This window comes from Chiloscyllium punctatum, chromosome 25 (genome assembly GCF_047496795.1).
Source record: "Chiloscyllium punctatum isolate Juve2018m chromosome 25, sChiPun1.3, whole genome shotgun sequence".
NCBI classification, from domain to species: domain Eukaryota; kingdom Metazoa; phylum Chordata; class Chondrichthyes; order Orectolobiformes; family Hemiscylliidae; genus Chiloscyllium; species Chiloscyllium punctatum.
Window position 1 is genome coordinate 49,450,349 of NC_092763.1, and position 61,237 is coordinate 49,511,585.

At 44.8% G+C, this 61,237-nt stretch overlaps 1 protein-coding gene across 2 annotated transcripts; it reads left to right on the top strand.

The window, feature by feature from the left end:
• The first annotated feature begins 13,106 nt into the window (after positions 1-13,106).
• Positions 13,107-31,174, top strand: vbp1 (von Hippel-Lindau binding protein 1). 2 transcript variants are annotated; one of them, XM_072595229.1, is made up of 6 exons: positions 13,107-13,218; positions 22,453-22,577; positions 24,117-24,183; positions 24,860-24,958; positions 26,126-26,264; positions 30,684-31,174. In XM_072595229.1, the coding sequence occupies exons 1-6, from the start codon at positions 13,135-13,137 to the stop codon at positions 30,752-30,754; spliced, it is 585 nt and encodes a 194-aa protein (XP_072451330.1). In that variant the 5' UTR covers positions 13,107-13,134; the 3' UTR covers positions 30,755-31,174. The 2 variants fall into 2 exon arrangements, with proteins under 2 accessions (XP_072451330.1, XP_072451331.1); XM_072595230.1 differs by having other exon boundaries at positions 26,126-26,260; positions 30,824-31,174.
• Positions 31,175-61,237: the final 30,063 nt, after the last annotated feature.

Here is a 61,237-nt window from a genome sequence, read left to right on the forward strand (position 1 = left end):
TCGGACGGAGGTGGCAGCGTTGGATGTGGTTGGGGGGGTGGTTGGGGGGGTGGATGGGGGGGTGGATGGGGTGGCAGTGTTGGGGGGTGGACGGGGGGGGCGATAGTGGATGAGGTGGGGGGGTGGACGGGGGGCGATGTTGGATGGGGTTGGGGGTGGATGGGGGAACGGACGGGGGGGTGTGGATGGGTGGGCGGATGGGGGTGGCCGGGGGGGGCGGACAGGTGGGGGGTGGACGGGGGGTGAATGGGGAGGCGATGTTGGACAGGGTTGGGGAGTGGACGGGGGCTGGATGGGGGATGAACGGGGGTGGCGGACGGGGGGTGGACAGGGGGTGGACGGGGGAATGGATGGTTGGGCGGATGGGGAGTGGACACGGGGCGATGTTGGACAAGGTTGGGGGGACGGATGGGGGGGCGATGTCGGACAGGGGATGGACAGGTTTGGACAGAGGGTGGACAGGGGATGGACGGGGGGGCAGATGGGGGATGGACGGGGGAGCGGATGGGGGTGGATGGGGGATGGATGGTGGGGTGGACGGGGGGGCGATATTGGACAAGGTTGGGGCGCGGACAGGGAGTGGACGGGAGGGTGGATGGGGGCGGATGGGGGTGCGGACAGGAGGTGGATGGGGGCACGAAGTTGGACGGGGTTGGGGGGTGGACGGGGGTTGGAGGGGGGCGGATGGGGGTGTGCACAGAGATCGGGTGGACGAGGGTTTGTGTTGGACGGGATTGATGGCAGACAGGGTGGGCGGTGTTGGACGGGGTTGGGGCGGACAGTGGGCCGGGTTGGACAGGGTTGGGGGTGGACACGGGGCCAAGTTGGACGGGGTGGGGGTGGACGGGGGGCCGGGTTGGACGGGGTTGGGGGGCGCGGACAGGGGGGGCGGACAGGGTACAGTGTTGGATGGGGTTGGGGGTGGATGGGGTGCGTACAGTGGGCCGGGTTGGACAGGGGGCCGGGTTGGACTGGGTTGGAGGGGATCGGGACGCGGACAGGGGGGCAGACAGGGGGTTGGACAGGGGGCCGGGTTGGGTAGGGTTGGGGGGGAACAGGATGCAGACAGTGGGCCGGGTTGGACGGGGTTGGGGGGACAGGAACAGACAGGGGGGCGGACGGGGGGTGGACAGGGGGCCACGTTGGAGGCAGATGAGGGGACGGACAGGGGGGCGGACAGGGGGCCAGGTTGGACGGGGTTGGGGGTGGACAGGGGTGGACGGGGGTGGGGGGTGGACAGGGGGCCGGGTTGGACGAGGTTTGGGGGCTGATGGGGGGACAGACAGGGGAGCGGACAGGGGGCCAGGTTGGAGGCAGACGAAGGGGGGTAGCGGACAGGGGGCCGGGTTGGACGGGGTTGGGGGCGGACAGGGGGCCGGGTTGGATGGGGTTGGGGTGGACAGGGGGGTGGATGGGGGCTGACGGGGGCTGAGTTGGACGGGGTTGGAGGCGGACGTAGGGGGCGGACAGGGAGCGGACGGGGGGGCGGTGTTGGACAGGGTTGGGGCGGACGGGGGGGGGGGGGGGGGGCGGACTGGGGGCCTGGTTGAACGGGATTGGGGTGTGGGCGGGGTCTCGCATGCGGAGTGCTGCTGTCTCATCTCCTGAACTTAACAGAAAACTCTGAGACCCAGAAGAAAGGCATTGAATCAATTAACCAAATAATCAATTATGCAAATGAAATAGTGCCTGCCCATCTCATTCAGATAATCAAGGTTCCTCTGTAATTGGATTTCAGTAAGGCATTTGATAAGGTTTCACACAGTCGGCTATTGCACAAACTAAGAAGTTTCAGGATTAAAGGTGATTTAGTGGTTTGGAATAGAAATTGGCTAGCTGAAATAAGACAGAGGATGCTGCTGTCGGAGGGGAGGGCCGTGGCGGGGAGGGTGACCAGGGTCGGGGACGTGCTGGGTGCCGGGGGCCTGGGCTGGACGCTGCCGCAGGACATAGCCAGCAGGGTAGCGGTAGACGTCCGGTACGTGGCCACCGCCATCCGACGCCTTAAAACGGCGGTGCTCGGACCCGACGTAGTGCACCAGTTGGAGGACGCTCAGGTGTGCGGTGGGATCCCGTCCGCACTCACCCCAGCCCGGACGGAATTTCACATTGGCCCCAAGGTCCTGTACTTCCCGCGGGAGCCTGTGCCCCACAACCTGAGCCGCCTCCGGAATTTTAATTTTGTTTCTTTTAAGGATATTAAAAGGAAGGCCCTGTATCGACTGCTGCTGCACACCGTCCACCTCTTCTCCCTCATCCACCGTCCGGACACGCCTTGGCGTGCCCATTTGCCACCGGGCGGTGGGGATCCCCAGTGGAGGGCTCTCTACGTGGGAGTCCTCCCCCTTTCTCTCGGGGATCTGGGGTGGAGGGTACTGTACGCAGCAGTACCCTGCAACCGCATGTTGCGGTGGTTCACGGACTCCCAGCCCAACTGCTTGTTCTGTGGCGCTTTGGAGTCCGTGGACCATGTATATATTGGGTGCGGTCGTTTGCACTCCCTTTTTGATTTTCTTAGAAACCTCCTCCTCTGCTTTTGGTTGCACTTCAGTCCCACGCTCCTGATCTTCGGGCACCCGTGACAGAGGAGGGAGGGCAGGTCCGAGGACCTCCTCGTGGGTCTGCTTCTGGGCCTGGCCAAACTGGCCATAAACAGGTCCAGGCAGCGGGCCGTGGAGGGGGTCATTAGGGCCGACTGCCTGCCCCTCTTCCGGGGTTACGTTAGAGCCCGGGTGTCCTTGGAGAAGGAGCACGCGGTGTCCACCAACACCCTGGAGTTGTTCAGGGAGAGGTGGGCACCGCAGGGAGTGGAGTGCATTATTTCCCCCTCCAACTCTATTTTGATTTAGTCCCTACCCTCCCCTTCACTGTTTTGATCACACAGCATTGCCCTTTGATGTGAAGGGCAGTGCTTGTCACTGGCCACTCGGGTGTTTTCCTATCTTCCTGGTGGTGGAAATTGAATAAAGATTCGTGCACTTTGTGTCTTTCACTGTGTCTCACACCTGCACACACACACTATGGGTGCTGGGGAAAAAATAAGCACTACCGCAGTTAGGCGGTAGTGTGGGGGTTAAAAGAAAAAAAAAGAAAAAAGAAAAAAAAAGAAAAAAAGAGAAAGAAAGACAGAGGATGCTGCTGTCGGAGGGGAGGGCCGTGGCGGGGAGGGTGACCAGGGTTGGGGACGTGCTGGGTGCCGGCGGCCTGGGCTGGACGCTGCCGCAGGACATAGCTAGCAGGGCAGCGGTAGATGTCCGGTACGTGGCCACCGCTATCCGACGCCTTAAAACGGCGGTGCTCGGACCTGACGTAGTGCACCGGTTGGAGGACGCTCAGGTGTGCGGTGGGATCCTGTCCGCGCTCACCCCGGCCCGGACGGAATTTCACATTGGCCCCAAGGTCCCGTACTTCCCGCGGGAGCCTGTGCCCCACAACCTGAGCCACCACCAGAATTTTAGTTTTGTCCATTTTAAGGATGTAAAAAGGCGGGCCCTGTATAGACTGCTGCTGCACACCGTCCACCTCTTCTCCCTCATCCACTGTCCGGACACGCCTTGGTGTGCCCATTTGCCACCAGGCGGTGGAGATCCCCAGTGGAGGGCTCTCTACGCGGGAGTCCTCCCCCTTTCTCTTAGGGATCTGGGGTGGAGGGTGCTGCACGCAGCAGTCCCCTGCAACCGCAGATTGCGGTGGTTCACGGACTCCCAGCCCAACTGCTTGTTCTGTGGCGCTGTGGAATCTGTGGACCATGTATATATTGGGTGTGGGCATCTGCACTCCCTTTTTGATTTTCTTAGAAACTTCCTCCTCTGCTTTTGGTTGCACTTCAGTCCCACGCTCCTGATCTTCGGGCACCCGGTACAGAGGAGGGAGGGCAGGTCCGAGGACCTCCTCGTGGGTCTGCTCCTGGGCCTGGCCAAACTGGCCATCAACAGGTCCAGGCAGCGGGCCGTGGAGGGGGTCGTTAGGGCCGACTGCCTACCCCTCTTCCGGGTTACGTTAGAGCCCGGGTGTCCTTGGAGAAGGAGCACGCGGTGTCCACCAACACCCTGGAGTCGTTCAGGGAGAGGTGGGCGCCGCAGGGAGTGGAGTGCATTATTTCCTCTCCAACTCTATTTTGATTTGATTCCTGCCCTCCCCTTCACTGTTTGATCACACAGCATTGCCTGTCACTGGCCACTCGGATGTTTCCTCTCTTCCTGGTGGTGGAAATTTGAATAAAGATTTGTGCACCTTGTGTCTTTCACTGTGTCTCACACCTGCACACACACACACCATGGGTGCTGGGGAAAAAATAAGCACTACCGCAGTTAGACGGTAGTGTGGAGGTAAAAACAAGAAAAGAAAAAAAGATAAACAGGACTCTCAGAAATCCTGTTCAACAAGAAGAAAAAAAGAGAGGGTAGTGGTTGATGGAAAATGTTCATCCTGGAGTTCAGTTACACAGTGTGCCACAAGGATCTGCTTTGGGCCACTACTGTTCGTCATTTTTATAACTGGTCTGGAGGTGGACGTAGAAGGATGGGTTAGTAAATTTGCAGATGACACTAAGGTAGGCAGAGTTGTGGATAGTGCTGAAGGATGTTGTGGGTTACAGCGGGACATAGATAAGATGCAGAGCTGGACTGAAAAGTGGCAAATGGAGTTTAATGCGGAAACGTGTGAGGTAGTTCACTTTGGAAGAAGTAACAGGAATGCAGAGTACTGGGCTAATGGTAAAATGTTTGGCAATGTAGATGATTAGAGAGCTCGGTGTCCAGGTACATAGATCCCTGAAAGTTGCCACCCAGGCTGATAAGATTGATTAGAAGGCATATGGTGTGTTGGTGTTTATTGGTAGGGGGATTGAGTTTCAGAGCCCCGAGGTCATGCTTCAGCCATACAAGACACTGGTAAGGCTGCGCTGGAGCATTGCATATAGTTCTGGTCACCGCATTATAGGAAGGATGTGGAAGCTTTGGAAAGGGTGCAGAGGAGATTTACTAGAATGTTGCTTGGAATGGAAGGAAGGTCTTACGAGGAAAGGCTGATGGAACTGAAGCTGTTTTCGTTGGAGAGAAGAAGGTTGAGAGGTGACTTAATCATGCTGTATAAGATAAACAGAGTGTTAGACAGGGTGGACAGTGAAAGCTTTTTTCCTCGGATAGTGAAGGCTAGCATGAGGGGACATAGCTTTAAATTGAGTTCTGATAGATTTAGGACAGATATCAGGGGTAGTTTCTTTACTCAGAGAGTAGTAGGGGCATGGAATGGCCTGCTTGCAATAGTAGTAGACTCGCTGACGTTAAGGGCATTTAAATGGGCATGGACATACATCTGGATAATAATGGAACCGTGTAGGTTAGATGGGCATAAGATTAATTTCGCAGGTCGATGCAACATCGAGGGCTGAAGGGCCTGTACTGTGCTGTAATGTTCTACATACTGTGTAAATGATGATATCACTTCTACCCCCGCTGCCCCACAGACTGTGGCCGCCACCGACTATACTGCCTCCACAATCCCTGCCAGGACCACCACCTCCACGATTGCCGCCAGGACCAATGCCGCCAAAAGCACCGCCAACTCTACCCGACACATCACTTCTGCCTCCGGAGTTGCTGCTGCCTTAGCCACTTCCATCCCGATTGACATCACTCATGCAACCACCGCTGAAGACACCACAAACATCCCATGCAACATCACATCTGACCACACAGATACCACTGAATACACTGCTTCCATTCCCTCTGATCCCCACGGTGTGCATCACTTCCATTGGTGACATCACTCACAATACCATGACCACACCCTGCCCCCCCCCCCCCAACTCCCAATTCCAGTCCCATGCCAGGTCTTAGCCCCAGTCCTGCCGCCTTTTTTGCAAATCCACCCAGACCACCCCCTCACTGAGAATGAATGACCAGTCCTCACCAAAGGCCTCACCTTCATTCGACCAGGATCCCAGATCAAGGAATTCAACAGGGTGGAACTGAGAAATAAGAAAGGGATGATCACCTTATTGGGATTGTATTATAGACCCCCCCCCAATAGTCAGAAGGAAATTGAGAAACAAACTTATAAGGAGATCTCAGCTATCTGTAAGAATAATAGGGTAGTTATGGTCGGGGATTTTAAATTTCCAAATATCGACTGGGACTGCCATCGGTTTAGATGAAGAGGAATTTCTTAAGTGTGTACAAGACAATTTTCTGATTCAGTATGTGAATGTACCTACTAGAGAAGGTGCAAAATTTGACCTACTCTTTGGAAATAAGGCAAGGCAGCTGACTGAGGTGTCAATGGGGGAGCACTTTGGGGCCAGCGACCATAATTCTATCCGTTTTAAAATAGCGATGGAAAAGGATAGACCAGATCTAAAAGTTGAAGTTCTAAATTGGAGAAAGGCCAATTTTGATGGTATTAGGCAAGAACTTTCGAAAGCTGATTGGAGACAGATGTTCACAGTTAAAGGGACAGCTGGAAAATGGGAAGCCTTCAGAAATGAGATAACAAGAATCCAGAGAAAGTATATTCCTGTCAGGATGAAAGGGAAGACTGGTAGGTATAGGGAATGCTGGATGACTAAAGAAATTGAGGGTTTGGTTAAGAAAAAGAAGGAAGCATATGTCAGGTATAGACAGGATAGATCGAGTGAATCTTTAGAAGAGTATAAAGGCAGTAGGGGTATACTTAAGAGGGAAATCAGGAGGGCAAAACGGGGACATAAGATAGCTTTGGCAAATAGAATTAAGGAGAATCCAAAGGGTTTTTACAAATATGTTAAAGACAAAAGGGTAACTAGGGAGAGAATAGGCCCCCTCAAAGATCAGCAATGCGGCCTTTGCGTGGAGCCACAGAAAATGGGGGAAAGGATTTCCTGTGGAAAAGGGTACGGAAGATATAGACTGTAGGGAAATAGATGGTGACATATTGCAAAATGTCCAGATTACAGAGGAGGAAGTGTTGGATGTCTTGAAATGGTTAAAAGTGGATAAATCCCCAGGACCTGATCTGGTGTACCCGAGAACTCTGTGGGAAGCTAGAGAAGTGATTGCTGGGCCTCTTGCTGAGAAATTTATATCATCGATAGTCACAGGTGAGGTGCCCGAAGACTGGAGGTTGGCAAATGTGGTGCCACTGTTTAAGAAGGGCAATAAAGACAAGTTAAGGAACTATAGACCGGTGAGCCTGACCTCAGTGGTGGGCAAGTTGTTGGAGGGAATCCTGAGGGACAGGATGTACACGTATTTGGAAAGGCAAGGACTGATTCGGGATAGTCAACATGGTTTTGTGCATGGGAAATCATGTCTCACAAACTTGATTGAGTTTTTTGAAGAAGTAACAAAGAAGATTGATGAGGGCAAAGTGGTAGATGTGATCTATATGGACTTCAGTAAGGCGTTCGACAAGGTTCTCCGTGGGAGACTGATTAGCAAGGTTAGATCTCATGGAATACAGGGAGAACTAGCCATTTGGATACAGAACTGGCTCAAAGGTACAAGACAGAGGGTGGTGGTGGAGGGTTGTTTTTCAGACTGGAGGCCTGTGACCAATGGAGTGCCACAAGGATTGGTGCTGGGCCCTCTACTTTTTGTCATTTACATAAATGATTTGGATGCAAACATAAGAGGTACAGTTAGTAAGTTTGCAGATGACACCAAACTTGGAGGTGTAGTGGACAGCGAAGAGGGTTACCTCAGATTACAACAGGAACTGGACCAGATGGGCCAATGGGCTGAGAAGAGGCAGATGGAGTTTAATTTAGATAAATGTGAGGTGCTGCATTTTGGGAAAGCAAATCTTAGTAGGACTTATACACTTAATGGTAAGGTCCTAGAAAGTGTTGCTGAACAAAGGGACCTTGGAGTGCAGGTTCATAGCTCCTTGAAAGTGGAGTCGCAGATAGATAGGATAGTGAAGACGGTGTTTGGTATGCTTTCCTTTATTGGTCAGAGTATTGAGTACAGGAGTTGGGAGGTCATGTTGCGGCTGTACAGGACACTGGTCAGGCCACTGTTGGAATATTGCGTGCAATTCTGGTCTCCTTCCTATCGGAAAGATGTTGTGAAACTTGAAAGGGTTCAGAAAAGATGTTGGCCAGGGTTGGAGGATCTGGGCTACAGGCAGAGGCTGAACAGGCTGGGGCTGTTTTCCCTGGAGCGTCAGAGGCTCAGGGGTGACCTTATAGAGGTTTACAAAATTATGAGGGGCATGGATAGGATAAATAGGCAAAGTCTTTTCCCTAGGATCGGGGAGTCCAGAACTAGAGGGTATAAGTTTAAGGTGAGATGGGAAAGATATAAAAGAAACCTAAGGGGCAACGTTTTCACGCACAGGGAGGTACGTGTATGGAATCAGCTGCCAGAGGAAGTGGTGGAAGCTGGTACAATTGCAACATTTAAGAGGAATTTGAATGGGTATATGAATAGGAAGGGTTTGGAGGGATATGGGCTGGGTACTGGCAGGTGGGACTAGATTGGGTTGGGATATCTGGTCGGCATGGACGGGTTGGACCGAAGGGTCTGTTTCCATGCTGTACATCTCTATGACTCTATGCATGCGACATCAAATTTTTCTTCCTCTGTGCTTACTTTTTCCATCAGAATTCTCACCAACCCTCCAAGGACCCCTACGCCTGCCTTCAACACATTCTATCCTCTTGGACACTCCGAGCTGGTCTGTTACCCACTCTCAATTTCTTCATTTCCGACTGCCACCGTGATATTGACCACCTCAACCTGTTCACCCCTCTCAACTACTTCAACCTCTCACCCTTGCAACTTGCAGCCCTCTGCTCCAACCCCAACCTCACCATCAAACCAGCGGACTAGGGCGGAGGGTGCAGTGGTAATTTGGCACACCAACCTATACACTGCTGAAGCCCGGTGCCAACTTACAGACAATGTCCTCCTATTGCCCCTCACCTCCCATTACCAAACCATCATCTCCCAGACTACCCACAACCTCATCACCCCAAGGCATCCTCCAACCTCATACTCCTGGAACCCGCACCGCCCAGTTTGACCTCTTACCCAAAATTCATAAACCTGACTGCCCAAGTTAACCCATTGTCTCTGCCTGCTCCTGCCTCCGAACTTATCTCCTCATAAGTTGACACCATTCTGTCCCCCTTGGTCCAGGAATCCCCAAATATATTCAGGACACCACCCACACCCTCCATGTCCTCCATGACTTTTGGTTCCTCTGCCCCCCCCAATGCCTCATCTTCTCTGTGGACGTCCAGTCCCTGTATATACCTATCTACCATGACGAAGGCCTCCAAGTCCACCGTTTCTTCCTTTCCCGCTGACCCAACCCAGCTCCCCTCCACCGACACACTCATTCGATTGGCTGAACTGGTCCTCACCCTCAGCAACTTCCTCTTCAAATCTTGAACAGCAACAAGGGATAGAATACCCTTGGTCTCCACCTTCCACCCCACCAGTCTCTGGATACAATGCATCATCCTCTGCCAATTCCGCCATCTACAGTCAGACCCGCCACCAGAGATATGTTTCCCTCCCCACCCCTATCAGCATTCAGCAGAGACCATTCCTTCTGTGACTCCCTCGTTAGGTACACTCTGCCGCAACCAAACAACTCTCCACTCCTGGCACCTTCCCTTGCCACTGCAAAAGGTGTAAAACCTGCACCCACACCACCCCTCACACTTCCAGCCAACACTCCAAAGGATCCTTCCACAATTGCAGAGACTTTCCTGCACATCTAAACACCTCATCTACTGTCGAAAAATGTAGTGCTGGAAAAGCACAGCCAGTCAGGCAGCATCCCGAGAAGTAGCAGAATTGACATTTCGGGCACAAGCCCTTGTCCATTGCTCCCAATATGGTCTCCTCTACATTGCAGAATGGTTCAGGGAATATCTCTGGGACACACATGCCCAATGACCCCACCACCCTGTGGCCAACCACTTCAATTCCCCCTCCCACTCTGCCAAGGTCATACAAGTCTGGGCCTCCTCCACCACCAATCCAAACCACCCGACACCTGGAGGAGGAACGTCTCATCTTCCGCCTTGGAACTCTCCAACCACATGGCGTTAATGTTGATTCCACCAGTTTCATCACCTCCCCTCCCTGCGCCTTATCCCATGTCCAGCCCTCCAATTTGGCACTGCCATCTTAAACCATCCTTTCCATCTTCCTTCACATCTGTTCCACCCTCTGCTCCGACCTATCACCATCACCCTCCCACCTTCATCTATCTATCACCTACTAAGCTACCTTCCCCTCAGCCCCACACCCCTCCCATTTATCTCTCAGCCCCCTTGAGCAGCCCTCACATCCTGATGAAGGGCTCATGCCCGAAATGTCGATTCTCCTGCTCCTCAGATACTGCCTGACCTGATGTACTTTTCCAGCACCACACTCTTGACTCTGATCTCCAGCATCTGCAATCCTCACTTTCTCTTAGACGTCTCAAAATGTATGGTGAATCGCAAAAGAAACAATTAACATAATGTGAGGAAAACCTCTTTATTCAGTGATAGGTTATAGCTGGACTGAACTGCTTGAGAATATTGTGGGTGCAGATTTAATCATGGCTTTCAAAAAGGAATTGAATATGGTCGAGAAAACTGTCTTAAGAAAGGTCACTGGACCCGAAACATTAATTTTGCTTTTTCTCCATAGATGCTGACAGTCCAGCTGAGTTTTCCCAGCAATTTCTGTTTTTATTTCTGATTTGCAACATTCTAAGTTCTTTATCTCTTTTTGTTTTGAGAGAACCCTTGTAGCAACCTGGGAGAAGGGTATGGAACCGGGATTCTTGCAGGGAGGAAGCACATTGCAGAATCTTCAGAATAGCCTCCTTTTGCATTGGAACTAATCTACCAAAATGTACACAAAATAATAAATATTCCTTCTAAGCTGCTCCATCTTGAGCTGATTCAATGATCTTTTCTCAATCATCAGGTCAAAAGTGGGGATGTTCACCAATGATTGTGCAATTCTGGTTTCCTTCTTATCAGAAGGATGGTGTGAAACTTGAAAGGGTTCAGAAAAGATTCACAAAGATGTTGCCAGGGTTGGAGGATTTGAGCTCGAGGGAGAGGCTGAACAGGCTGGGGCTGTTTTCCCTGGAGCGTCAGAGGCTGAGAGGTGACCTTACAGAAGTTTATAAAATCATGAGGGGCATGAATAGGGTAAATAGACAAAGTCTTTTCAGTGGGATGAAGGAGTCCAGAACTAGAGGGCATAGGTTTAGGTTGAGAGGGAAAAAATTTAGAAAGGACCTAAGGGGCAACCTTTTCACATAGAGGGTAGTGCTTGTACGGAATGAGCTGCCAGAGGAAGTGGTGGAGATTGATACAATAACAACATTTAAGAGGCATCTGGATGGGCATATGAATAGCAAGGTTTTAAAGGGATATGGGCCAACTACTGGCAAATGGGACTATATTAGTTTAGGACATGTGGTCAGCATGCACGAGTTGGAATGAAGAGTCTGTTTCTGAGCTGTACATCTCTATGACTATGACTCTATGATTGCACAATGTTTATAGCACCATTCCTCAAATATTGAAACAGTCCATGTTCAAAAACAACAAAATCTGTACACATCCAGGCTTAGGCTGACAAGTGGCAAATAACATTCGTGCCATACAAATACCAGGCAATGACCGTCTCCAATAATATAAAATCTAATCACTGCCCCTTGACATTCAATGGTGTTATCATCACTGAATCCCCTATCAACATTCAGTGGGCCACCATTGACCAGCAACTCTTTCACCACATAAACACATGGCTACAAAGATTGGAGGCCCAAGATGGAATACCACAGCAAGGACCTCACCCCCTGACTCCCCAAAGTCTGTCCACCATCAACAGGGCACAAGTCAGGAGTGTGATGGGATACTCACTTGCTTAGATGGCTGCGAGAAACTGAGGACTGCAAATGCTGGAGATTAGAGTCCTCGGTCTGCAGCAACTGCTATCCTCACTTTCTTGCAGTTGATTTCAACCCCACTGTGAAGCATCTTCCAAGGATGCCTACTTTGATGAAGTTCTCCTTCTCTCTCTACAAGGATCTCAATGAGATTCTCTCACTGTACCACCCGGATCATTTTCTCTGCCCTGAAGCTCTTCAGCCACTTCATAAAGCAGACTCGCTACCACAACCACATCTTCTTCGTCAGTGCCTGCCTAAGGAACCGACTGATTCCGCATGGACTTCAGACTACATTCAGACCAAAACAATTTGGACCTGAACATATTCCTGACGAAGGGCTTATGCCCAAAACATCGATTCTCCCGCTCCTCAGATGCTGCCTGACCTGCTGTGCTTTTCCAGCACCAGATTCTAAATGGGTAAAGTTCCAACAATACTGAAGGTTGACATCATCCAGGAAAAAGCAGCCCACTTGATAGGCAACACACCCACAAACACCCACTCCCTCCACCACCAACATTAAATGGCAGCAGTTTGTACTTTCTACAAGATACACTGCAGAAATTCACCACATATCATCTTCCAAACCCATGACTACTTCCATCTAGAAAGATAAGAGGAGTAGATACATGGGAACACCACCATCTGCAAGTTCCCTTCCAAGACACCCATCATCCTGACTTGGAAATATGTCTCTGGGTCAAAATCTTGGAATGCCCTCCCTAAGGACATTGTGGTTCAACATACAGCACATGGATTAGACATGGATTAGACGTTCAAGAAGGCATCTAACTACCACCTTTTCAAAGGCAACTAGGGATGGACAATAAGGTGATAACAGTCAGCAATGTCCATGTCCCACAAGTGAATAAAAAGCTACACGACCGGTGGCTCAGAGGTTACGAACATGCCAATTGGCCTGCTAGAGGTTAATTCAGTTGAAAATATGTTTGAGGCAATGTTTACCATGATCTTATGGGGCCTACTTCTGCTGTTATGTAATGTGTTGGTTATATCTCGGGTGAAATAAATCTATTGAGATATCTGCAGGTCCAATACACTTGGTATAACAGACTTGTCCTGACTGAATGGGTCATCTCCACAAAACCCTCCCTTTGCGCATGACCGCCCCCTCCTTGTGATTGACGGCTGGGCTGGCACCTTCTGACCAATCACCGCGGGGAGAAGGCGGGTCTGTACGTGCAGCTCGCGTCACGTGTGACGTCGGAGTGGCCCAAGATGGCGACCACCAGTGGGAGCGGCGATAGTAATGCGGCTGTGAGCAGCCGCAAGCACCTGGGTATTCCTCAGGCCGTGTTTGTGGTAAGGGCAGCCCGGGTTGGGGGGGGGAAGGTTTGTGGCCACTTATTTATAAGAGCGCGAGTGTGGGCCTCTATCCCTATGGCGACGTGCGGCCGGGAGTGGCGGCCACCGCCTGTGCTGTGCTGTGCTGTGCTGTGGTCTTCGGACCCTCGTGGTGTTTGACTGCATGATGAGAGTGGGACCTGAGTTCAGGCAAATCAAACCGGAGGCTCCCAGGTTCCCACCTCTTGGACTGGCCTCCTCAGAGTATTCCGGTGAACTGGGACAGGGAGGCTCCTTGCTCTTAAGTACCCTGTCACTCCTGCGGGTTTGTGCGCACAGGGTCGCGTCATTTACGATCACACAACCTGCTATCAGTCTAACTCAGACTCTCATGTTAACGCCACTTGGGCGAGTCATGAAACAAAATCTAATGTGCCTACGCTTCTCTGAGAGCGACTGTTTACCAGATAAGGTACTTACCGATGGGACTAGGCAAAAGTGAGGACTCCAGATGCTGGAAACCAGAGTTTAGATCAGAGTGGTGCTGGAAAAACACAGCAGGTCAGGCAGCATCTGAGGAGCAGGAAAATCGACGTTTCGGGCAAAAGCCCTTCATCAGGATGGGATGGGAGATGAGTTGATGTGTATTGAAAATGGATTAGTGATTATAAAGACATAACTGGTGTTTTGACACCCCACCTCCCGAAAGAGAGGACTTTGCAACGAAGCGGTTCTGTTGGCCTTTACTAAACTCTTAGATTATGTTAAGATGGGAATTGGGAAGAGTGGTGGACTCTGGCAGGTAGTGTGTTTATTTAAAGTTTTGTATTTTAATGCTATTTGGATAATCTCTTCGCTTAGGGATGGCTTTAGGTTTTGCCATTTGTAGCTGTGAACATATGTTCTTAATTGTTTACAACCATATTGTGCTTTTAATGTAGCAATGTTTGAAAAAACAGATCTTGTTAATTGAGTTGGGGGTGTGGGGGTAGTGGGGAGAGTTGGGAGTGGAAATTAACATGGAAAAACAGATGTATTTAATACAAGCCGTGACGTTGAACACTTCTTCCTCCGCCTCCGAGCTTACTTTCACAATCAGGACTCCTGCCCACCTTCCGAGGGCCCATTCGCCCACCTCCAACACACTGCATCCACCTGGACACGCTGTGCTGGCCTCGCCCTCGACCTTTTCATTTCCAACTGCCGCTGGGACATTAACCACCTCAACCTGTCTACCCCCCTCCCCCACTCCAACCTCTCACCCTCACAACGTGCAGCCCTCCAATCCTGACCTCATCATCATGCCAGCGGATAAAGGGGACGCAGTGGTAGTCTGGCGCACTTACCTCTTACACCGCTGAAGCCAAACGCCAACTCGAGGACACCTCTTCCTACCGCCCCCTCGCCCATGACCCCACCCTCCATCCGCAAACAATCATCTCCCAGACCATACAGAACCTCATCACCTCAGGAGATCTCCCACCTACAGCTTCCAACCTCATAGTCCTGGAACCCCGCACTGCCCGGTTCTACCTCCTTCCCAAGATCCACAAGCCTGACCACCCTGGCCGACCCATTGTCTCAGCATGTTCCTGCCCCACTAAACTCATTTCTACCTACCTCGACACTGTCCTATTCCCCCCAGTCCAGGAACTCCCCACATATATTCGAGACACCACCCACGCCCTCCACCTCCTCCAAGACTTCTGTTTCCCCAGCCCCCAACGCCTTGTCTTCACCATGGATATCCAATCCCCCTACACCTCCATCCGCCATGACTAGGGCCTCCAAGCCCTCCGTTTCTTCCTCTCCCGATGTCCCCAACAGGACCCTTCCACCGACACTCTCATTCGTTTGGCCGAACTGGTCCTCATCCTTAATAATTTCTCCTTCGAATCCTCCCACTTCCTCCAGACCAAAGGGGTAGCCATGGGCACCCGTATGGGCCCCAGCTATGCCTGTCTCTTTGGCTACATAGAACAGTCCATCTTCCGTAATTACACCGGCACCACTCCCCACCTCTTCCTCTGCTACATTGATGACTGCATTGGCACCACCTCGTGTTCCCGCGAGGAGGTCAAGCAATTCATCAACTTCACCAACACCTTCCACCCTGACCTTATATTTACCTGGACCATCCCTTGACACTTCCCTCCCCTTCCTGGACCCCTCCATCTCCATTAATGACGACCGACATGACACCGACATTTTTTTACAAACCCACCGACTCCCACAGCTACCTGGATTACACCTCTTCCCACCCTACCTCTCGCAAAAATGCCATCCCGTATTCCCAATTCCTCCGTCTCTGCCTCATCTGCTCCCAGGAGGACCAGTTCCACCATAGAACACACCAGATGGTGGCCTCCTTTAGAGACCACAATTTCCCTTCCTACGTGGTTAAAGATGCCCTCCAGTGCATCTTGTCCACATCCCGCACCTCCGTCCTCAGACCCCACCCCTCCAACCATAACAAGGAAAGAACGCCCCTGGTGCTCACCTTCCACTCTACTAACCTTCGCATAAACCAAATCATCCGCCGACATTTCCGCCACCTCCAAACAGACCCCACCACCAGGGATATATTTCCCTCCCCACCCCTTTCTACCTTCCGCAAAGACCGTTCCCTCTGTGACTGTCTGGTCAGGTCCACGCCCCCCCTACAACCCACCCTCCCCTCCTGGCACCTCCCCCCCCCCCCCCCCCGCCACTGCAGGATTTGCAAAACCTGCGCCCACCTCCTCCCTCACTTCCATCCAAGGCCCTAAAGGAGCATTCCACATCCATCAAAGTTTTACCTGCACATCCACCAATATCATTTATTGTAGCCGTTGCTCCTGATGCGGTCTCCTCTACATTGGGGAGACTGGACGCCTCCTAGCAGAACGCTTTAGGGAACATCTCTGGGACACCTGCACCAATCAACCACACCGCCTTGTGGCCCAACATTTCAACTCTCCCTCCCACTCTGCTGAGGACATGGAGGTCCTGGGCCTCCTTCACCGACGCTCCCTCACCACCAGACGCCTGGAGGAAGAATGCCTCATCTTCCACCTTGGAACACTTCAACCCCAGGGCATCAATGTGGACTTCAATAGTTTCCTCATTTCCCCTTCCCCCACCTCACCCTAGTTCTAAACTTCCAGCTCAGCACGGTCCCCATGACATGTCCTAACTGCCTATCTTCTTTTCACCTATCCACAGCACTTCTCTTCTCCCCCCCCCCCCCCCCCCCCCCCCCCGACCTATCACCTTCATCTCCTCCCCCACTCACCTATTGTACTCTTTGCTACTTTCTCCCCACCCCCACCCTCCTCTCATTTATCTCTCCACCCTTCAGGCTCTCTGCCTGGCCTCCTGATGAAGGGCTTTTGCTCGAACCGTCGATTTTACTGCTCCTCGGATGCTGTCCGAACTGCTGTGCTTTTCCAGCACCACTTTAATCTAGACCCCAGAAGTATTTAGTGAGTTTATCCACAGAAGAGCTGCGACAGATGAAAGCTCTGCAGCCAATGGTGAGATGAAGTAAGAAAGGATGCCCAAAAGGCACATACAGAAGACAGCTAATGTGTACAAAGGTTAAGAAGATGTAAAGGTAGCTTACCAAAACCAAACCATAGAGGGATTTGAAACAGGTGAGAATCGTGAACTTTAAAATGAGCCAGCATCATTCAGGAAGCTTGTTTGTGAATGGCCAGGTCAATGAAATTTGGGGAGACTATGGCTGAATGATATTACCACTAGACCATTAAACCATGGACCCACACATTGTTCTGGGGACGTGTGTTCAACTCCCATCAGGGAAGATGAAGATAGAATTCAATTTTAAAAATCTGGAATGAAGAGTCTAATGATGACCATGATTGTCAGCAAAAACAATCTGGTTTACTAATGTCCTTTAGGGAACAAAACTGGCCTTATCTGGACTGGCCTATACAGTATGACCATGGGCCTACAGGAAAGTGGTTGACTCTTATCAATTATGGATGAGCAATAAATGCTGGCCAAGCCAGTGATGCTGACATCCCATGAATTAATCAAAGGTGGAATCCATGGACTGGCTTTGCACTTGTTAAGATTCTTGCTCCCTGAATTGACAAAAGTGGCGATTGTAGGGAGGATGAGCAAACTGATCTTAGCTCTGTGAAGCCATCCAAATGGGGTTAGAAATGAGAAATATAATGAGAGTTAAAATAGTTCAGTAATAGGAACTGTTCTCAGTGGCTAGGATTGAGATTTCTGAAGGTCATGTTGCCTGCTTGGTGCCAGGCTTAAGGATAGCTCATCTGGACTGCAGAGGAACTTGGAGTGGGAGGGAAAAGATCCAGTCGTTGTGGCCCACGTAGGTACCATTGCTAGAGGTAGAATGAGGAAAGAGATTCTGGATTCTGCTGAAGGAATATGAGCAAATAGGGTCTAAATTTTTGGCAGAATTAAAAAGATAATGATCACTTGTTTATTAACTGGCTCACAAAGTAATTGGCATAAGTTCATTAAGATTAAAGAGGTAAATACGTGACTCGGATTGTGGGAGAAATGGATTCAAATTTATGGGACATGGGCACCAATGCTGGGGAAAGATGTGATGAGCTCCACTTGAATCATGCTGGCAGCGGGGTCCTAACAATTTGCATAATTAAGGCTTCACAGTTGGCGATTGGGGTTTCCCAGTTGCATGAAATTTGTTTAAAAATCAAAGTTAAAAGACAAGATAGCAGCAAAAATTACTAATGTTGATTGTTACAAGAAAATAAAATGAATGGATAGAACTGCTAAACTACTAGTACAGAATCTAATTGAAGTGCCAACTGTGTTTTGGAAATTATTCTACAGGAGGAATTTGGAAATATATAATTTTTGAAGATTTTAAAGCATTGTGTAATTTGACATATCTGGTTGACATGGACAAGTTAGACTGAAGGGTCAGTTTCTGTGCTGTACGTCTCTATGACTCTATGCGTGACCTCATATTGCACCAAAGAATCATAAAGGATAGGGACATTTGATAATAGAATAAAACTTGAGATTTTTAACAGACAAAATATTCAGAATAAAATTAACAAGTTAACACTGCAAATGGAGACAAATTAGTATGATTTGGTATAGATGTGGTTACAGGTAGACCAGATTGGGAACTGAAAATCCAAGGGTAGGCAGTATTTCAGAAGGATAGACAGAAAGGAAGAGGAGGTAATATTGTTTTGTTAGTAAATGAAGAGATCAGTGAAAGGGTATAATGCTGGAGTTCAAGACAGAGAATGAGTATGGATAGAAATAAGAAATAGCAGGGGAAAGGAGTTCCTGTGGGACTAATCTATAAGTCCCCAAACAGTAGTTCCACAGTAGGGCACATTAGACAGAGTAACCTTGATTATCCGAACAAAAAATTCCCCGCCCATGTTGTTCGCATAATCAAAGTTGCCCTATAAACCAGGACGTATTAGGGCTTGTAAGAAAGATGTGGCAACAATCATGGTTAATTTTAGTCTGTGTATGAATTAGCAAGGTTACCTTTGGGGGAACAGTTCCATTTTTAATTTGATCTGTCACATGTACCTAGGTACAATGAAAAGTTTTGTTTTGCATGCAGTATTGGCAGATCATTCCATACAAAGTGCATAAGGTAATGGAACAGTGCAAGGAATACAATGTTACGGCTGTAGAGAAGGTGTCCAAAGGCAGAGATCAATGTTAAATTTTAAATTTGAGAGGTCCCTTCAGAAGTCTAGTAACTGTGGGGGAGAAGCTGGTCTTGAATCTGCTGCTACATACATTTTCGTATCTGCTGCCTGACAGAAGAGTTTGGAAGAGATTATAACTGGGGTGGGAGGAGCTTTTGATTAGGTAGGCTGCCTTGCAATGCAGCAACAAGTATTAATGGAGTCAAAGGATGGAAAGTTGGCTAGTATGATGGACTGGGCTGTGTTCAGAACTCTGGTTTCTCAAGGTCCAGGTAGAGTAGTTGCCATACCAAGCTATGATGCATCCAGATAGAATGCTTTCTTTCTATGGTCCATCTATTAAAATTGGTAAAAGTCTTTATGGATATGCCAAATTTCCTTAGTGTACTGAAGAAATAGAAGTGTTGTGTTTTCAATAGCAGATAGTGAAAAACTTCTTTATAAAAGGGAAGAGAGTAGCTAAAGTGAAAGATGGGTCCTTGAAGGATGAGACTGGAAGTTAATATTAGGGAACACAGTAATAATGGAGGCATTAAATCAATACTTTATCTCAGTTTTCACTGTGGAGGACTGTGCCACCCCAGTAATAGGTAATGAAGACATTATAGAAAAGCAGGAATTTTAAAACCGTAGTTACCATTAAGGATATGGCACTGACCAAACTATTGGGATTGAAGGCAAGCAAGTCATAGGACCTGGTGGCCTACATCCTACATCCTACAGGCTTAAAGGAAGTGGTAGCAGAGATAGTGGATCCATTGGTTATAATCAAAAATTCCCTGGATGCTGGAAAGATTTCCATGGATTGGAAAAGTGCTAATACAATGCTCTTATTCAAAAGGAGCCAGTTAGTTTAACATCTGCTCTTGGGAACTTGTTAGAATCCATTATTAAGGAAGTAATAAGGAAAGTCAAACCATAGTCCATTAATTAGTCAAATTGTGTTTTTCAAAGATGTAATGAGAATCCTGTAGATGTCGTAAAGCTGTACTTCTAGAAGGCATTTGATAAGGTACCACACAGTGCACAACATAGGATCACATGAGGTTGGGGTAATGTATTAACTTCGATAGAGGATTGAGCTATAGGGAGAGGCTGAATAGGCTAGGGCATTTTTTTCCCCTGGAGTGTCAGAGGGTGAGAGTGCTGACCTTAGAGGTTTATAAAATCATGAGGACCATGGATAGGGTAAATAGCCAAGATGTTTTTCTGTGGATGGGGGAGTCCAAAACTGGAGGGTGTAGGTTTAAGGTGAGAGGAGAAAGATATAAAAGGGACCCAAGGGACAACTTTTTCACACAGGGTGGTGCATGTTTGGAATGAGCTGCTAGAAGAAGTGGTGGAAGCATATACAATTATAATATTTAAAAGGCATCTGGACAGGTACATAAGTAGGAAGGGTTTAGAGGGATAAAGGCCAGATGCTGGCAGAAAGACAGTTTAGGATATCTGGTCGGCATGGATGAGTGGGTCTAAAGGGTCTGTTTCCATGCCTGTATAAGTCTAGACTTTCTAACTAACAGAAAACAGTGTCAGGATAAATGGGTCCTTTTCTGGTGTGCAAGGTGTAACTAGTGGGATGCCGCAAGAGTCAGTTCTTGGGGCCCCAACTACTTAAAACCTATATTAATGACTTGGACACAGGTATGGAAGAAAATTTGCAGATAACAATTAAATAGGTGGGCAAATAAATTGCAGTGAAAAAATTAAGAAATTTTGCAAATTGGTTATGGTTAGTATCGGTGAATGGGCCAAAAATTGCCAAATGGAGTTTCACGTGGATATGAGAGGTTATTCATTTTGATTGGAAGAATAGAAAGGTAACTTATTGTCTGAATGGAGGGAAACTTTACAGAGTGCTTCAGCACAGAGAGATCTGGATGTCCTTGTGCATGAATCTCAGAAAACTAGAATGCAGGTACAGAAGGTAATTAGATTAGATTACAGTTTTAGTCCATTTATTTCAGGAGGGATGTAGTTTTACTGAAGGCATTTCAGTGGGTGGATTGTCTTATGAAGAGAGATTGAGTAGTTTAGACCTGAAGTTTAGAAAAGAAGAGATCTAATGTATATAAGGCGTTAAAGGGGATTGACAAGGTAGATGGAGAGGAGATGATTACCCTTGTGGGCAATCTAGAACAATAGTTTTAGGGTAAGGGTAGCAGATTTAAGATTAGATTAGATTACTTACAGTGAGGAAACAGGCCCTTCGGCCCAACAAGTCCACACCGACCTGCTGAAGCGCAACCCACCCAGACCTGTTCCCCTTTACCTAACTCTATGGGCAATTTAGCATGGTCAATTCACCAAACCTGCACATTTTTGGATTATGGGAGGAAACCGGAGCACCCGGAGGAAACCCATGCAGACTCAGGGAGAATGTACAAACTCCACTCAGTCAATCGCCTGAGGTGGGAATTGAACCCGGGTCTCTAGCGCTGTGAGGCAGCAGTGCTAACCACTGTGCCACCGTGCTGCCCACTTTAAGACACCTGAGAAGGAATTACTTCTCTGAATCATGAATCTGGAATTCATTACCCCAGAGTGCAGTGGCTGTCAGGACACTGAAAAATTTGAGGATATAGGTTTTTAATTAGTAATTGGTTGCAGGGTTATAGAGAGTAGGCAGGGAATTGATGTTGCAGCCAAGATGAGATTGGGTATGACCATTTTGAATGGTGGAGCCGGCCTGAGAAGCTGAATAGCTTAATGGTCCCAGTTCTTTCGTAGAGGGTCAGGGTCCAGTTAGGCAGCATTGGGATAACTATTTAGAGATGACAGTGGTAGGTGAGAGTTTCAGCAGCAGTGTGGCAATGAGTTGGGAATGAAATTCATAGAATGAAATCATCGTTAGTGGAGTAGAATTTATGGAATGGATTGAAAACTTGGGCTCCTTTAACCCTATCTTCAATCACTAGAAATAGTAATTCAGTTGTGATATTATCATAGTTGGGTAATTTGGCTGTTGTACATTCAGGAAATGCGATGGAGAAGTACAGATGGGTGTCATTAGGATCTTGGCATACTTCTCCATTGTCACAATACCTCCTTTAAAGTGCTGCCCCACTACGCTTCACCCTTAAACTAATTGGAATTACAAAGAAATGATCATAAGCAGCTGGGGCATGTTGGTCAGGCTAGGCATTCCAACTGTCTTCCTGGAAATAATATTCGATATAACATCTCAAATTCCAATTGGGAAATGAGGAGGGGTCACTGGACTCAAAATTCTGTTTTATCCTCATTGCCAGACCTGTTGAGTTTCTCCAGCAATTTCTGTTTGTTTGTTTCCGAGCTCCATCATCTGTGGTTCTTTGTTTTATCATATACAACTCTGTAATAATGCTCCGAGCAGCTGCTATGATGTAATTGAAAATATTGTATAGTCACTGTGCACTAATCTTACTTCATATTGTCAAAATATTTCAATGTTAATCTGTCAATGGTAACACCCAGACTGTAGATGATTGGGGAAATCGGTACAACTCTTTAAATGTTGTTGCTGGTGTGTAGATTGCATTTATTTCATTTTTTAAGTCTCTTTTTTTTTTGTTTATTATCTGTTTTCTAGGAGGATGTTGTTGCATTTATGAAGCAACCAGGTAATGAGACAGCAGACTTAGTGCTGAGGAGGCTAGATGAGCAATACCAAAAATACAAATTCATGGAGCTGAATCTATCGCAAAAGAAAAGAAGGTGAGAATTTATCATCACAGTGTTAAAAATGTCCACGCTCTAAGCTACTTTAGCTGAACATGTTAAATAAAGATTCGCAGTTTAAGCTGTGACTGAGAAAGCCACTGAAGTGATTTGGTGTTTTTTGAGTGAGAAAATGCACACCTTATTGATTCACTTACTGCAAAGCACTGGCTTTCAAATTAAATTTTTATTGGATGGGATTCTACAGCTAGTACTATGTAATATTTTTTGTACAGAGCTATTCTCAAATTCCAATTGTTTTCCTACAAAAATCAAAAACTGGCTGTTTCCAAGAATTGAAAACTGACCCTTGCTCCAATACCTGGTGTCATTGACGTATGTTACATGTCACACATTTTAAAAAGAATATAATTGTGCATTTCTCTGACCAAGTGAGACCAGCGCACCACTTGCTGATTAAAAATATCCATACATTGTCTAAGTCAAAGCTAATGTTACAAACAAACCATCTAAGATGGTCTAATGTTGTACCTGTTGAGAGAGTGAAGCAATATTCTGTAATTGTTTTAACTGGAGGTTGCCATATTATGTTAGGATCAAGGAAAAACATTGATTTCTATCAGAATTCTGTCTTGGCTGTGGTGCTGCCAGAGATAAATGAAAAATAAAAATCCTTCACTATTTTGCAACTTTTGGCATCAGAGAAAATACTGTAAGAGAAATTTGGGTGGTTATGTCAAATGTAAATAATGCCCATCTTCCTTAATGTCGTTATTTATGTTTTATTCTGCTGTCGTGTATCGCACAGACCTTTTTCTCCTCAAGATTTCTTCTTGGCTCAAGGCTTTCTTGACAAGTGTCAAATTTGACCCCAGCAACTTCCAACCACATATCTGTGCCACCAAAGACTTATTGTTTTCATCTCCATTTAGTCTTGGCTGTCCAGCCTCAGCCTAGTTACTGTTGAACTCTTCATCCAGGTTTCTATTACCTCTTGATTTGACTTTTGCAACATATTCCTTGCCAGCCTCTGAATTCTACCCTGTGCAAATTTGAGGTTGCACATAGTAGTTTCCTTAGTCATACCAGCAATTGTTTACCCATATCTATTATGTTTGCTAATCTGTATTAGCATGTTAGGCAAAGTTTTGATTTTTAAAATTCTCATTTCTTGATTTCAAGTTCCATATGACCTCATCCCTCCTCAACTCTGTAATCCAGCCCTAAAACTGTCTGGGATAACTGTGTACTTTTGTCATTCTGGCCCAGTTTCAATTGTTCCAGCATTCCCTCAGTTGTCTTCACATTGGCACTGGAATTCCCTTCCTAAACCCCTGTATCTCACCCCATTCCTTTAGGACACTCCTTAAAACTACCTTTCTCATCAAGCTTTTGGTTATCTGCCTTAGTATTTGCCTGTGTGGCTCATTATCGTAATGTTACTACGTTGTACTTGTATATTTTATTATTTAAAGACACTATTTGCATAAAAGCTGTTCTGTGAAAAGGAATTGTGCTTTTTTTTATCTCTCAACATGACCATTTATACTTGCCATCTTTTCTTCCTTTCTCTAGGCTAAAAAGTCAAATTCCAGAAATTAAACAGACATTAGAGATTTTAAAACACATGCAGAAGAAAAAGGTAAAGCTGTGTAAATTTTCATAAAGTTGACTGATTGACAGTTACTTTGCCCAGTCTCTTAAATGTTTTTTTTAATTTTGTATGCGTGTTTAAGCAATATATATTTGCTTTAGACAAATAAATCTCTAAGGAAGAATTTTTGGCATTTGGAATTCTGATGTTATGGATTTAACTCTCACTAGGATTATATAAGGATTATCAAAAATATTGCTTTTAGATTTGGTGTTCTTTCTTGGGCAAATGACCTGAGTCTAACACCCCTGTTGTTTCTTTGAAATTGGCTACAGCGAAACAGATTTGCAACATGAAGCAATTTTACCTGTCATACCCGGTTCTTACAGCAACTGTTTCACTTTGACCCTGCATTGTCTTTTGTCCTTTAAAAGTCTGTTTTCTCTTCCTTTTTCTCAGAGCCAAGTATTCCTTTAACTATTCTGTTTTTCTCTCTCTCATTTTAATTGGTAATTGTTGTGGTAGCAGCAACTTCAAACTGGTCTCCAATCCAAAGATTGATTAATCTTGGTTGCTATTCATAACTAACTTATTCCTATTACATTTGTTTTTATGATGTAGTGTCATATATATTGCTGTAATTATATGTGGTTCTTACAGAAATGAGAGTTTGGCTATTTTAACTATAATGCAGCCCTACATCTGCCTGCTTTTTGTTTTAAAGGATTCCACAGATCCAATGGAGACGCTGTTTCTCCTCGCAGATAACTTGTATGCTAAAGCATCTATCACTCCTACAGATAAAGTGTGCCTATGGTTGGGGGTAAGTTCTGGGCCATGGTTTCTGCTGCAAAAATATGTAAGGGGAACAAAATTTGCAGAGTATCATCAGAAATGAACACTTTTTTTTATAATTCTTTGTGCATTCATTTGAAATACAGGTATTACGACTGCTCATTCCAAAATAGATCTGCAAACAGAAAAGTATGATACTGTGGGCAGTGGAAATCTGTAACCAACTAAAACAGATGTATACTTATTCTAATTGTCAATATAATTGTCGTGTTACACAGCCATTTAGTTATTTCAGTGAATAGTGTATATCTCCTGAAAGTCCAGGAAGCATGAACAAGGCACCATATGTATAAGACAGACATTTTTGCTGTTCCCCAGGTACTTCCAGAGACAGGGTAACTTTCACCAATGTTTCTTTTCCTTATTACTGAGTAATCTAGAAGAAATTTAAAATCTGGAGATACAAGATCCTGCCAAGACTAGAAATAGTCAAAGAGAAGATAGGACAGATCATAACGCAGTAGTTAGGTGATAATATTGGGTTTGCCAGCCTGTGAATCATAGAAGAATGAGTACATTGGGAGATGTTGAGATACTTGAAAGAAAACTATGAGGAAGTGTAATGATTTTTATTTTCATCGTCATGAGGATGCTTGGATTATTACACTAAGATGTATGGATTCATGTCACTCAGGCTGAGAACACTTTTGTCAGTAGCCATGCACTACATAAGCATAGTGGTTTTAAATTTCAATATTAGCAGTTGTACAGCGCTCAGTGTAGAGTTACTTTTGTCTTCCTGCACCTTTGGCTCAGTTGTAAAGGAAGTGTGCTCCTGAGCCATATGGATGAGAGTCTTGCCCTCTTTTAAGTGAGTGTCTTCACTTTAGTAACAGTGTCATTACTGTTGACTTTGCCATCTCTGGACTGTAGCTGGAAAGAATCTTGGTGTCAATCATTGTCCACAAGCCTCTGCTAGAAAGTGCACTTGTGGGAATTAAATGGACGGGACCAAATGTGATACCCCACAAGTCATTAGTCTGTTGGTGCCCACTATCCAGCTCAGTGCAGGAAAACAACTTGTTGTGTTAAGTTCCGAATACATCTGGGCCCATATTCTGAGGAACTAGCAAAAGCAATGAATGATTGTGGGGCATTGACAAAAAAAAATAAGATGTAGCTCTGTCTTGCACAGGCTAATGTAATGCTTGAGTATGACCTCGATGAGGCTCGAGCATTACTTGAAAAGAATCTGACAACTGCAACCCGTAATCTGGAAGGACTAGAAGAGGATCTGGATTTCCTTCGAGATCAGTTCACTACCACAGAAGTCAGTATCCTTTATATCAAAGTAACACTGAGAAATGGCACCTTCATTCTTCTGCAGTTTTTTGTGAGATTTCTATTAACAGTTTCTTTATCATTTGTTTTATGAGGGGAAACTGCAATTGACAAACAGATTGGGAGGGTAAGTGAATAAAATGATGCTTGTCAGTATGAATCCACACTTAACCTGACAGGGAAAAAAAGGCATATGGTGGCTTAATTCAGGTTCACCATTTGCTTTTTCATGGCAGAACTGTCATTTTCCTCTCAGTAATGCACTTAAAACATTGAGATCTTGAGCAATCTTTGCAGTTGCACATTGAGTACGAATGGTGTTTGCTGAATATGAAAAAAAATCCATGGGGAGCAATTGAGTTTCATTTGCATACTTGATACCGGTGACCAAGACTTTACTCGTGTGCAGAATGTAATTATTCAAAGTTTGGGTGTGTTTCAGAAAAGTTACTAAGTTGTTTGGGAAGGGATGAGTGAGAATGGCAATATGTCAAAAGTTAATGAGATGCAATTGCAGACAACTTGACATATCTTGAATGTTTGTGTACAGAACAACCTTGATTATCTGAACGAGACAGGCGGGGAGTATTTTGTTTGGATAACTGATTTGATCATAAACAAAGGAAGCCATGTTGAACATAATTACGTAAAACATGTTTTATAGTTTTTATTGCACTCAATCGATAAAATGTGTACAAATACTGAATATTGCTTAAAAATTCATGATACTTTACAAATAAAATCACTTTTTGGCGAGAGTTTGAATCAAGTCTGTGAAATCTTTTGCTAACATTTGCCTTGATTTTATCCCGGTTCTCAACAGCAGCCGGCATCTTTCTGTTCAGTGTCATCCCACCGCCAGATTAACCATTGTCCCTCCCTCCTCAGCGACTGCCAAGCTCTTAGTGATGCAGAGGTGCAAAATACAGGGGGAACACAAGAGAGGGGGAAGATTGTTTTGCTGACTAACTTCAGTTTCCATCCTTTCATTTTTTTTAAGGGGGGTAATGTTTTCATCATGTTTCCTCCCATCAAGTTTTACTCCTGTTTATTTTCACATGTGCTAACTCACTACGATTTGCTCTCCCCCATTTAAAAAAAAGTTACATTAAATTTTCTTGTCACCTAAAAGATATTGAACTACATTTTTGGAAACAAAAGAGTCGTTAAGGGATAATGGGAGGAACAAGCATTTTTGACTTAACACTCCAGAGAATGAGCTGAGGAAAAAATATTGTTGGGTTCGCAAAACCACAGCGAGTCAATGTTAAGTGGGAATCTTGCTGTTAGAGCACACAGCTCCGGCTTGCACATGTATTGTTCTTGTGTGTTCACAAACCTTCATCCTCGGGGAGAATAAGTATTGGAGAGCCTTTTGATAAAAAGTGTAAGACTTGACTCTAACATCATGTCTCGAGTATATGTTTTAATTTAATTATTTATTAATGCATACTTGCATCTATATTCCTGTTCTAATTTACAATACAATGCATTAAATGGATGAGGAATAGAATTTTCCTATTTCAGTTGAAATGCATGTGTAGGGACCTTGACACCTGGTTTGGATAATCTGAAATTTGGATAATTGATGTTCGGATAGCCAAGGTTGTTTTGTATATATGTTCTATCCTGGTTTGCCAAACTCTTGCCATTCTGCCTGCTCCATCCTTGAAGTATAGCTGCCATTTGCGTAACAGAATCAGTATCTCTTATCAATGAATACTAGCATCATAATCTTCACTGAAATTGTCACTGTACATTAGTCCACTTCTCTTTGCAATAAGCATATCACTTATCTATTCTCCCTCTCTCTCATTTTGTGTTGCTGAGATAGAGAATGGATGTTGCTGCAATGTGACCTGTAAACTATTTTTTAGTTGTCCTGGAGGGAAAATGTGTCTAGTAGGTAAACAGATTAGGCCTTTATTCATTAGAGTTAAGATAATGTGGGTAGATCTAATTGTTACATACAAGATTCTGGGCAGGGACTTGACAGGGTAGATGTTTCCACCAACTGGGGGGGGGGGGGGGGGGGGGAGAGAAGGGAGAATAGTCTGGAACTAGAAGGCCTAGTTACAGAGGAAGGGTTTACTCATTTAAAATTGAGATGTGAAGGAACTTCTTCTCCCAGAGGGTAGTGAATGTCTGGAATTCTGCACCCAACCAAATTGTGAAAGCTAGATCTCTGAAAGTGTACAGTTGCCGTACCAGGTAGTGATACATCTAGACAGAATGCTCTCAGTGGCACACCTATAAAGGTTGGCAAGGGTATTCACTGTCATGCCAAATTTCCTCAGCTACCTGAGGAAGAAGAGATGTTGGGCCTTTGTAACCAGTGCATCCACATGAAGAGTCCAAGAAAGCTTGTTGTGGGTGACCACTCCCAGGAGTTTGACACTATCCACTTGTTCCATCTCTGTGCTGTTAATGTGTAGGGGGGGCATGAGTAACATCCCACCGAAAGTCAATAATGAGTTTCTTGGTTTTGCTGGCATTGAGAGCTAGGTTGTTCTCAGTGCACCATTTTTCCAGGTCTTCTATCTTCCGTCTGTAGTCTGTTTCGTCACCATCTGAGATTCAACTGACTATGGTGGTGTCATCAGCGAACTTGTAAATGGCATTAGTCTGGTATTTGGCGACACAGTCATGGGTATACGGTGAGTACAGTAGGGGCTGAGTAAGCACCCCTGGGGGGGCTCCAGTGTTGAGTGTTAGGATGAAATATTGTCCCCAGTCTTCACTGATTGTGGCCTGTGGGTCTTGACTCTCAGTTTTGAGCATATTACTTGAGAGTTGGGCATTTGGCCCTTTAAGAAAGATTATGGCTGATGTGATTATGGAATCAATTCCACTTCCCTGTATGCCCATCATAATTGTTGACTCCCCTGTCAATCTGCCTTGAAAAAAATTAAATGATCCAGCCTCCACTGCTTTATCTGAAAGAGAATTCCACAATCTCATGACCATCTGAGAGAACAAAGTCTTTTTGTCTCCCTCTTAAAAGGGATACCTGTTTTTCTTGTGCTGCTTAGTTCTAAATTCTCTGAGAGAACATCTTTCTGGTAGCTACCTCATCAAGCTCCCTCAGGATCTTGTGTTTTAACAAGATCATCTCTTGTTCTTCTAAACTCCAGTGGGTATAGACACAATTTGTTCAACCTTTCTTCCTAAGAGAAGCAAGCTGTCCTGGGCTGCTTGTTTCCATGCTCAGTTGAATGATTCCTTGATATTCAGCTCCCCTGTTCGCTCCTTCAAGAGTTGAGTGGTTTTTGGCAAAAGCAAAGCTGCAGAAATGTTCAGTTTCCAATAGAGGGCACCACCTGCACCTGAAGAAAAATTAAAACCTAATCTGCAGAAACAATGTTTAGTGAACATGTAGCCAAAGGCTGGCAACAATTAATATTGATTTATTCAGGTACAAATTAAATTTCCAAAAGATAATGTTTTGGAATGTGATATGCAATTAATGAGAAATGTCTGCAGAATGTTTAGGAAGAAAAAGATGACCTTGAACTTATGGTTCCCCAGATGCATCACTGGTATTTCTATGTGTCATTTCTAAGTATTTTGTAGACTATTTTGTAGAGTTTGGTGACTATGATTAATTAAGGACCATTATTATTGTATCATTTGGTTACCAGCTAATAGAGGTGGATATTGGTCTATCTTTAAGTTGCAATTTCTGTGTTCGTGTTTACAGTGTATGTTATCTTAGAGGCCAGAGACATATTCCTGTTTAATGGGAATAGTGAAGGGAATCGGAGGTGTGTGCCATGAATAGGAATGAATTAGGAGAGGGTTTGTAGAGCAATATGGGAGAATTGTCTATTGGCTAAAATAAGTTAAATGTTGTCCTAGTTCTGGATGATCGTGGAGTGTTATGGAAGGGGAGAAGGTGAGAAAGTGCGCATGATGTTGTCCATCCAGATCTGGTGATTGGATAAATTAATTATGCATAAGATACATTCATAACTACAGCCATAGTCTTGAAGCTACGTTTCTACAATGATATCGATCAATATGGCAGAAAGAACAAAGATTGTATTGGAGAGGTTAAGAACTGGCGAAGTAATGTGGGATTAAGTTCAAATGTAGACTAGAACAGATATAGTTGTCAGGCTTCTTAGTGCCTTGGTGTTTATAGTAGGTTTCACAGTAATCCTTATTGTGTCATTTTTTTTAAGTTTCAATGAATGATGTGCCATTGTGGGACTTGAGCCCACATCCTCTACAATGTAAATGTAGTGTCACAGCTACTATGTTTCACACTAATCAACCAGAAACAAAGCCTTGTCCATTTGAGGAGTTCTTCTTATGAAGCTTATTACAAGTCGTACTCGGGCATTGTCGGCATCGAACACATTCTAACTGACATTAAATATTTGATTTCTCCTTAACTAATCGTCTATCAGATATGGCAAGAGTTTATAACTGGGATGTTAAAAGAAGAAGCTCTGAGGCTGCTTCTAAGAGTAGCGCATAGTTCACAACAATACATTTTTACACATAGCTAAACTCTGAAACTCACTTTTTTTCTTTAAAATATTCACAGATTTGGCAACTCTTGTGTTTGGAAAGCTGCAGTTATTTTTGTCTTTGGAAACAAAGGTGTTGAATGTTAACCCCAAGAGCAGATGAGACTGAAACTACAGATATATGGATATACTGGTTTATTGCATTGCTTGTAAAGCTTTTGTGGAAATGAAGAATGATATAGAATACAGGTTCAAAATGTCATTACCGGTTTTCACAAGCCACACTTGCAGCAGTCCTGCAGCCTAGTCGTACAGACACAGTGGGCACCCATGTATCCATGCAACTGGTTCTTGCTATGATACAATACATGTAAAGATTTTGTATGGTTCTACCATGTGTTAATAAAGTGCTGAACAGAATAAAACAAGTGTTCCTGCATTATTTAATTCTGTATTTTTCCTGTGTAAGTTGTACTCTGAGGAATGCCAGATTTAAGCAAAAAACTATACTTTCTATCTCAAGCACTTGATTTCTTAATATAATGTTAATCTTTATACATAAGTACTGTCTTGATTTAAGTAGGGAGTAAAACATCCACTCCAAACTTTGGAACTGCATTTTTTAGATTGCCAACTTGTGGTGTTTGAGTGAAAAGGTGGCTCAGTAGTCAGCACTGCTGCCTCTCAGCACCAGGGTCCTGGGTTCGATTCCTGCCTGTCTGTGTGGAGTTTGCACATTCTCCTAGTGTCTGCGTGGGTTTCCTCCCACAATCCAAAGATGTGCAGGTCAGGTGAATTAACCATGCTAAATTGCCCACAGTGTTAGGTGTGTTAGTCAGCGGTAAATATAGGGTAGGGAAATGGGTTTGGGTTGGTTTCTGTTCGGAGGGGCAGTGTGGACTTGTTGGACCGGAGAGCCTGTTTCCACAGTGTAGAGAATCTAATCTAAAAAAAATTGCCAATTCTTTAAAGAATTATCTAATATCAGAATTTAGGACCATTTCAGCTAGTAGCATCACAGAATAGAACAGCAGATGGGGCCACCATATGCCCCATAGAATATGTACCAGTTCTTTTAAAGAGAAATTCATTAATCCCATTGTGAGCCCCTTTCCCCATCATTATGCAATTTCCATTCATTCCACCAGCATATCTATGCCATCTTGAAGTCTGATTACTATTTTCTTCACTCTTTACCACACTAGGATTTACTATCATCTGCACATTTAAATCGTGCCCTGTACCCAAAGCAGTATACATCAAAAATAATTGTGTATCAAAAGGTCAGTGGTGCAAAACTTCACCCCAAAACAAGATTTCTGTCCTTCAGCTTATTTTGTATCTATGCTTCCGTGACCCTTTTTTTTAATATCATGGGCTTCATCTTGAGGAATCTATTTGTCAAAAACATTTTGAAAATTCATTTATGTAACATCAACTGTAGCATTCTCTAATATATCAAAATTGTATATTTACCTTTAACACCTGTCTTTTTTTTTGACCGTACCAATCCTAATAAGTCTTAATTTTCTCTCCTCCATTCTCCTGAATCACAAGAAAATCTTGTAAACATTCAGATATTTAAGAGTTATAAACAATTATTTAAAAAGTTTCAAACATAAACATTTGTGGTTGGCAATTGGTTTTTAATCTCAATCTCTAACTTGTTTTTTTTGTAAAACAATCAATGCAGCTAAAAATGCTTTACACAAAATATTTTTTAAAAATCTATCTCAAGACCTCAGCCCCAGCTGAGGTAGAGAAATTGGATCAACATTACCTTTTGAATGCAGTCAGCTTGTAGCAAAAGACATTGTATATAGAACCTGATCTCAATGCTGCTTGAATAGTGGATAGAGAAAGGATTGGGTGTATCATCATGTTAATATGTGTATCAGCTTGTCAGATCAATCTCATGTTTGACTAAATTAGGCATTAACTATTTTTAATTTCTTTGTGAGCAGTTGTTAATTATTAATTTACTTGAATCTGTTATTTATGAATGCGCTTGTGTATGTTCGTTAGGCAAAATTAAATGCTTACAAACTGTTCATAATTCAACTTTGACCATTACTGATCAATTTGTATCTAATTGTTTATTTTAAAATGTACTGTTTGTGTCTTTTTAGTTATCAATGTCTTTATTATTTTTAAATTTTGTGTATGTTTAATTTTTAAACTATTAGCTTCAACTGTTGTCTTGAAGTCAGTGCTTGGTCCCTTCAGTTGTGGGACAGCAGGTTGTAATTACGACATCAGTCGTCAAAAACAAGCATTCACCAGGCACTATGCTGGGAACATGACAAAGGTGTGATGGGAAGAGCTGGAATGAGAAATATTGTGGAAGTTCTAGCTGAACATTATGTCCCTACCAGGCATTCCCTGCGTAGGCGCTAACACAGCCAACAGATCTGGAAGAACCAATGTAGGATTGGTTTTAGGAGCACCTTGGGTTTAAGCCTCTTGAAACTTTAAGCATAAGCAAAATAACTGATGCAACCTATAAGTTACAAAGATTAGTTCAATTTTGCTTACAGATTGCACATCTCACTTCAAATTTATAAGACATGACACAGCAGGCAGCATCAGGAGAGAGCAGCAGTTACTCAATCTTATTGATGAACAATCACCAAAGCTGGAAATAGAGATTTGGTGCTTCATAATATATGGAATTAGGGTGGAAGGCTGGCGTTGGGGATGGGGGGAAACAAAGTGAAAATCTGCTAATGTGAAAGGTGAGACTTATGAAATGTCAAAAAGGATGATGGTACACAACAAATTTGGGTGCCATTGGCATAAGTAAACGAAAAATGGGTCTAGAAACAGTGTAAATTGCAACAGGAGAGTCCTTAGCATCTGCTGTTCCCCCATCTGAAGCTCTATCTCCTGGATCCCACTACCTGCCTTGTTCGTGGTCACACCTTCCTGTCCCTGACCACTGACCATATTTGAGTTTGTTAATCTAAGGGGTGTGACTACCTCCTGAAACAGTGCATCCAGATAGTTTTTCACCTTTCCTGATGTGTTTGAATTTCAGACTCCAGCTCATCAACTCTTAAGTCAGAGTTCCTCAAGCAAACAACATTTGCTAAGATGTGGTCATTATGATCCACTATGGGGTCCACCAACTCCCCAGCTGGTACGGGATATTTTATTAAACTGTTTTTGCAAAATTTCCTACTGTTCTTTAGTTTATAGAACTAAATAGAAATATTTATAGTTTTCAATTGGAAAGTAACTTTTAACAGTCAAATTAATGGCTGTTACCAACCAATGAACTTAAGGTTTCCCTATTTGTCACTGTTTTGTATCGGACCCCTGATTCTGGATCAGTTTATCCTGTTAAAGAACCTTTAAAAACTATGAACCAAGAAACAAGAAAAAACGCCTTCTACTTCAAATTCCCATGCTACCTGTAAAAATCCCCAAATTACATACTCACTTGGGCTGTCTCTCACTTTGGGTGTGATTGAGGGAAGAGTAAGTTTGGCTACTAAATATCCCAGGACATATGTGTTTCTGGTGGGATAGAGAGGGAGGTAAAAGTGGTGGAGGAGTTGCATTACTGGTCAGAGAGGATATCTCAGCTGTGCTGAAGGAGGACACCATGGAGGACTTGAGCAGTGAAGCAATACGGGCAGAGCTGAAACATAGGAAGGGTGCGGTAACAAGGTTGGGGTCATACTACAGGCCTGCCAGCAGTGAATGTGAGATGGAGGTACAAATATGTAAACAGATTATGGAAACATGTAGGAGCAACAGGATGGTAGTGATGGGAGATTTTAATTTTCCCGACATTGATTGGGATTCACTTAGTGTTAGAGATTTAGATTGAGTAGAATTTGTAAGGAGTATCTGGAGGGTTTTATAGAGCAGTATGTAAATAGTCCAACTTGGGAAGGGGCCATGCTGGACCTGGTGTTGGAGTATGAGCCCGGTCAGGTGGTTGAAGTTTCAGTAGGGGATTATTTTGGTAATAGTGATCACAACTCCATAAGTTTTAGAATATTCATGGACAAAGACGAGAGTACTAAATTGGGGGAAGGCCAACTATAGCAAAATTCAGAAAGTGGTGGGGAATGTGGATTGGGAGCAGCTGTTTGAGGGTAAATTCACATTTGATATGTAGGAGGCTTTTAAAGAGAGGTTGATTAGTGTGCAGAACAGATATGTGCCTGTGAAAATGAGAGATAGAAATTCAAGATTAGGGAACTATGGATGACAAGTGAAATTATGAGACTAGCTAAGAGGAGAAAGGAAGGATACGTAAGATCTAGGCGACAGAAAGCAGATGAACCTTTGGAAGAATATTGGGAAAGTAGGAACAATCTGAAACAAGGAATTAAGAGGGTAAAAAGGGGTCATGACATACCTTTAGCAAACAGCATTAAGGAAAATCCCAAAGCCTTTTATTCATAGAAAAGGAGCAATAGGGTAATTGGAGAGAAAGGGTTGGCTCACTCAAGAACAAAGGAGGAAAGTTTTGCATGGAGTCAGAAAAAAATAGGTGAGATTCTTAATGAGTACTTTACATGGTATTCACTTAGGAGAGTGACATGATGGATGTTGAGGTTAGGAATAGAGGTTTGATTACTCTAGGTCAAGTCTGAATAAGGAGGGAATATATGTTGGGTACTCTAAAAGGCATTAAGTTTACTGAGGTAAGTGAGAGGGGAAATAGCTGGGGCCTTAAGAGATATCTTTACAGCATCCTTGAACATGGATGAGGTCCCAGAGGACAGGAGAATCGCTAATGTTGCCCCCTTATTTAAGAGGGGTAGCAAGGATGATCTGGGTAATTATAGACAGGTGAGCTTGGTGTCAGTGGTAGGGAAGCTGCTGGAAAAGATACTGAGGGATAGGATCTATTTATATTTGGAAGCAAGTGGGCTTATCAGTGATAGGCAAAATGGTTTTGTGCAGGAAGCTCATGTATACCAACTTAATAGAATTCTTTGAGGAAGTGACAAAGTTGATTGATGAGGGAAGGACTATACATGTCATATACATGGACTTCAGTAAGGCGTTTGATAAGGTTCCCCTTGGCAGGCTAATGGAGAATGTGAAGTTGTGTTGGGTCCAGGATGTACTGGCTAGATGGATAAAGAACTGGCTGGGCAACAAAGACCGTGAGCAGAAGTGGAAGGAGGTTTCTCAAAATTGAGAACTGTGACCAGTGGTGTTCCACAGGAACCCGTGCTAGGACCACTGTTGTTTGTGATATAAATGATCTGGAGGAAGGTATAGGTGGTCTGATTAGCAAGTTTGCAGGTGACACTAATGTTGGTGGAGTAGCAAAGTGAATGGGCCTGTCAGAGGATGCAGCAGAATATAGACAGATTAGAGAGTTGGGCAGAGAAATAGCAGATGGAGTTCAATTCGGGCAAATGTGAGGTGATAAATTTTGGAAGATCCAATTCTAGAGTGAACTATATAGGAAATGGAAACACGCTGGGAAAACTGATGACAGAAAGATCTGGGTGTTCAGGTCCATTGTACCCTGAAGGTGGCAACACAAGTCGATAGAGTGGTCAAGAAAGCACGTTTTCCTTCATTGGATGGGGTATTGAGTATAAGAGTTAGCAGGTCATGTTACAGTTGTACAGGACTTTGATTCAGCCACATTTGAAATACTGCGTACATTTCTTGTCGCCACATTTCTAGAAGGATGTGGATGCTTTGGAGGGTGCAGAGGAAGTTCACCAGGATGTTACCTGTATGGAGGGCACTAGCTATGAAGAGAGGTTGAGTAGGTTAGGTTCATTTTCATTAGAAAGACAGAGGTTGAGAGGGGACCTGATTGAGGTCTACAAAATCATGAGAACTATGGAAAGGATGGATAGCAAGAAACTTTTTTTCCCAGAGTGGGGGGCTCAGTTATTAGGGGTCACGAGTTCAAGGTGAGAGCAGAAAAGTTAAAGGGAAATATGTGTGGAAAATTCTTTACGCAGAGGGTAGTGGGTACCTGGAATGTGTTTCCAGTGGAGATGGTGGAGGTGGGCATGATAGCATCATTTAAGATGTATCTAGACAGATACATGAATGGGCAGGGAGCAGAGGGATATCGATCCTTGGAAAATAGACAACAGGTTTAGATAGATGATCGGGATTGGCACAGGCTTGGAGGGCCAATGGGTCTGTTCCTGTGCTGTAATTTTCTTTGTTCTTTGTTCTTTGTTCTATGTGATCTGTCCTTCTTGACTGCAAAGCTTACTTAAGTTGTTAGGTTGGAAGGTGAGGTCTCAGAAATTGTATTGAGGTTCTGGGAGGAGGAGAAGGGTTGACAATAGAAGGAAGTGAGTTGGATATGGTCAAGAGCCCTGTTGGTGAGGATTTCTCAGTTGAACAAGGAAGACACTTTAGAAATGCTGGTGTGGGTAGTGACATTTGCAGAACAGATACAACAGAGATAGAGAAATGGGGATCATACCAATTGATCCCATATTTTCAAATAGTAATTGCTAGTAGTTTTATTCTAAATCTATCTCATGTTTATAATGTTTCCTACTCTGCCCTAATCCATAACTAATATCTTTTTCCAGCTTTCCTCCTACCTCCTCTCCAAGCACATTTTGTGCATGAGATCCATCTTATTTTCTCTTGCCCCTCATGAGGAAGTTAGAAAGCCACAAAGGGATCAGTTCCATGTTTTACTTCTCTTTCAAGGCATACTGGGGACTCAAGGATTAAACATGCCACTGCCACAAAGACTCACTGCAGTATCAATTGGAAGTCTGTCCTCTTACAATATCACAGAAGCCTAGTGGAGCCACACATGTGGATTCTTCTGCAGCCTCAGAGGAATTTGTCCTTCCTAGACAAGACTGATAGCATTGGCCACAAACCTGTTAAACTGCCTCCTGCTCCCATTATCTTGCTTCCCCTCCATATTAGGATAGGTATGTGAATCCCCCATTGAGAACAAGCAAAACCCTTCTGTTTTAATCTCTTCCCATCAACACATGATCATGAAGAATACGATAATCAGTCCCTGTAATCCATTCACAAGTTATCATAGGACGTTGACATTCATCGGGTTTTGTAAATTCATAATTACCTATCATAAACCATGTAATGACAATCGACCATGTGACTGATAAACCTTTTGTTTAATCCCTATAAAAGATACTGTCTTTGTGTGTAGAGCAGAGATTTGTGGAGAAGTGTCATCACAAGTAGACATATGACTATTTTTGGGGACATTGAGAATCACTCACTGACTGTCCGATAATAAAGCATCTGCCATTGTACAGAAACTTATGTTGTGTGGATTTGTGGAACAAAATATACACCAGCACTTAGATTACTTACAATGTGGAAACAGGCCCTTCGGACCAACAAGTCCACACCGACCCTCCGAAGAGCAACCTACCCAGACCCGTTCCCCTACGTTTACACCGTCACCTAACACTATGGGCAATTTAGCACAGCCAATTCACCTAACCTACACATTTTTGGACTGTGGGAGGAAACCAGAGCACCCGGAGGAAACCCACACAGACATGGGGAGAATGTGCAAACTCCACACAGACAGTTGCCTGAGGCAGGAATTGAACCTGGGTCTCTGGTGCTGTGAGGTAGCAGTGTTAACCACTGTGCCACTGTGCCACCATGCTGCCCACTAGTCCATTAAAGCGCTGAATTTCATAGTTGATTTCCTAGCTAGCTAACATTTCTATCTATTCAAATAATGCCCTTTCCCTCCCATTTTCAAATCTACAAGTTAAAAAATCACATAACACCAGGCTATAGTCCAACAGGCAACAGGTTTATTGTGTGATTTTTAACTTTATCCACCCCTGTTCAACACTGGCACCTCCACATCATTTTTTTAAAAATCTATCATCTTTACCCATCTTAAAAACAACTCTGCAATCTTTTGTCCTGTCTAATAACCTTCCATTTCTGTCCCAGAACTTAATGTTTGATTCCCTCCATTTAGATTTCCATTCCTGCCATAGTACAAAATTGCCAAACAAAAAGTCACAAATAGTGCCCCTTGTGACTGTCATGGAGATAAGCTATAACTTCTCAACTCCCTTTGATTTGTTTGCAGCCTTTGGCATGTTTGACCACAAATTCCTCCTCCATCACCTCTCCTTCATCTATCTGGATAAGGTTACATTAACTTGGCTCCATTTCTATCAACTATGCAAAAGTGCGGATTCCAGATGCTGGAGATTAGAGTCGAGAGTGTGGCGCCTCCAATCCCATGACATCAATGTGGAGTTCACCAGTTTCCTCATTTCTCCTCCTCCCACCTTATCCCAGTTCCAACCTTCCAGCTCAGCACCACCCTCGTGACCTGTCCCACCTTGTCCATCTTCCTTCCCACCTATCCGCTCCATCCTCTCCTCCAACCTATCACCTTTACTCACACTTCCATCCACTTATTGCACTCTCAACTACATTCCCCCCCCCCGCCCCATCCCCCTCCGACATATCTCTCCACCCCCAGGGCTCCCAGCCTCATTCCTGTTGAAGGGCTTTTGCCCAAAATATCGATTTTCCTGCTTCTTGGATGCTGCCTGACCTGCTGTGCTTTTTCAGCACCACACTCTCAACTCCATTCCTATCAATGCATCTGTAATCAGAGAATCACTTGCAATGGTGTCACTTCTTGTTTCCACACTATTTCCTCTGAAGTTCCCCCAAAGATTTATCCTCAACCCAATGTTATTTTCCATCTACATTCTACTCTGTGCTGTTATCCAAAAGCCTGTAAATGCAGTCAACACAGTTCCACCTCCTTATTTCAACTAACTGCCCACTTCCAAACCCAAAACCCACTACGATGCAGGAGTCGAAGAAGGCTATTCAGCCGATCAGGTCTGCTCTACCATTTAGTGAGATTATGGCTGATCCAATAATGTGCATTTCTGCTTTTCTGCCTTATCCCATAACCCTGATTTCCTTCCTGAGTAAAAATCTGCAAAACGTAATTAAATATATTTAATTACCCAGCATCTGCAGGGAAGAGCTTCTACCATGTCTGTGTCCTAACTGGACAATCTCTTACGCTGAGATTGTGCCCTCTGGTCCCACACACTACCACATTGAGAGTCATAGAGATGTACAGCATGGAAACAGACCCTTTAGTCCAACCCGTCCGTGCCGACCAGATATCCCAACTCAATGTAGTCCCACCTGCCAGCACCCAGCCCATATCCCTCCAAACCCTTCCTATTCATATATCCATCCAAATGCCTTTTAAATGTTGCAATTGTACTAGTCTCCACCACTTCCTCTGGCAGCTGATTCCATACACCTATCACCTCTGCGTGAAAAAGTTGCCCCTTAGGTCCCTTTTATATGTTTCCCCTCTCACCCGAAACCTATGCCCTCTAGTTCTGGACTCCCCCATCCCAGAGAGTCTATTTATCCTATCCATGCCCCTCATAATTTTGTAACCCTATATATAGTCACCCCTCAGCCTCAGCCCCAGCCTATTCAGCCTCTCCCTGTATCTCAAATCCTCCAACCCTGGCAACATCCTTCTAAATCTTTTCTGAATCCTTTCAAGTTTCACAACATCTTTCCGATAGGAAGGAGAGCAGAATTGCAAGGTTAGATCTCACGGAACAAAGGGAGAACTAGCCATTTGGATACAGAACTGGCTCAAAGGTACAAGACAGAGGGTGGTGGTGGAGGGTTGTTTTTCAGACTGGAGGCCTGTGACCAGTGGAGTGCCACAAGAATCACAATCGATGTAATGAATCTTCTGTGGACTGCCTCCAATGTCAGCACATCTTTCCTTAGATAAGGGAAGCAAAGCTATTCACAGTGTTCTTGGAAATAAAAGCCAACATTCCATTTGCCTTCTCTATTACTCATTGAACTCGTATGCTAGCTTTTTGGGACTTAGGAAGACCCTCAAATTTCTCAGTGCTGCGGTTTTCTGCAGTTCCTTTCTCATTTAAGTAATGTTTAGTTCCTCTATTCTTCCATCCAAAGCACAGAACCTGAAATTTATCCTTATTATTAACCAGCACTCCTCAAACATTCCAGTAGACTCCCCCGGCCTCTGCAACTGCTCGGACACCATGAGTCGTGTGGCTGCTGCAGCCACCATCCCTACAGCGATGGGTGACACCACTTCTGCCCCCAACATAGCTGCTTCCACAGCCACTTCCGCCCCTTACTATTCCTCATGCATCACACGTGACATCACTTCCGCCCCTATATCATCACTGATGTCACATGCTCAGTGACTGCTGCCCACCCCACTGCCATGTTTGCCACCACTTCCACCCCCACCAACGCCACTCACCTGCACTCTGCTGACATGTCCCCCGCAGATCCCATTGTCATCATCCCCACCTCCAGAACCCTGAGGGGAACACCAGCCCTGCTCATGACTATACCCCCATTCCCCCATCACCACACCCACTCCAGTTACAGGCTCCATCCCCACTCCCAGCTCCACACCCACACCAGATCCCAGCTCCCAGCCCTGCCGAGTGTTCACCATCCCTCCAGACCTCCCCCTCACTGAAGACAAACGATCAGTCCTCAGCAAAGGACTCAGCTTCATCCCCCTCCGTCCACGCATCAATGAATTTAATACATGCCGTGACATCGAACACTTCTTCCGCCACCTCCGCCTCCGAGCTTACTTTCACAATCAGGACTCCCGCCCACCTTCCGAGGACCACTTCTGTCGCCTCCAACATAATCCATCCAACCGGACACCCCATGCTGGCATATTACCCGCCATCGACCTTTTCATTTCCAACTGCCACCGGGACATTAACCGCCTCAACTGTCTACACCCCCTCCCCCACTCCAACCTCTCACCCTCACAACGCGCAGCCCTCCAATCCCTCTGCTCCAATCCCAACCTCACCATCAAGCCAGCAGATAAAGGGGACGCAGTGGTAGTCTGGCGCACTGACCTCTACACCGCTGAAGCCAAACACCAACTCAAGGACACCTCTTCCTACTGCCCCCTCGACCATGACCCCAACCCCATCATCAAATCATCATCTCCCAGACCATACAGAACCTCATCACCTCAGGAGATCTCCCACCCATAGCTTCCAACCTCATAGTCTGGGAACCCCGCACTGCCCGGTTCTACCTCCTTCCCAAGATCCACAAGCCTGACCACCCTGGCCGACCCATTGTCTCAGCATGCTCCTGCCCCACTGAACTCATCTCTACCTACCTCGACACTGTCCTATCCCCCCTAGTCCAGGAACTCCCCACATACGTTTGAGACACCACCCACGCCCTCCACCTCCTCCAAGGCTTCCGTTTCCCCAGCCCCCAATGCCTCATCTTCATCATGGATATCCAATCTCTCTACATCTCCATCTGTCATGACCAGGGCCTCCAAGCCCTCCGTATTTTCCTCTCCCAACAGTACCCTTCCACCGACACTCTCATTCGTTTGGCCGAACTGGTCCGCACCCTTAAAAATTTCTCCTTCGAATCCTCCCACTTCCTCCAGACCAAAGGGGTAGCCATGGGCACCCATATGGGGCCCAGCTATGCTTGTCTCTTTGTTGGCTACGTAGAACAGTCCATCTTCCGTGGTTGCACTGGCACCAATCCCCACCTCTTCCTCCGCTACATTGATGACTGCATTGGCGCCACCTCGTGCTCCAGCGAGGAGGTTAAGCAATTCATCAACTTTACCAACACATTCCACCCTGACCTTAAATTTACCTGGACCATCTCTGACACCTCCCTCCCCTTCCTGGACCTCTCCATCTCCATTACACACAGATGGCCTCCAGAACACACCAGATGGCCTCTTTTTTTAGAGAATGCAATTTCCCTTCCCACGTGGTTAAAGATGCCCTCCAACGCATCTCATCCACATCCCGCACCTCTGTCCTCAGACCCCACCCCTCCAACTGTAACAAGGACAGACCCCCCCCCTGGTGCTCACCTTCCACCCTACCAACCTTCGCATAAACCAAATGATCCACCAACATTTCCGCCACCTCCAAACGGACCCCACCACCAGGGATATATTTCCCTCCCCACCCCTTTCTACCTTCCGCAAAGACCGTTCCCTCCGTGACTACCAGGTCAGGGTCCATGCCCCCCAACAACCCATCCTCCCGTCCTGGCACCTTCCCCTGCCACCGCAGAAATTGCAAAACTTGCGCCCACACCTCTTCCCTCACCTCCATCCAAGGCCCTAAAGTAGCCTTCCATATCCATCAAAGTTTTACCTTCACATCCACCAATATCATTTATTGTATCCGTTGCTCCCGATGCAGTCTCCTCTACATTGGGGAGACTGGACGCCTCTTAGCAGAGCGCTTTAGGGAACATCTCTGGGACACCTGCACCAATCAACCACACCAGCCCGTGGCCCAACATTTCAACTCCCCCTCCCACTCTGCCAAGGACATGGAGGTCCTGGGCCTCCTTCACCGCCGCTTCCCTCACCACCTGACACCTGAAGGAAGAACGCCTCATCTTCCACCTTGGAACACTTCAACCCATCATTAGTGTGGACTTTACCAGTTTCCTCATTTCCCCTTCCCCCACCTCACCCCAGTTCCAAACTTCCAGCTCAGCACTGTCCCCATGACCTGTCCTACCGGCCTAACTTCTTTTCCACCTATCCACTCCACACTCCTCTCTGACCTATCACCTTCATCCCACCCCTTCATTCCTGATGAAGGGCTTTTGCCCAAAACGTCAATTTTCCTGCTCCTCAAATGCCGCCTGACCTGCTGTGCTTTTCCAGCACCACTCTAATCTAGGCTCTGATCTCCAGCATCTGCAGTCCTCCGTTTTGTCTAGTTGCCTCAATGCCAAGAGATGGGTTTGGGGGTAAAAAAACCACTCGACAGAAAAATAAGGACAGAATTAAATGGTCCCTTGCGTTAATGGGACAATTTCACCAGAGAAATGAAGTCATGTACTGATCAGCCCATGATCATGAAGCAATCCAACTTAAAGAGCAATTAAAAGCAATGCATGAACAGATGCAGAAAGAAAGATCCAAATAGGAAACGGCTCACCTTAAAAATCAGGAGCTTGAAAAGAGAACAAGAAATTGAAGGATGAGCTAACAGTCCTGTCAGTTTCTTCCCTGGTTCCCAGGCCCACATGGAATTTGTACCTGACAAGTTGAGACATCCAGGAAGTGATTCAGAAAAACAAAGCTATTGCCCTTGGGAGCCAGAGGGACTCGAGCAGTAAAGATTGAAATAATGATCAGGCAGAGATTAGAGGACGGCACTGAGGTGGATGTTCTGGTACTATGGACTGAAATGCACACTGTGCATACACCTGCAACCCCTGAGAATATAGATAGGTGGTCGAAAGAAATGCCTCACCCAAAGAAGGGGCTAATCAAGACATGGGAAAGCCTAGACCGGTTAAGGGGAGTATATATCCCTGGGGCGGGGTACAGATTCTGAATGTTATTGTAACTAAAGAAGAAGGACATCGCCTCCATGAAGCAATCAGAGGTGATCTTGGAAAGTATGAGCAGGAGCTACAAGATGGCTGGACAGCAATTAAACATTAGTTACAGGGGTATCGCCCACATAAGACCAATTGGTCAAAATGCACAGCTTGCTGTCAAAAACCCAGAGAAAGGTTTTGGACGACCTGGAAAGAATATGCAGGAGCCCAAATGTGCAGGATGACAGTGATTTTAAGGGTTGCAATTATGGCCCGCTGAAGTCTGCTTTGGTGACTGGACTTAAACCTGAGCCCACTAAAATGTTAAAGCTCCCCAAACCGGACTGGGATCAGAGGGGGCATAATGACTATGACCTGGTGGACCGAGCCCATCAGCTCAACTGAGATATGGGTGCCGAATTGCAAGCCCTTCAGGCAGTACAAATGAAACAGACCTCCAGTAACCTTGGGAAGACCCAAGACAAGCGCCCAGGGAAATGTCACTTCCATGGTAAGGAAGGCCACTGGGCTGGAGGGTGGTGGCAAAAAGGAAAAGGGAGGAGTCACCTAATAAGCAATGAGGGAGAGGAGACCCTGGAAGCTGGGAGTAACACCAATCTCCTAGAACAGTTTAAACAACGAACCATCCAGCAGCAGCAGGAGCTGCTAAAGGTGACAAAAAACTGAAACAGCCTGCCCCCTGCCCCTCTACACTCCTACTGGTTTTATGTCAACAGGGGGGAGATGGACTGTATGTGAACATGAGGGCAGTCAATCTGGGCATTTAGTGCCTTTTGGACCCAGGTATAGGATTGACGTGCCTAAATCAGAGGTACAAAACTAAACTCCTGCAATATGGGATAGTGAGATCAACTTATGGAGCAGAAAGTGACAAGATTGAAATTAAACAGACAAAACCTATATACCTTGAATTCAACTCTCACAAGTTAGTAACCTCTATATGGGTAGGACCTGTCGCCCAGCTACGTTTTGGAATGGACATCCTCACCCACATGAATTCCTCTTTACATTTCAATGACGGACAGGTAACATGGTCCATCAGAATCCTACAAAGAACTAAAAGACCACCTGATCTGGATTAAAAACAAGGATGACTGTGGGCTAATGAAAATGGAACCTGTGACTTTTACAAGAACATCTCTACTTTGTACCAAATAGGAAAAAGGGACTTTGATGAAAACCCACAGCACCCCAACAGCCCATGTCACCCATGCAAAAGACAAGTAGGGAATGGATATTAATTACAGATCACAGGAAAACCAAATGGACTGTCAAGACATTCAGCACTGTCATGACATTGGGAAGCCTACACATTGGAGCATCTACACGGTCAACAGAATTACATGTTCTGACTGAAACCTACAGAGCAGCAGAGGATCAGTCTGCCAACTTTTACACAGACTCTCACTATGCTGCAGAATGTCATCTTATTGTCTTACTGTCAGATACTGCTTCCTTACAGGTATTGGCTGCCTGGAAAGTCCCACCAGAGAGAGGTCATGACACCGCACCAGGCAAGTGGGTTCTTGTGAAAAAGCCCCACAAGGAAGCCTTAGATGTGAAGTGGGGAGGACCATACCAGCGCTGTCAAGGTCCAAGGAGAGGACGCCTCCCACATCAAACGGAGGTCTCATAATACAGCGGGACCAGAGATTGATTGACCACCATGATGTTTGTTATTGTTATTTAAACCGTGCATGTTCTCTTTTTGTAAAATGTAGTTGCCAAACTGTTAAAAATCTGTAAGCTGGGATAAGGATTGTGTCAACCTCTTCTAGATGCCTCAGGAGAATCAGAAGGGAGGACTGTGAGATATTGTGTTATGGCTACCTTTATTAAATCACTCATCAGCTTGCTATATTCATGAATACCGGGTTCCCATTCATTCACTCATAACCCGTTAGTAACCCATTATTTACTATAGCATGGTTTCATTGATTCATTCATAAAACCATGGTTCTGTAGTATCCAAATTAAAAACAATCCTTTCAAACCTACTATTGCATGTCCGCGCCTTATCAGCATACAGACCAATATCATCCCCATATATATAGAGAGGAATTGAACATGTGGCTCCAGGGATGGTGCAAGAGGGAGCGTTTTGGATACCTGGATAATTGGGGCTCATTCTAGGGTCGGTGGGACCTCTACGAACAGGATGGTCTACACCTGAACTAGAGTGGTACCAATATCCGGGGAGGGAGGAAGGGAGTTTGCTAATGCTCTTTGGGAGGGTTTAAAGTAATTCTGCAGGGGGATGGGAACCTAAATTGTAGTTTCAGTGTCCAGGAGGTTGAGAGTAGTGAGGTCAAAAATAGGGTTTCAAGGTTGCAAGAATCCACCGGCAAGCAGGAAGGTGCTTTGAAGTGGTGGTTCAACACCAGGAACATCTGTAATAAGGTGGGTGAACTTGCAGCATGTGTTGGGACCTGGGACTTCCATGCTGTGACCATTTCAGAGACATGGACAGGACTGGTTGTTGCAGGTTCTGGGATTTAGATGTTTCAGTAAGAACAGAGAAGAAGCCAAAAGAGGGGGAGGTGTGGCATTGTTAGTTAAGGACTGTATTACGGTGGCAGAAAGGACTTTTGAGGACCCGTCTGCTGAGGTTAGAAACAGGAAGGGAGAGGTCACCCTGTTGGGTGTTTTCTATAGGCCTCCGAGTAGTTCTAGAGATTTAGAGGAAAGGATAACATAGATGATTCTGGATAGGAGTGAGACTAACAGGGTAGTTGTTATGGGGGACTTTAACTTTCCAAATATTGACTGGAAAATACTATAGTTTGAGTACTTTAGATAGATCAGTTTTTGTCCAATGTGTGCAGGAGGGTTTCTTGACACAGTATGTAGACAGGCCAACAAGGGGCGAGGTCACATTCGACTTGGTACTGGGTAATGAACCCGGCCAGGTGCTAGATTTGAAGGTCAGTTAGCACTTTGGTGATAGTAACCACAATTCGGTTATGTTTACTTTAGTGATGGAAAGAGATAGATATATACCGCAGGGCAAGAGTTATAGCTGGGGAAAGGCAATTATGATGTAATTAGGCAAAATTTAGATGCATAGGATGGGGAAGAAAACTGTAGGGGATGGGCACAATTGAAATGTGGAGCTACTGCATGTCCTTGAGAGGCATGTACCTGTAAGGCAGGGAGGAAGTGGTCAAGCAAGGGAGCCGTGGTTTACTAAAGAAGTTGAATCTCTTATCAAGAGGAAGAAGAAGGCTTATGTTAGGATAAGACATGAAGGCTCATTTAGCACACTTGAGAGTTACAGATTAACCAGGAAAGATCTAAAGAGAGAGTTAAGAGCCGGGAGGGTACATGAGAAATCGTGGGGAGATAGGTTCAAGGAAAACCCTAAAGCTTTCTTTAGGTATATCAGGAATAAATGAATGACGAGATTAAAATTAGGGCCAATCAAAGGCAGTAGTGGGAAGTTGTACATGGAGTCCGAGGAAATTGGGAAGTGCTAAATGAATAATTTTTGTCAGTATTCACACGAGAAAAAGACAATGTCAAGGAGAATAGTGAGGTACAGGCTATTAAAGTAGATGGGATTGCAGTTCACAAGGAGAAAGTCTTAGCAATTCTGAAAAATGTGAAAATAGATGACCCCTGGGCTGAATGGGATTTATCCTAGGATTCTCAGGGAAGTCAGGGAGGACATTGCAGAGCCTTTGGCTTTGATCTTTATTTCATCATTGTCTACAGGAATAGTGCCAGAAGACTGGAGGGTAGTAAATGTTGTCCCTTTGTTCAAGAAGGGGAGTAGAGACAACCCTGGTAATTATAGACCAGTGAGCCTTACTTCGGTTGTGGGTAAAGTGTTGGAAAGGGTTATCAGAGGTAGGAATTGTAATCATCTAGAAAGGAATTGGTTGATTAGGGATTAGGGATAGTCAACATGGTTTTATGAAGGGTAGGTCATGCCTCACTAACCTTATTGAGTTCTTTGAGAAGGTGACTAAACAGGTGGATGAGGTTAAAAGGTTGATGTGTTTATGGATTTCAGTAAGGTGTCTGATAAGGTTCTCACGGTAGGCTATTACACAAAATACGGAGGCATGGGATTGAGGGTGATTTAGCAGTTAGGATTAGAAATGGCTAGCTGAAAGAAGACATAGGGCGATGATTGATGGGAAATGTTCATCCTGGAGTTCAGTTACTAGTGGTGTACCGCAAGGATCTGTTTTGGGGCCACTGCTCATTGTCATTTTTATCAATGACCTGGATAAGGTCATAAAAGATGCATTAGTAAATTTGTGGATGACACTAAGGTCGGTGAACTTGTGGATAGTGCCGAAGGCTGTTGCAAGTTACAGAAGGACATAGATAAGCTGCAGAGCTGGGCTGAATAGTGGCAAATGGAGCTTAATGTGGAAAGGTATGAGGTGATTCACTTTGGAAGGAGCAACAGGAATAAAGAATACTGGGCTAATGGTAAAGTTCTTGATAGTGTAAATGAACAGAGAGATCTCGGTGTCCATGTACATAGATCCCTGAGAGTTGCCATCCAGGTTAATAAGGTTGTTAAGAAGGTATACGATGTGTTAGCTTTTATTGGTAGAGGGATTGAGTTTCAGAACCATGAGTCATGTTGCAGCTGTACAAAACTCTGGTACGGCTGCACTTGGAGTATTGCATACAGTTCTGGTCACTGCATTCTAGGAAGGATGTGGAAGCATTGGAAAAGGTTCAGAGATTTACCAGGATGTTGTATGATATGGAGGTAAGGTCTTATGAGAAAAGGCTGAGGGACTTGAGGCTGTTTTCGTTAGCGAGAAGAAAGTTGAGAGGTCACTTAATTGTGACATATAAGATAATCAGAGGGTGAGATAGGGTGGACAGTGAGAGCTTTTTTCCTCAGATAGTGATGGATAGTACAAGGAGACATAGCTTTAAATTGAGGGGTGATAGATATAGGACACGTGTCAGAGATAGGTAAAAAGGTAAAAAACAAGGACTGCAGATGCTGGAAACCCGAGTTTGGATTAGAGGGGTGCTGGAAAAGCACAGCAGGTCAGGCAGCATCCGAGGAGCAGGAAAATCGACGTTTCAGGCAAAAGCCCATCATCAGGAATAGGGGTAAGGGGCTTTTGCCCAAAACGTCGATTTTCCTGCTCCTTGGAGACTGCCTGACCTGCTGTGCTTTTCCAGCACCACTCTAATCCATACTCAGATGTCAGAGATAGTTTCTTTACTCAGAGAGTAATAAGGGCGTTGAATGCCCTGCCTGCAACAGTCGTAGATTCATCAACTTTAAGGACATTTAAATGGTCATTGGATAAACATATGGATGATAATGGAATAGTGTCAGTTCGATGGGCTTCAGATTGGTTCCACAGGATGGCTCAACATCAAGGGCTGAAGGGGCTGCACTGTGCTGTAATGTTCTATGTTCTATTATAATGTTACTTAGCCTTTACTGACCATTTCCTGGACCTGAATAGATTAAGTACCTGTTAAATACCTTTTAACTGGGCCATTATCCCTTTACGAAACTAACTGACAAACATCACTTACATGAAATTGCATGAATGAATGAAACTCATACCAGCAAATAGTAAATACATCTCACCACACAGAGGCAGTAAACAGTTTAATATCCTTTATTCTTTTGTTACGATTTTTTAACTTTACTCGTTTTTTACTAACATTTACTAATTTAAAAGACAAAAGAGCTGACACCTCTTGATTATGCATGCAAACTGGGACAGACACCTTTCATCCCATCAGAAGTAACACTTAGCATTTATTTTAACCCATCTCCTGTCTCCCAGGTTAGAGGTCCAAAGATTTAATGTACCATAGAATGGAATTGAAATACAGGGGAACCTTGATTATCTGGCATTCAATTATCCAAATTTTGAATTATCCGACCAGGTCTGATGCTTCACTAAACTGCGTTATCCGGCATTCAATTAGCCAAACAAAATACACCCCGCCCGTGTCCTTCAGAAAATCGAGGCTCCTCTGTATATTTAAGAACTGTGTATAAAGGGGCTCTTGTAAGAACTGTATTTCAGGATTCTATTGCCGCCTCAAACTTGTGCTGAGATTGCTGAACAAAGAGGCTATTTTTGCCACTAACTGATTTCAGTCATTATTTGAACATGATCCCACACAGTGCAGACAGAGACCATTCAGTCCATTGTGTCTCTACCAGGTCTCTAAATGAGTATTTTGAATTCGTGCCATTCTGCTGCCTTTTCCCCAGTGCGTTCTTGCATTGCCTGGAAGGGTGACAGAGGAAAAGTATTTTTCTCATAATTATTTGCTTATTTTGTAAATTACTTTAAATCTATGCTGTTAATCTCAATCCTTTTACAAATGGGAGCAACTCCTCTCTATCTACTATGTCCAAATCCCTCATGATTTTGAAAATTTCTATCAATTCTCCTCAGCCTTCCCTTCTCCAAAGAAAATCACTTTCTTCATTACTGAAGTTTCCAGTTCTGCCACAATCATTCTTGTAAACCAATCCAAAGATGTGCAGGTTAGATGGATTGGCAATAGTAAATTTCCCATAGTGCCAGGGAGGTGCAGTCTTGACGGATTAGGGTTACAGGGTTAGGGTAGAGTGTGTGGGTCTGTATGGGATGCTCTTCAGAGGGTTGATGTGGATTCAATGGGCTGAATGGCCTGCTTCCACACTGTAGAGATTCTATGATTCATGGTATGTCATACACTTTTGCACTGTCTCTAATGTGTTCACATCTTACTGAAGTGGGGTGCCCAGAACTGTACACAATACTCCAGCTGAGAGTGAGGACTGCAGATGCTGGAGATCAGAGTCAACAAGTGTGATGCTGGAAAAGCACAGCCAGTCAGGCAGCATTTGAGGAGCAGGAGAGTCAACGTTTTGAGCATAAGCTCTTCATCAGGAAAGGTCACTCAGTACTCCAGCTGAGCCTAACTGCTATATCATAGAAGTTGGGGGAGGTAATAGTATAGTGTTTTTGTCACTGGTCCTAGTGATCCAGAGACCCTGGGAACTTAGGTTTGAATTTTGCCATAGCAGATGGTAACATTTAAATTCCAAAAAATATGAAATTAAAAGTCTAACAATGACCAAGAAAATGGTTCATGAACGCTCTTTAGGGAATGAAAACGCTATCTTTACCTTGGAGAAAGTGCGGACTGTAGATGCTGGAGATCAGCATTGAGAGAGTTGTGCTGGAAAAGCACAGCAGGTCAGGCAGCATCCGAGGAGCAGGAGAGTCGACGAAGCTTGTGTCCGAAATGTCACTTCTCCTGCTCCTCAGATGCTGCCTGACTTGCGATGCTTTTCCAGCACCACACTCTCAACTCCATCTTCACCTTGTCTGGCCTTTATGTAATGATGAACACATAGTAATTTAGTTGACTGTCGTAGCAATCCATTTGGTTATATCAACTACCAGAAAACTAACTAAACCAGACACACCAAAACTGAGCCCTGTTGACTGGCAAAGTCCTACTTGCTAACATCTGAGTGCTATCTGTACTTTGGACACTTTGACCACTTGGTGCATTAAAAGCACTTTAACCAAGAGTGCTCTTGTTGGTGAGGTAGACAAAGGAACACAGAAAAGTGCAGTAGACTGCTTTTCCAGCAACACATTTTTCAGCTCTGATCTCCATCTTCTGCAGTCCTCACTTTCTCCTAAAGGAACACAGAATTCAGTTTGCAGTTCAACTCCAGTTTATTAACAAAATATTCCTTGTTAAAACACTATGTTAACATTTCCCAAATTCCCACAATATTTACTCTCCATATAGCTCTCTCCACCTGAGTGGATATTGTCCTCCTACTTCAAGGACCAGAATTTCCCCTCCCCGTGATCAACAATGCCCTCAATCACATCTCCTCCACCTCCCACACCTCTGCCCTCAAATCCACCCCCCCTCTAAAACCACAACAAGGTTAGAAGCCCACTAGTCCTCACATTCCACTCCACTAATCTCTAAATCCAATGTATTATCCTCTGTCATTTTCTGACCCCGCCACCAAAAAGATATTTCCTTCCCTACCCCTATCTGCTGTCTGCAGGGACCATTCCCTTTGCGATTCCCTTGTTAGGTCCGTACCCCCCACCAACCTCTCCTCCACACCCAGCACTTTTCCCTGCAGCGGCAGAAGGTGTAATGCCTGTCGCCACACCTCCCCTCTTACTGCCGTCCAAAGCTGCAAAGAATCATTCCAAGTTTGGTAGAGGCTCACCCGCATTATCTCTAACCTGATTTATTGCATCCTTTGCTCCTAATGTGGTCATCTCTACATTGGAGAGACCGAGTGCAAATGTGGGGGCCAACTCAGAGAATATCCATGGTGTGTACACTCCAATCAACCCCACCTTCCATTTGCCAGTCATTTCGACTCTCCCTCCCACTCTCCCAATGACATGTCCATCCTGGGCCTCCTCCACCATCAAAATGATGCCACATGCAAACTGGAGGAAGAACACCTCATCTTTCACCTCGGGATCTTACAACCAAATGGCATCAACATAGAATTCACCAGCTTCCACCTCTCACCTCATCCCAGGTCAAGCCCTCCCTCTTGGCCTGCCCACTTGACGTTATCCAACCTGTCAATCTTTCTTCCCACCTATCTGCTCCAACCTTCCCATTGACCAATCACAATCACATTGTACCTGCATCGACCTATCTTCATCCCACCTACCATTTCCCCCAGCCCCACCTCCCTCTATTTATTTCTCAGCCCCTTCCCCCTCCCCAGCCTTGATGAAGAGTCCCAACCTGAAATGTCAACTCTCTTGCTCCTCTGTAGCCGCTTGAACTGCTGTGCTTTTTCCAGTTCCACATTTTATTGACTATTACCCACAACAATCCACATATTTCAATTTGGCTGTTGGAATTTTCTTCTCTGACAAAGGGCTGGGTCTCACAGATCAAGGAAAATCTTTTCCTGGGTCTTCTTGGATTGCTGCATGGTCTTCTCCCACAAGTCTTACTGCAGGTATTCACAGATGGGGCTGGCTCCCAGATTTTAACCTGAATCCTCCAATCAGGTTCTGCCAACACCCTTCACTGTTGCCATAAAGGTGGGGTGTATAGTGTGCATACTCAGGCAGTCATGATGCCAGAACGTCTGATTGATACTTCTCCAATATACAACTCTTGGGCTGATTGTAATTGGTTACAATTGAACTCTTTCTGGTTTTCACTGTTCTCTGTAGCCAAAAGCTACTGGCTGCTGTTTAGTTTAGTTTGGACAATTTTCTCTGGCTCTAGGTCAATTTAGCATGTCCAGTTTTAGGCCCATGGTTGCTAGCATCAAAATTGTGAAAGCTGTCTCACAAAGCAATCAAGCAATAGCCTGTCATTGTCATACTCATGGAATCATACCTTGTACACAATGTCTCAGGCAAGGCCATCACCATCCCATCCAACTATGCCATTGAGACAGGACATACCCAACAAAGATGGCAGCACAATGGCATACAGTTGGGAGGTGTATTGCGTGGAAATTTCAACATTGACTCCAGACATATGAAGTCTCACAGCAGCTGGTGAAACATGCACAAGGAAACCTACTGCTATTTGCCACATACCACTTCCACCCTTCGGCTGATGTTTCAGTCTATCCTCTGTGATGAATACCACTTTGAAGATGCACTGAGAGTGGCAAGAGCACAGAGTATACTTTGAGTGGGAGAGTTCAATGTACACCATTAACAGTGGCTCAGTAGCATGATGACTGGCCAAAGTGGTCAAGTCCTAAAGGACCTAGCTGCTTTTTGTGTTTGTGGCAGATGATGAAGGAATTAAAAGGAGGGAGAAACATACTTGATCTCTTCCTCACCAATCTGCCCGCTGCTCATTACAGCCTTGATTCAAACATGGACACAAGAGCTGAATTCCAGAAGTGAGTAAACCGCACAGAGTGAGGGAGACTTTACCAGAGTGAGACTGAGACCGAGTGAGTAACTGGGAAATTAGCTCCCACTTCCTCCCAACCAATGGGGTAGCCATGGACACCAGCATGGGACCCACCTATGTCTGCCTCTTTGTCGGGTACGTGGAACAGTCCATCTTTCACAGCTACACTGGCAAACCACGCACCCCAACAACGTTCCTCCGCTACATCGATAACTGTATTAGTGCTACTTCGTGCTCCCACGAGGAAGTTAAGCAGTTCATCAACTTCACTAGCACCTTTCATCCTGACCTCAAGTTCACCTGGACCATCTCAGACACCTCCTTCCCCTACCTCTCCATCTCCATCTCCATCTGACTAACTATGGGTATCTACGACAAGCCCACTGACACCCACAGCAAACTAGACTATGCCTCCTCCCATCCTATCTCCTCTAAAAATGCCATTCCTTATTCCCAATGCCTCTGCCACATCTGTTCCCAGGATGACCAATTCCACCTTAGAAAATCCCAGATGGCCTCCTTCTGCGAAGATCACAATTTCCCCTCCCAAGTGGTCAATGATGCCCTCCAGTATGTCTCCTCCACTTCCCTCACCTCTGCCCTTGAACCCCACCCCTCCCAACACAACAAGGACAGAATCCCCTGGTCCTCCTTCCATCCCACCAACCTCCGTATACACCACATCATTCTCCGCCAGTTCCACCACCTACAAAAGGGCCCCACCACCAGAAATATATTTCCCTCCCCACCCTTATCAGCATTCCAGAGAGACCATTGCCTCTATGAATCCATCGTCAGATTCACCTTCCCCTGCCACTGCAGGAAGTGCAAAACCTGCACTCACACCTCACACCCCCTCACCTCTGTCCAAGGCCCTAAAAGATCCTTCCACTTCCAACAGAAATTTACCTGTACCTCCACCAATGTCATCTACTGCATTCGTTGTATCCAATGTGGGCTCCTCCACAATGGAGAGACAGGACGTCAACTTGTGGATCATTTCAGAGAACACCTCTGGGACATCTGCACTAACCAACCTCTCCACTCCGTGGCTAAACACTTCCACTCCCCCTCCCACTCTGCCAAGGACATGCAGGTCCTGGGCCTCCTCCATCGCCAAAGTCTAACCTGGAGGAAGTGCACCTCATATTCTGCCTTAGGACCCTGCAACTACACAGGATCATTGTGAACTTCACCAGTTTCCTTATTTCCACTCCCCCCACATTATCCCAGTCCCGAGCGTCCAACTTGGCACTGCTCTCCTTACCTGTCCATCACCTTTCCCCACCTATCCAGTCCACCCTCCTCTCCGACCTATCACCTTCTCCCCATCTTCAACTACTTATCACATTCTCAGCAACCTTCCTCCCCAACCATACCCCCCTCCTATTTATCTCTCAACGCCCCCAGCCCACAAGCCTCATTCCTGATAAAGAGCTTATGCCCGAAACGTCGATTCTGCTGCTCCTCAGATGCTGCCTGGCCTGCTGTGCTTTTCCAGCACACACTCTCATCTCGGATTTCCAGCCTTTGCAGTCCTCACTTTCTCCGACTTCAATTGTAGGTGAGTTTGGTTAGACCACATTTGGAGTACAGTGCAGCTGCAGTTTTGGTCTCCTTATCTTAGGAATGATATCATTGCCATAGAGGGAGTGCAACAAAGGTTCACGAGATTTGTTCTCAAAACCATTCTATGAGAGATTGTGAAAACCAGGCCACTGGAGTTTTGATGATTGAGAAATGATCTTATTGAAACGTACAAAATAGTTCGACAAGGTAGGTGCAGATAAGATGTATCTCCTGCTAGGGGAGATTAGAACAAGGGGACACAATTTATAAATAAGAAGGATGCTGCTTCGGTCTGAAATGAGGATTTTTTTAACTCAGAGGGTTTTGAACCTTTGGAATTCTGTGCCTCAGGAGGCTGTGGAATCTCAGTCTTTGAGTATATTTAAGGCAGAGATTGATAGATGTCTGATTACCAGTGGCACACAGGGTTACAGGGATCAGGTGAATAAAAGACATTGAAATGTTTGATTGGCTATGTTCATATTAAATTGCAGTGCATGTTCATTGGGCTGAATTACCTACTCCTGTTCCTTTAAGATGCCCTGCACACCAAGGCCATATTTGACTGAATATGGCATCAAGGATCACAAGGAGTAATGAACCCTAGCAAATCAGGGGAAAAACCTCCTGCTATTTGGAGCCATCCTTAGCAGAAAGAAAAATTGTTGTTGCTTTTGGAAGTCAGTTACCTCAGCTCCAGGACATTTCTGCAGGAGTTCCTCTGGGTGGTGTCCCAGGTCTAATCATTTTCAACTGTTTCATCAATGGCCCTCCCACTACCATAAGGTTAGAAGTGGGAATGTTTGCGGATTATTGTACAGTGTTCAGCCCCATTCATAACTCCTCAGATACTGAAGCAGTATGTGTCCAAATTCAGCAAGCCCTGGACAATATCCAGGTTTGGACGAACAAATAGGAAATAACATTTGCATCAGACGTCCCAGATAATGACAATCTCCAATAACAGGGAATCCAACCATTTCCCCTTGACACCCAGTGTCATTACCAAGGCTGAATCCCCACTATCAAACTTCTCGAGGTTATCATTGACCAGAAACTGTACTGGATTAGCCTCATAAATAATGTGGCTACAAGAGCAGGTCAAACACTATTCAAAGCAAAGCAGCTGCTTGATGATGTGGATTGAAAGGTTGGACAGTTTTGTCTTTCGCTCCAGTAAAATATCTAAAGCCTGAAGAAAGCCGATTTATTCTCCCTCACCACTTACTGGAACCTTTGATTGTGAACCAAGAACAAAGAGACTCTGTCATTAGCATACTATTTGACTGAGCTCCTGTGGAGTGAAGTGAATAGAACATGAATAAGAGATATTGTGGAACAGAAAATCCTGACAAGCAAAAGGACCATCTTACCCTGAAACCTATGGACAGGGACCATTGAACTACTTCTCCATATTTTGTTTCCTTCCACATGTAACATAATGCTTCTTTATCTGTTTCAACCTATAGATGCGTCTCGAGGCAGGGGCTAAAAGGAGGTTAGAGTTTAATTAGTAAATTTGCATGCCAACAATTCATAGTTGTTTACCTGTGGTTAGAATCTATTTTTTGTAATAAATAGGAAATATGGTTTAAACTTGGTTCATATTTTTTATTAGCTTGACTTTATCTGTCAGATAAATTGGGATTTTTGCATACTTTGGTAATATCTTCAACTTTTGTGATGATTCTAGGGAAAGTTGAGCTTGATTTCCAGTGCATTAAGTGAGTGAGACGTGACAAATTCAAGATTATATGTAATTTAATTTTAAAAACCCTGCTACCTTGGTGGGATTTCAACTTGTGCCTCTGATTATTAGTTCAGGCCTCTGAATTAGTAATTTTGAAAGTAGCCATTGTGCTATCCAATCAATAATTGTGACATGCAAAGGATGTTTCCTTCATCTTTCTGGTTCTTTAGCCAACCATATTAATCCAACAAATAAAATAAATTATTACTAATGATAGAAATCGGAAATAAAAACAGAAAGTATCAGAGAACTCAGGAGGTCAGAAGTTAATGTTGAGTCCAGTATGATTACTTAATCTACCAAACGTTTTGCCACTGAAAAGGCTTACCTTTGTTTACAAAAGCAAATACTGCTGATACTGGAAATCTGAAATTTTAAAAAATGACATAAATAAGAGGGCAGACAGTTTCTGTGAAGAGAGATGAAGAATTAATATTTCCGGTCAATGACCTTCCATCAGAATCTCCTAATTTATTCTTATCAAAACTGCTCATGATTTAGAAACACTATTGAACTTCTTTTTAATTTTCTTTACTCTAGGGATGTCTTATCAGCATTGCTACCTCATTCCTGGGACTTAGTTTCTAGTAAATCTTTTCTGTAAACCTATATTGCTCTCTGAACTCATTTGAATATGACACAGAGGATACTACTTCTTAATATACTTCTTAGAAGAATAGAAGAAAGCTTGTGTGGAGTTTAAATATCATATGGATCTATTGGCTTAGTACTGTGCTGTAAGTAATGTGTATTCCTTTTAATAGTCATTGACAGGATGTGGGCAGCACTGGCTAGGCCTGCATTTATTGCCCCTTCCTAACTGCCCAGAGGGACAATTGAGAGTCAACATTGCTCTGGAATCACATGGATGCCAGCCCAGATAAGGGCAGCAGTTACCTTCCCTCAAGGGTATTAGTGAACCAGATGGGTTTTTCCTGACAATCAATATAATTGGTCATCATTGGACTCTTAATTCAGACTTGTTTTTTTCACTGAATTCAAGTAATCCTGTGGCAGAATTTGAATCCAGGTCTCCAGAACATTATCTGGATAAACAGTCCGACGATAATATCACCTGATCATCACCCCACTTGACCGTGCTGCCAATCTTTCTGAAGAATCTGAATCCTATCATTTGGAATGAAAAGTCTCTAGCTATTCCTCCATATCAGCATCTTTGAACATAACTCCCACTTCTTGGAATTCTTATTACCATGGCTGCTCAAAGCATCCAGGATATTTGCATCCAACATATTGCACCTGTCTTGCCATTGCCATCCTTTTCAATTATATCTAACCGCACATATGTATTAAAATTAAATGTAATAAGGGGTCTCAGAGTTGTTACAGCAAAAAGGATGCTATTTGGCCCATAGTGCCTGCACCAGCTTTCCAAGCAAGCATCATCACCTCGTATTAATCTTCTACTTTCTCCCCACACCACTGCATACTTCTATCCAAATATTCTTCCAATGTCCTCCTGAATGCCTCAGTTGGAACCAATTGGAACCATACTTCAAGATAGCGCATTCCACACCCTAACTACTTGCTGAGAGAAAACGTTTTCTCTCACAACACAAATTATTTGAAGAGGTAACAAGTAGGTTAGACCAGGGAAACCAGGTGGATGTTATCTTCCTCGACTTCCAAAAGGCCTTTGATAAGGTGCCCCACGGGAGGCTGCTGACTAAGATGAGGGCCCATGGTGTTCGAGGTGAGCTACTAGCATGGATTGAGGATTGGCTGTTTGATAGAAAGCATTGAGTTGGGATAAAAGGTTCTTTTTCGGAATGGCAGCTAGTGACAAGTGGTGTCCCGCAGGGTTCAGTGTTGGGGCTGCAGCTGTTCACTTTATATATTAATGATCTGATGAAGGAACTGGGGGCATTCTGGTGAAGTTCGCTGATGACACAAAGTTAGGCGGACAGGCAGGTGGTACTGAGGAGGTGGGGAGGCTGCAGAAATATTTAGACAGTTAAGGAGAGTGGTCCAGGAAATGGCTGGTGCAATTCAACATGAGCAAGTGCAAGATCTTACACTTCGGAAAAAAGAATACAGGGATGGACTATTTTATAAACGGTGAGAAAATCCATAAAGCCAAAGTACAAAGGGATCTGGGAGTGCTAGTCCAGGATTCTCTAAAGGTTGGCTTGCAGGTTGAGTGAGTGGTTAAGAAAGCAAATGTAATGTTGTCATTTATCTCAAGAGGGTTGGAATATAAAAGCAGTGATGTGCTGCTGAGACTTTATAAAGCTCTGGTTAGGCCCCATTTAGAATGCTGTGTCCAGTTTTGGGCCCCACACCTCAGGAAGGATAAATTGGCACTGGAGCCTGTCCAGTGGAGATTCACACAGATGATCCCTGGAATGGAAAGCCAAACATATGATGAATGGTTGAGGATCCTGGGATTGTATTCATTAGAGTTTAGAAGGCTGAGGGAAGATCTATTAGAAACTTACAAGATAATGCATGGCTTAGAAAGGGTGAACGCTGGGAATTTCTTTCCGTCAGTTGGGGATACTAGGACCCATGGGCACAGCCTTAGAATTAGCTAGGGTCAATTTAAAACAGAAATGAGGAGACATTTCTTTAGCCAGAGAGTGTTGAGCCTGTAGAATTCATTGCCACGGAGCGCAGTGGAGCCCGGGACATTAAATGTCTTCAAGGCAGAGATTGATAAATTCCTAATTTCGCAAAGAATTAAGGGAAACGGGGAGAGTTCAGGTAAGTGCCATTGAAATGCCTATCAGCCATGATTGAATGGTGGAGTGGACTCGATGGGCCGAATGGCCTTACTTCCACTCCCATGTCTTATGGGCTTATGGTCTAACACCCTTGTTTATTTTGCACATCATTTTAAATCTGTGCCCTTTTGTTCTTATTACAAGTAGGAATAGTTTCTCACTATTCTATCCAGAACACTGATGATTTTAAATAATATTAAATAGTATTACAAATCTTCTCTTGTCCTCCTAGGAGAGCAATACCAACTTTTTCAATCTATCCTCATAACTGAAGTTTCTCATTCCTGGAACCATTCTTGTAACTTGTTACTGCACACTGTCCAACACATTAACAACTTTTATCTAATGTGGTGTCCAGAACTGCACACAATACTGCAGCTCATGGCTTAAGAAATGTCTTATTAAAGCTCAACATCTCCACCTTGCTCTTGTACTGCATGCCCCTATTAACAAAGCTGAGGACACTGTATGCCTTACTTATTGTTCTGTCCTCTTGTCCTGCCACCTCAATGATCTGTGCACATATACATCCAAGTCCTTCTGCTCCTGCATTCCCGTTAGAATCGTACTCCCTTTTTTATACTGTCTTTCAATATTTTTTCTTAGCGAAGTCCATTACCTCACACTTCTCTGCATTGAACCTCATCAGCGACCTATCCACCCATTCCACCAACTTGTTAATGTCCTGCTGAAGTTCCACTCTGTACTCCTCACACTACAAAAATCTAAGCCCATGATCTGACCGTTCAAAATTATTTGACCCACCCTGAGTAAGCTCCTTTCAGAATCTCCATTTGATTTATTGCACTGTTATGCACACTCACACATTTGTATATTTAAATGCGTCATCTACTCTTCAATAGAAGAGTGAGTAACTAATCCACCTAGCCCTGCAACAATTTCTAAATGAGGCTGAAATCATCTAATTTGTTTCAGACCTTTGTAACTTACTAAGTATTAAAGTTAGTGGAAGAAATAACGAAGAAAACAACCAAGTATGTTCTTGGAGCTTTAGCAGAAAGAGACATTTACCTATACATATTCTTGAAGAAATTCTTTTGCATCCAACCATCAGTTAAGTAGAAAGGATGGTGATTATTAGCCCCTGATGAATTGTTTTCTGATTAATTATACTTGCATCACCC

What these genes read in the sequence shown, in the direction of transcription:
- vbp1 (XM_072595229.1), top strand. Translation starts at nt 13,135, where the DNA reads ATGGCGACCACCAGTGGGAGCGGCGATAGTAATGCGGCTGTGAGCAGC. An exon ending in CTATCGCAAAAGAAAAGAAG is followed by an intron (nt 22,578 to 24,116) that starts GTGAGAATTTAT and finishes TCCTTTCTCTAG; the next exon opens with GCTAAAAAGTCAAATTCCAG. An exon ending in GTTCACTACCACAGAAGTCA is followed by an intron (nt 26,265 to 30,683) that starts GTATCCTTTATA and finishes ATCGTCTATCAG; the next exon opens with ATATGGCAAGAGTTTATAAC.